The 72,089-nt window shown below is 36.1% G+C and overlaps 1 protein-coding gene and 4 long non-coding RNA genes across 11 annotated transcripts; 2 read left to right on the top strand and 3 right to left on the bottom strand.

Annotated features, from left to right (window-relative positions):
- Positions 1-18,820: 18,820 nt before the first annotated feature.
- LOC311083192 lies at positions 18,821-25,428 on the bottom strand. Of its 3 annotated transcripts, XR_014606227.1 has the most exons (7): positions 25,207-25,427; positions 25,050-25,105; positions 24,508-24,575; positions 24,196-24,243; positions 23,895-23,964; positions 19,259-19,369; positions 18,822-19,104 (listed from the first exon to the last, which is right to left on the bottom strand). It is a non-coding gene; the product is annotated as an uncharacterized lncRNA (long non-coding RNA). The 3 variants fall into 3 exon arrangements; XR_014606226.1 differs by lacking the exon at positions 23,895-23,964 and having other exon boundaries at positions 18,821-19,104; positions 25,207-25,428; XR_014606228.1 differs by lacking the exon at positions 24,196-24,243 and having other exon boundaries at positions 18,825-19,104; positions 25,207-25,423.
- Positions 25,429-31,210: 5,782 nt separating this feature from the next.
- LOC311083477 lies at positions 31,211-35,013 on the bottom strand. Of its 4 annotated transcripts, none has more exons than XR_014606301.1 (5): positions 34,175-35,013; positions 33,342-33,443; positions 32,534-32,657; positions 32,264-32,379; positions 31,211-31,629 (listed from the first exon to the last, which is right to left on the bottom strand). It is a non-coding gene; the product is annotated as an uncharacterized lncRNA (long non-coding RNA). The 4 variants fall into 4 exon arrangements; XR_014606302.1 differs by having other exon boundaries at positions 31,218-31,629; positions 32,471-32,657; XR_014606303.1 differs by having other exon boundaries at positions 31,218-31,629; positions 32,264-32,376; positions 32,471-32,657.
- A 14,290-nt stretch (positions 35,014-49,303) lies between these two features.
- On the top strand, positions 49,304-57,951 carry LOC311083984. The gene is made up of 3 exons (XR_014606402.1): positions 49,304-50,073; positions 57,390-57,493; positions 57,679-57,951. It is a non-coding gene; the product is annotated as an uncharacterized lncRNA (long non-coding RNA).
- Positions 57,952-58,975: 1,024 nt separating this feature from the next.
- Positions 58,976-66,533, bottom strand: LOC311082684 (thioredoxin-like). Of its 2 annotated transcripts, XM_084113689.1 has the most exons (6): positions 66,349-66,533; positions 60,946-61,050; positions 60,800-60,865; positions 59,503-59,568; positions 59,307-59,333; positions 58,976-59,270 (listed from the first exon to the last, which is right to left on the bottom strand). In XM_084113689.1, exons 1-6 carry the CDS (start codon positions 66,370-66,372, stop codon positions 59,232-59,234), a joined length of 327 nt encoding a protein of 108 aa, XP_083969815.1. In that variant the 5' UTR covers positions 66,373-66,533; the 3' UTR covers positions 58,976-59,231. The 2 variants fall into 2 exon arrangements, with proteins under 2 accessions (XP_083969815.1, XP_083969814.1); XM_084113688.1 differs by having other exon boundaries at positions 58,976-59,333.
- A 2,363-nt stretch (positions 66,534-68,896) lies between these two features.
- On the top strand, positions 68,897-69,898 carry LOC311083634. The gene is made up of 4 exons (XR_014606335.1): positions 68,897-69,033; positions 69,449-69,534; positions 69,622-69,688; positions 69,855-69,898. It is a non-coding gene; the product is annotated as an uncharacterized lncRNA (long non-coding RNA).
- Positions 69,899-72,089: the final 2,191 nt, after the last annotated feature.

Raw genomic sequence — 72,089 nt, 5'->3', positions numbered from 1 at the left:
ACATAGCGAATATTTCAATTTCAAGCGAAATCTTGCACCAGAACTCAGCTAAGTGATGGAGTGTTGTGTTGTGTTTGTATGTGTGGTTGTCTCTCTCTCTCTCTCTGCCTATTTTATCCAGCGCTCGCCGATGTCCTCACCTGGAACATCACCGACCGAAAGGGGGAATATGTAGGATTATCCTTGAACAGTTCATTTCATATGAACCCAACACCGCATTCCACAGTTTGGAACGATTCCCCAGTTAACCATTAGTAAGTCATAAAACACAGTCATGGTGCCGAGATGGCTAAAGGAGACGTCACCCCCCTTTCCCTTTTGGTGCGTGTCTAATCTCATACCAGCGATGCCAGGACAGCTGGAAAAGAGTGCTCTTTGTTCCCCAAACTTAAGACCAAATGGCCCAGGAACCCTGTGGTGACCCCAAGGCATAAATCCACAGCCTTATCAGGAAACGAAGGATGCTAAAGCATTCTTATGGCCCAGAATCGCCACAAAACCCTAAACTAGGGGGACACCTCCTTTCTGCAGTTGTAAATTCCAGAGACCTTTATCTTCAAAAAAAACCAATAGACTGAAATTAACCCACTTATGGTTTAATACAAACAACGGTCTCAAAATTGCTTCCAATAAGCTGAATTGATCACCAGTATTTACCTCACATATATCTTAAGTATTATGTATGTTGTATATAACCTGTGGAGTCCTTTCTGTGTGTTTAACTTCATTACAGCCTATTTGTAGGGTTTTCCACCTCAGTTATAGGAGCTAATCACCAGAAGTTCAACTTATACATGTGTATTCTCTGTATTATGTATGCTTTATATTATTCAAGTAATTTTTGTGTGTTAAACACGTATCACAGCTAAATCCTTATTTACTTCTACCTCAACTATGGGAAGTATATGTATTTTGGTACCTACTTGATGGGTAAATGATTTCTAGAATTTTGATATAGAGTAGATGTTTGTAGGATGCACCATATTTAAACTATTAAGTTTGCTTATTAAAGCGTTTAACTAAACTCTCAGGAGTTTGGGCACGCATGATCACGTGGACATTACGCTAATTACATGCAAGAACCGGAGAACGGGGCTTAGGTCCCGCCCAAGACAATATCTGATTGGCTGTCGCACTAGGAAGGACGGGTCAGATGGACACGCTTATAACCCAATGACAAGCACCTATGCGTTGCTTTTTGCTTTGCCTGCTTTGTGCCCTGCTCTTGCAGTGACTTTTGCTCTTGCCTTTGTTTGTGCTGACCTTTCCATCGTCCAGCGTGTATGCTTACATACTCTTCAAACCACCAAGAGCTCACTCAAAACTCATCAACTCTTCCGTAAGATCCTTCGTTGAACTTCGTCAAAGGAAACCCTCTCAGAGTCGCTCCAGACTCAGAGGAAACTCCGTTGCATAGCAACCCGCAATCCAGGAAATCCCGCGAACGAAGCGCCACCCGGCAAAGCCAACCAACCACTCACCATCGAGTGCGGTCCCACAGAACGCATCATCGACCGACTGCCAGCCAATCAGCGCCAGAGATTCCCTCTCCAGCAACTTCGCAACAGAAGGAAACGCACGCGCACACAGGAGCAACCAAACGCAAGTACACGATATCTCCTAATTCTGGCTGAACTGGTGCAAATCTTATTGAGAAAACAAACTAAGATTAAAGTGCTAGTAGATTGATTCTCTCAGGTTGCGGTCAAGAAATAGTGTCTAACGCTAGACATTTGGGACTCCATTCACCCTCCGTTAATGACATCACTTTTCTCTCACTGTTTGAATGAATGTGTGTGTGTTTTCGTTAGTTTAGTTTGTGTGTATTAGAGTAGTTCAATAAAGTCTTGGTTGATTTTACATATACAAGCGTCTTGTGCTGTGTGCTTACAAGTTACTGCCTTAAACTGTAGATTCTGTTACCTTGCTCATAATCAGTTATTATAATTTTATGATATTATCACCGTAGGCCACGGGATAATATTCTGTCCAGAATTTATAAAATACCCTAATCTCAATTTATCGGTGGACGAATAGTTGATAAAGTGTTAAATATTAATTCTGAATAATTTGCATATTAATTCGGTATTCACTGTAATTCAATTACCTTTGAGTTATATTGATCCTAATTCCCTTATTAATCTTACAGTGTTTATATTTGAAATTTAAACTTTTATCCAAGTACTTCTATGATAATTTGAACTATTGTATCACAGAAATAATGATACTATGAGGTTGAAAAGATTGTTTGTGAAGCTGTTTCATGACGACTCTGGGTCAGCACTAGGGCTGCAACAAACGATTATTTTGATAATCGATTAATCTAACGATTATTAGAACGATTAATCGACTAATCGTCGATTATTTCGCCGACTAATCATTAAGTTTGGAACGATTATTCAGCTTTTTCAATTAGTTAAAACACTGAGTTATACATATTCTAACTATAATATAAAAAAAGAAAATCACTTCAGCTTTTGAAATGGTTGTTTTAATGAACTTTGAGCAACTAAACAGGTCATTCTCTTTAAGTTTTCAGATTTCTGTCCAACTCAAATCACACACAAATGCTCTCTAAGCATTGGTTAAATATTCTGTTCTCTTTCAATAGAAAAACTAAACAAAAATAATAATAAGCTGCATTACAGAAAAACTTAAACTGCAAACAATTATTATAAGAATAAAAAATGACATGACAATTGAGCTGAGCTGACAGAGACACTCATTCACCTTTTAATTTACAGAATAAAAAAGTAACTGACATGATATTCTTCATAACATCTCCTTGTGTAAGTCTTCATGAATATAGAACAAAATACAGGCAAGTGATAAGACTGTAATACCTAATAGTGTTACAATAATAAAAACAGCTCTGACTCCTAAGCTCGATCAAGCTTTATTCTATGCAAAAATAAATCATCACATTACTGTAATTATATTATTATTGTTAATATTATTGCTAGTATTAGTAGTATTGCATTCTCTAAAAAGAGATTTACTGCTAGTTATTTAACTCCAGCTGGAGAACATTCAGCTCTCACCGGCTCGTCTCGTGCCGGGGTGTTTCCTCTTTAAGTGCTTTAACATGCATGTTGCGCTCCCGTGAAAAGCAAGTTTTGCCTTGCATGTATTACACACGACAGTATATTCTTGGTTAGAAGTTTTGTGAAACTTTCACACACCTTGCTAGTTCGGATCAGGTTCAGATTCGTTTGCACTCCGTCATAATTCGCGCTGTGTTTTCTTCTACCGCATTTGTAACGGCTGCATTACACTCTAGCGCTACAGCGCCGTAGCGGTCAAATCACGATATTGCAGGCCCTTACATTAGGTCACGTGGGATCAAACGACTACTCAACAACAAAGATATTTGTCGACAATTTTTTATTGTCGACGTTGTCGACAATGTCGACTAATCGTTTCAGCCCTAGTCAGCACAGCTTTAAATGTTGCGATATGATTTTGTCAAAGGTTTAATAGACAGACGAAATGGTAGCAGATCGTGTGGGCGTTTGAATCGAGATCACATTTTTTTAAAGATGAATCGTGCAGCTCTTTTGTCTTATCTCTCTCCCAGTATACGAGTAGCGCGAGGGCTTTTCAATGCATTCAATCTCAGGTCGCTTTTAGTAGAGGAGTGAGCCAGCTCTCAGATTTCATCAAAAATATCTTCATTTGTGTTCTGAAAATGAACAGGAGTCTTACGGGGCTAGAATAACATGAGGGAGAGTGATTACTGACAATTTTTTTTTGGTGAACTAACTCTTAAACACCGTTTTCATTTCATTTAAATGTTTATATGAAAATATTTGTTGTTGTTTTTTAAGCTATAATGTAGCGTTTAAAATGTATGATAATCATATGAAATTTTCTACTTTTTGATGTGCTGTAAAAGTGTGTGCTTATAATTCACATGGTTGTGTTAATAAAAAAATTAAGTTGGACGAATGGTGCAGAATTTTTTTATACCTTAAAATAACATTTTAACTTGAAAGAAAGTGGACATTTTAATGTTCTTTGAATGTTGTATTGTTAATAACATTTTGGGGGAAAGAACGTTGCAGGAACGTTATGCTTACCTTAAGATGATGTTCTAGCAATGTTATGCTAATGTTCCAGCAATGTTATGCCAATGTTCTTGCAATGTTATGCTAACCTTAAGATAATGTTGCATGAATGTTATGCTAACCTTAAGATAACATTCCATGAACGTTATACTAACCTTAAGAATGTTCCAGCAATGTTGTGCTAATGTTCTGGCAACGTTATGCTAACCTTAAGATAATGTTCCAGCAACGTTATGCTAATGTTCCAGCAACATTATGGCAATGTTATGCTAACCTTAAGATAACATTCCATGAACGTTATGCTAACCTTTATGAATGTTCCAGCAATGTTGTGCTAACGTTCCGGCAACGTTATGCTAACCTTAATATAACGTTCCAGCAACGTTATGCAAACCTTAAGATAATGTTCCATGAACATTATGCTAACCTTAAGATAACGTTCCAGCAACGTTATGCAAACCTTAATATAACGTTCCATAAACATTATGCTAACCTTAAGATAACATTCCATGAACGTTATGCTAACCTTAAAAATGTTCCAGCAATGTTGTTCTAACGTTCCAGCAACGTTATGCTAACCTTAAGATAATGTTCCAGCAACGTTATGTAAACCTTAAGATAACATTCCATAAACATTATGCTAACCTTAAGATAACATTCCATGAACGTTATGCTAACCTTAAGAATGTTCCAGCAATGTTATGCAAACCTTAAGATAATGTTCCAACAATGTTGTGCTAACGTTCCAGCAACGTTATGCAAACCTTAAGATAACGTTCCATTAACATTATGCTAACCTTAAGATAACATTCCATGAACGTAATGCTAACCTTAAGAATGTTCCAGCAATGTTGTGCTAACGTTCTAGCAACGTTACGCTAACCTTAAGATAATGTTCCAGCAACGTTATGCAAACCTTAAGATAATGTTCCAGCAATGTTATGCTAACCTTAAGATAACGTTATGCAAACGTTAAGACAATGTTCCAGCAACGTTATGCTAACGTTCCAGCAACGTTATGCTAACCTTAAGATAACGTTCCAGCAACATTATGCTAACGTTACAGCAACGTTATGCTAACGTTACAGCAACGTTATGCTAACCTTAAGATAACGTTCCAGCAACATTATGCTAACGTTCCAGCAACGTTATGCTAACGTTCCAGCAACATTTTGCTAACGTTCCAGCAATGTTTTTCTAACATTAAAATACCATTCCAGCAACGTTAAGCAAACTGGACATTTCAACATTTTTAGAACATTCCAAATCAACGTTCCCACAACGTTCTTAGAACATATTTTTGTTAGCTGGAAGACACAAAGCAGAGCAAAGATCTTCATCGTGACGCTCGTGATCATGACTGAAAGCCTTACGTTTACTTTTTCATGGTTATAGATGCCCGGAAATATAGCCTATTTGAAATGTGTTTGAGCGAGAAGCGCATTTCGTGAAATCTGGTCTGAGAGAAACATGCACACTGAAGTGACCTGGTTAAATCTTGTGGGGAACAATAAAGACCACAGCCAGTGAGAAAAAAAACAGACTGAGGTTTGCAACTGTGTGAAAGTGCACACAAATATCATGGGACAGATAAAAAGAAAAAAAAAAGAAAACACTTCACACTGCAGTTGTTTACTGCAATAAAGAAAGGTTGTACCAGACAGCTATTGGGGCCTAAAAATAATTTCACTGAATACATTTGAGTTTTCTGATGGCATTAAATAATGTAAAACTGTGTCTACGTGGCTTTTCTACATTTCACGCAACCACAGTTTTGTGCTAATATACACATCTCTTGGTTACATTTAAAAATAAATAAATGTGTTCTTTGTATTTAATCAAACAAACCTTGACAAAACATTAAAAAAATCATCACAATAAAAAGCAGATTTATCAAAGTTTTATCAAACAACAGCACCCAGTTTGTATGTGTGAGCTGAAGTACTTGCATCAAGATTTGCAGCAATGCAGCAAACCAAAGTAATTTCCGTTACAGACAGACAGGATGTGGTACACTGTCCCCCCATATATATGTGTTTTTTTTTAACGACATATGTGGACAACTGACATATATTTACATAAATCAGGTTCATTTTTAGGCAATATATATAGAGCCTTAACATCTGCTTTGTATGTTATGCATAAAGAGGACGACTGGGCTATGGATGGGCCAGCGCATCCCTGTTCTTAGAAAAGAACACTGCGCAGTGAGTGTTGTTTCTCGAGGCAAAGAGGTCGACCTTGGCCTCACCGAATACACTCCATAACAGACGAACTACACTGTTAGACCTTACCGGGTTTTTTTACAGTAAAATACTGGCAACACTGTTGCCAGTTCTTTACTGTAATCTACAGTATGTTACTGTAAAAATGCACTAAAACTCGAGTTAACTAATTTCACTTGCAGAAACCGACTGTCTTAAATTAACCAACTGTCATTTAAATGTATTAACTAAAATGTATAATGCATTAATAAAGTGAGCAAAGTATTACTGTGAACTTATTTCATTTGAAACCACAAAAAAATGTTGGTAAATAAAGAAGAGATTTGCACTGAACCAGCAACTACACAGTCACTGCCTTTTAAATAAAGCAACATGCAGCGTAACATCAATGTCTCTAGATCTTCTCCTGGACTGAAGCACAGGCTCTACTATTCTGCACAACGGTGACCCAAAAAATTAATTTTACAGTAAACTACTGGCAACAGTGTTGCCAGTATAAACCTGTTTTATAACTTACAGTTTATTACTGTTAAAATACATTCAGTGGGTGTGTCTTTTTATCTTACACTGTTAACCCTTTCAACCCCACAGGGAAATCCACACTACAAAGAGTAAAAGTTACATTGACGCAGTGTTGCAGTGAGATAATTAAGTGAATATGTAAGTGACTGTTGAGCATTAGTGATGAACACCTGCTGTTAGAACAGAAAATAGAGAAACACAAGAACTACAACTGACTTCCAGCCATTACACATTATTACACTTATTATTAACCAGTATGACTTTATTTCTGTCATACATCTACAGAAGTTGTTATTGAGATGTTTAATTGAAAATGTTTGATTTGAAGTTACCGTTATAGAGATCAGTCCTTGCTTTAGTTGGGTTGCTGATGCTAAAACATTAGTGTTTCTTTTGCTGCTTAAGCTGTTTTTGTGCAAGCCACACTTGTGCACACGCACAGTTTATGAATGATTGTGGTTATGTTGATTATGGTGATAAAATCATCATATAGCCTTTTCATTCACTAAGGAATTCATTCCTACTCATTCAGAGTTTAATCCTCAATCAAAAGTGTTACATTAGCACCACTGTGAAACCACAGCAATAAATTACAATGACTTATTTTTTTAACACATCATGCATAAACCAAAAAAAACAGAGCTATGCTGTCTTTTAGAAACACAGAGATATCACAATTTAGCACATGAATCACAACAATGGTGGCAATATTTTTTTTTATTATTCATGCAGCAGTGCATGCTGGGAGTATTATATTATCCTGGAACCCAGCATGCATTGCGACATGACACTTTTGATTGTCAACATTGTTGAGATTCATGTGCTGATTGTTGATGTCTGTGTGTGTCTGAGTTAAGCAGGAGTTAAACATGTTTTAATACACTCTATGTTTATGATATTTTTTAGGAGACCTGATTACAGAAATGTTGATTTCATGTTGTAGATTCACAGATAAATATGCTAAACCCATAAATTCAACAAATACATACAGGAAAAATCAGACATGTCCAGGATGAATGTTAAATCATCACAAAAGCCAAAAACAACTAATCATCTTCCTCTTGACTTTTTCTTGCCATAACAAATGTGCTTTATAAACACACAGTTACAGCAGTCAGAGAGAGATGAATGGTAAGAAGTCAAGGGACAAGAGACCAACTAAAAAGCAAATACTGATCTCAATCATGGTGACAACAAACTTTATTATTAACTCAATCTCTGTTAATTCTCAACAAGAACTTTTGTACATGTATGAAAGAAATAATCGTAAACTGGTTTGTAAACTGGTTTCACACTCAGTGTAGCTGGAAGTCAGTTGTAGTTTCTGTGTTTCTCTTTTTTCTGTTCTTGTTTCTCTGTCCTTCAGTGATTCTGCTTATCAGGTGTTCATCAGTTTCTCAATTCACTCACTTCTTTTAATTCAAGTGGACTATATTAGTGAACTACTGTAGGGAATAGTGAATGAGGGTATAGGGTGTGATTGGGAAAACAGCCTCTGAGAGTTGACTTTGAGCACTGTTAATTCACAGTATATTCCTGTAGGCTAGTTTTATTTTCTACGGTATATTACTGTTTTAATGGAAAATGGTATGATATTGTCAGAATTTGGCCTTTTTTACAGCAAGGGTTAACAGTGTATCTGTGGGTAATGTTCTCTTTTGATTACCTCATTTAAATCGCTGAGGTCTATGCAAATTCTTAAAGGTCCCATGACATGCTACTTTTTGTAGGCTTTAATATAGGCCTTAGTGGTCCCTAGTACTGTATCTGAAATCTCTTTCCAAAAATGCAGCCTCGTGCAGAATTGTAGCCACTACAAGCCAGTCCCAGAATGAGCTTCCTTCAGACGGGCCGTTTCGGTGTCTGTAGCTTTAAATGATAATGAGGAGGAGAAAGGTGGCGCAAGGTGTAGGGTGGGTGTGGCCTTGACCATCTTGCACAGGGGTGGGCAAACTACGGCCCGCGGGCCACATACGGGCCGTTAGGCTGTTTAATCCGGCCCGTCGAGTATTTAAAAAATTGTCTTAAGATCGCATTCATTTAGCCTTTTTCTTGCAATACTTTGCGTAATATATATATATATTGCGTTGCATATATTTGACAATCGGAATATCAGATATTGCATGCCATAGCTGTAAAAAAGGAAAATATGACATGAAAGCAGATCATAATTCATTCAGCGCTGTTGTGGCTGCGGTGTGTCACGTAACAAGCAATGACGCGTCACCATGGAAACCAAACAGACAGCGACTTAAGCGCATAGACTTGTTGCACGTTAATGTTTTTTCCTTTTTTGGAAACTCACAGAGAAAAAAAAATGTTTGGTAACCGCTTGCACACCTGTTTAGTTTTTCCTTTGATTTGTCTGCTATTTAGTTTCTTTGCTCCTCTGGATTTGTGGATGTATCCTGACTGAGTGATTCCGTTTACCGACCTTTATCGCCCGGTTTTCGGCTACGCTCCCCTGTCTGCCATGTACAGAACCCGTTTTTTTTCATTAAATGTTCTGATCTGCCTTTGCTTTTTATGTTTTATTTTATTATTCTTAAAATAAATTTGTATATTCGTTTATTCCGTTTTTTCCCACAAATGTAGCCTATGACTTTTTGAAGTGCAAATTGATTGCCATATGCAGTTTTAATAAAGTTGAATTAACTTAGCCTAACCTTCTGTCATTTTTACTCTTCTAAGTGTACACTTTCTAATTTACTGTTAGGACCATTAAATAATAATAAGGATAAACAATATTTAAAAAGTATAGGCTATAATTATCTAACATATGACTAATTAAAAATTAACCTCAAACATTTTTGGCGTATAAATGGCACGAGAAATAAAATTTGTGGTATAGATACACACTTTCATGAGATCGTGTTTCATAATCTGCTACTGGGCCGGCCCTCTGTCAAATTTTAAAACCCAGTGTGGCCCTTGAGCCAAAAAGTTTGCCCACCCCTGATCTTGCACAACGGTACCATGCATGTTTGTTTATGTTGGATATATTGCAATGGCACGAAGACACGCAGTCGTTCAAGCATTTCAGTTTGACCCAGAATCTGATCCAGATCATGGAGAAGCAACGGATGAAGAAGTTGCAACTCAGTGGCTCCAGCAGCATGTTGCTCTGATTTGCTATTGTTTTAAAGCTGTATTAGCATCTATATCAGTAATATTTTTAGCTTAGAGAAGACTGTAATGTGGCTTATTTTTTAAAGACAAAGTTCTCCATGTCCTCATATATTGAAGTCATGTTACACAACCACATAACATAACGAAGAAGTGTACAACACTCGCGTTACAGTGTGTGTATTCAAGTAACTGCATAGCTGCATAGCTAATGTTACAGCCACATTCTACGTGTAACAAGCTAGGTAACCATAAACAGTAAAGCAACACACTTATATATCATTAGTTGACTAACTTCTCTGAGGTGTGTAGCTGAGCCAAAGTAAGTTGGTACTGATCCAGACTTTAGTTTTAGACGTTCAGCAAGCCCAGCTCTGTATTGACCCAAGTTAAGGAAACAGTCCTCGGTGAAATGTTTGCCGCAGACATGCAAAACTTTGGGAATTTGTGTCGGTGCATTTCCAGAGAAAATGAAATTAATCCACTGATTCTTCTGGGGATTGGATGAAGGAACTAAAAAAATATTTCTTTGTTCATTTGTACATCCAATTATTGAGCAACTGCTGTGCTTGGCTCGTTCACAAGCCATGATGTCTCTCAAGGAAAAACTAAAATCGCGCACACGCGTTCGTACTTCCTAGCTCATTTTCTCATGGGCGGGCAAAGCAGAGAAAGGGGAGGTAACATTTCTCCTTATAACGTCATACCCAGTCAACACTACACTGTAAAAAAGAATACATTGATTTTATTAATATCTAATTAATAAAAATGAGGCAACAGATTACAAGCAATATTATTAATTAAATTTAACAAATTAGAATTGAGTAATAATTAATCAAATGAATTCCTTAAAAGTTAACCATTTAAAATGAGTAAAATGTACAAAATATATTTTATTGCCAACATTGAAGACACCTGATGTTAACAAGCAGAATCACTGAAGGAGAAAACCATAATTAAAGTCACCATTGTGGAGATCAGTGTGTGTTTTAGTTGGGCTCTTGAACCTTAAATCATTTACTTTAAGTTTTGTTTGACTGCTGTACATGAGTTATAACAGCCAGATGAACAAATAGAAAAGGTGATCTGATGGTGTTGGTTGTGTTTTAACATAATCATTATTTCACAATCATTAGACCTGAATCACTGAATAGAGTCCAATTTATGAGTTAAGTTAACTTTATTAATTACAGCAGTATAATATTTTTAGCCTTTTCAATGAAATCCAAATGATCAAATCAATAATAAAAAATATATATATATTTTTTTTTTTTTTTTTTTTTTTTAGGCACAAACACACATCAAGATTTTGTGTATGAATCTCAGCAATGGTGACGAACAGATCACCTCTGAACATAAGCTCATTATTTATTCATGCAGCAATGCATGATGGGAGCTATGAATGAGTTTTGATTGGTGGAACCCAGAATGCACTGCAACATGCTTTATAAATGTCACCATTGTTGAGATTCACAGGCTGATTATTGATGTCTGTGTGTCTCCTTTTTATGTAAGAGAAACTTTTTAGAAATTATTTGCCTTACATTGTAAAAGTTAAAAAAATATTATGCCGTACAAGGCCAGTGCTGCTATAATTAATAAAGTAAACCTAATTCATAAATTGGACTCTATGAGTTCAGTGATTCAGGTCAAATGATTGTGAAATAATGATTATGTTAAAACACAACCAACACCATCAGATCACCTTTTCTCTTTGTTCATCTGGCTGTTATAACTCATGTACAGCAGCCAAACAAAACTTAAAGTTAATAATTTAAGGTCAAGAGCCCAACTAAAACACACACTGATCTCCACAATGGTGACTTTAATTATGGTTTTCTCCTTCAGCGATTCTGCTTGTTAACACCAGGTGTCTTCAATGTTGGCAATAAAATATATTTTGTAAATTTTACTCATTTTAAATAGTTAACTTTTAAGGAATTCATTTGATTAAATATTACTCAATTCTAATTTGTTAAATTTAATTAATAATATTGCTTGTAATCTGTTGCCTCATTTTTATTAATTAGATATCAATAAAATCAATGTATTCTTTTTTACAGTGTATGATCTCACAGTGATGTCACCATGTGGTCACAACGTCAGCAATCTGAGTTCACAGTGTTCTAAAAGTGTAACCTCACAGCACTCTCACTGTGTGCTCAAACTATGACCACAATATGAGCTCATCCCAGCTAGAAATGTTATTGTTCTATGAATGTTTTGAGAGCAGTATGTTATGTTCTTGTAATATTTTCTGTAGCTAATTTTATTTTTGTAACCAGAATGTTCTCCTAAAAGGTAGGATAACACTCTCTATAAACATTTCAAACATGTTTAGTGATGACATTGATAGAACATTATCCCCCCTAACATTCTTAGACAGTTATAGCGGGAAGTTTCGATGTTTAGAAACTATGTTTAAGAGGTTTACATGTTGAAGTTTGTTTGAAGAGTTTGGTTTGGTCACCATTGTAGAGGTCAGTGTTTGCTGTAGTTGGGCTCTTTGGTCTTGACTAGGGCTGGGCGATTTAAATCGCGATATTGTTATGCACATCTCGTCAGTAAAGCCGGTTCCTTGATTAGTAGTAAATCGCCATCACCTGCTTTCAGATGGAGCGGCATTTACTACAAAGAGCTGTAGTTAACTGACAAGCTGAACCATATCGCATTAATATTGCGGACGTATCGCCAGCGATATTTAATGCGATATGGCTCAGCTTGTCAGGTAACTACGGCTCTTTGTACACAGCAAAAACTCCAGTGTTAAATTAACACTCCTGGGAGTGTATGAGTCCACACTCAAGAGTTTTTAAGTTAATGAGATAATTAAGTGATTAATTGAGTGATGATTGAACATTATTGAAGACACCTGATGTTAGCAAGCAGAATCACTGAAGGAGAAAATCACAAATTGTAAGTTACCGTTATGGCGATCAATGGTTGCTTTAGTTGGACTCTTGACCCATATATTATTGACTTTAGATTTTGTTTGTCTGTTGTTTCTGAATTATAATCACCAGTTGAACAAACAAGTGACTGATGGTGCTGGTTATATTATGACAATCATCATTTGAACTTGATCACTGAACTCATTAAAATCCTTCTTTCTGACTTTGATTTATGTTGTTGGTTAAGGCATAACTGTGAATCTGCATAAATGCCCAGAATTTTTGATATAATATAAAGGATTTCTTAAAAGTTGTTAAAAAAAAAATCATTCTTTTAGGCACACACAGATGTCAAAATTCAGTCTATGCATCTCAACAATGGTGAGGAGCAGAATATTCAATTAGGAAAAGTAAATTGACAATTCAGATCATAATTTATTCATACCGCAATGCATGATGGGAGCCATTAATGAGTTGTGATTGGTGGCAGCCACTGCAACATGCTTTATTATTGTCACCATTGTTGAGATTCACAGGCTGATTATTGATGTCTGTGTTTTAAATTAATTTATCTGAATGTCTTTTGATCAGAACAATGTTTATTACATATTTTGAAATATAAGTAAAATACTAATAATCATAGACTGAAGAATCAGTAAACTGCTGCTAACAAGTTAAACCAAACTGTCTTTCCTTTTTCAGATCACAGCATGATTATGTCTAAACATAACCAACACTATAAGATAACATTTTACTTTGCTCATTTGACTGTTATAAATCAATAACAGCAGACAAACAACAGTAAATATTAAAGTAAACATATAATGGTCTAGAGCCCAACTAAAGCAAACACCCATCACCTTAATGGTAACTTACAATTTGTGATTTTCTTCTTCAGTGATTCTGCTTGTTAACATCAGGTGTCTTCAATAAAGCTCAATCATCACTAAATTAATCACTTAATTAAACATCTGAGTGATGTTGGAGTCCATGTCCAATTACATTTCTAGCTGGGGTGACTCACATTGTCTCCATAATATGAGCACACAGTGAGTGCACAGTGCGGTTACACTTTTAGCTCACTGTGAACTCACATTGTGGTCATATGGAGAGATCACTGTGAGATCAACGTGTTGACTGGGTACGGAGGAGATTCAAGATCAGCCCGGTTGAGCTTCCATTTTCTCAAAGGCAGAGAAAGAAAGCAAAAGCTCGATTTACACCGATTCAAATTTCTAGAAACTTGGGGGCCATATACAGGCTAGAGGAACTCATATTAACCTCAGAAAGTGAAAATTTCATGTCATGGGACCTTTAACTTGTCTCCCCGAGAGACCACCACCATTGAACTGACCCACTCAGTGGGCTGCTCGAACTTTTTTATATAGCCATTTTCCTCCATTTCATGCAGTTTCTGGACAATCTGTCCCTTGAGTGCAGCTGGCTGTCTGCGCACGGGGTGGACAACACCTTTAGCATTGGGCTCTATTTTGATTGTGTACCTCCCTGGTAGAGTCCCTGTGGTGCGTATTAGCTCAGGAAAGTCACGAAGGCCTTGAGGAACAATGTCTTGTTCGAGAATGCCCTCCACAGGCGAGTCAGTCTCAGCTTCAGCAGCATTTTGTACGGCGCTCAGCCTTGCTATCAAACCTAAAACTTCAGCTGTGGCGCCGCTGAGCACACTTTCCTGTGCAATATCCACAATTTCAAACTCCACATCAGTGGCACACTGTTTGTAGTGCACTGATAAATTGACAGCGGCGACTGGTTTGAGCATATGATTAGAGTAGGAGCGCAAGAGCTTGTTAGAACGCTTCTATTCACCAATGTGCACGAGTTGCTGATAGCTGTCAAGTATCAAAGTGTTACACTTGGCGCCGGTATCTATCTTGAACTGGACTATCTGTGAAAGTATCATCAAATTCACAGACCATTTGTCCACAGTTAATGCAGCTGCCGGAAGCACAACGTCTGTAAGGCTAATGGTCAGTATTTCATCATCAGTCTCCTCCAACGCCTCTACATTCAGTGTGTGGACAGCACGTTTACGGCACACTGCCATCTAGTGGTTGGGTGTGTGGCAGTAAGAGCACGATGAGCCCTTGCCCAGCCCAGCCAACGTAACAGCGCGCTCTAGTGGCAACACAATACATTACAGCACCTATCTTTAAAGGTGATATGCATCTTTGTCAAACGGTGTAGAACCATAAGAGTCTTGTGTGGGACTGGAATATTTCCTTATGGGGGCCTTGGGGGCAAAAAGGTTGAGAACCACGTTATCTTCAGGAAATACACTGTAAAAAAAGTGTACAGAAAATGTTATGTTTTTTTGTTTTGTTTTTTTACAGAAAATAACTGATTTGTTTTTAGGTTGTTTTATTTTATTTTTAATTTTGTTGTCAAAACTATCTAATTTAACTTAAAATAAAATTATTTCTAAATTAACAACTCTCAACAAATTAACAAATATTATGAAATTAATGACAATTACAGTAATTCATTTTTTTACACAGAAAAATTGCTGTATTTTTATACAGTACTTTTCCGTTCTCTTAAATTACATACAAGTGTAATACAATAACAAAACAGTTTGATGATAAACAGCAATGGCTGCCAAACAAAAACCTTCAAGTAAAATCTCATGTAAATAAGCTGAAAACACGTCACATGACATTTTGGGAGGATTTAAAACACATTTACATATTCTCCATCTTAATTCAATACAAATATAAACAAGTACAACATTAATAAAAAAAATTAAAAAAAAGTTCTTCACAGATACAGTAATAAAAAGAGTTGGAAAAAATGGAACACTTATTTAGGTAGGCTAAAACAGTTCTGTTTTGTTCTCTGCGTATGAGCTACCGCACCTCTACTCATCCATAAAACAAACATCACATTTAAATCAAAACTGGATAAGAGTATAAAATTAATCAAAATTACCCAACATGAAATTAACATTTAAAATAATTATACAAAAATCTCACAATAGTGACTTCATAGTGTCATCATTTCTTAGCTTCTTTTCTTTTTACAGAATATCTAAATATTTCCTTGCACCGTTATCTTGGCCATTTTTATTTTATTAATTTTTTTAAGAAAATGAAGCTTGCTTAACCATTTACAAACATTTCCGATACTGAGAGGAAATATAAAGTGAGTGTTGGAATAACAATGAATAACTTATTACTTTGGGTTTCTTCTTTTTAATTGAGGGTTTTAAAAAGGGGGTGTTTTTGTCATTTGTTTTGTCATTAAATAATGCAAAAACATTGTCTCCATTAATGAGAGATTTTCAGCTACACATTTCATGTTTGACGCTACAGTTTCATTTTTGTGCTGATTTGCACAGCTTTTGTGGTTACATAAAATTCCTAAATTGTTCTCTCACCAAACCTCCTTGAACAACAGCACTAGTGACAAATGGTCAAAAAGAGTGCTTTAGTTTGATACCCCTACTCAGTGGCGGTTCTAGGATTTTTCTGTAACAGGGGCCATTAAGGGGCCACATGTTACATTCAGGGGCCAAATACAGGGTACATTCAAGCACACAAAATAATTTATTCAGTACGGTGCAAATACATTTTGGCAGTCATTCCTTTTTCAAACGCTCTAATAAAATTATGAGCCAGTAAAGTTCTTAATGATTAGATTTTTTAAATTTATTTATACTGTGCATAAAGGACACAATGCACTTCTTTCTGAATTCCACCTTTTAAGTTTCATAATCATGTCGTCGCTTATAAACAGTAAATTATTGTTAATTGTTTTGGGGTGGAATTGCATCTGTGATCGTTGTGAAGAATTCTCCGGTTGCTCTTCTCGTCGACGATTGATGGGTGGGAATCTACAGGCACCTCACGATTCGATTCGATTACGATTCAGAGGGTAACGATTATCGATTATTAGCGACTTCCAATACTTCCTATATTCATTTTATTAATAAAACAAATGGAAGTGATTTGGCAAGTCAACTGTAAGGTTACATTTGCCAGCATATGTCCCAACATTGCAAAGAGCCAACAGGAAAATAAATGTGTGCCTGTACTAGCAGCATACTTGTAGTAAATTAATACAGATATTCTACTGACTATAAGTAACTCAACTATATCTCAACTTATTCTAACCCTACCACCCACATAGCAACATTGTGCCGGCCCAGATCTGGCCCACATCTCGTTTCACTTTAGCTTTCTTTGCTGCTGCAAATGTGCTTGACAAACACACCGTCACAGCGGCCAAAAAAGACAAAAGATATAACAAGAGTTAAGAGCCCAACTAATGGAAGCACTAACCACTGTTATGGTGACTTCAAATGAAACACAGAGTTAAACCTCTGTTAATTCTCAATAAAAACTTTTGTAGACGTCTGACAGAAATAAAGTCAGTCTGGTTAGTAATAAGTGAAGCTGGTAATGCTGTTTGTGGAGTTGTTTAATCCTCCTCTGCTGAGATCTTCACAGATTTAATGCAACCCTGTATCACATGAAATACGTTCTGAGGAAACTATTTTGCAAATCGCAATTACGTTACATGCCAACATATAAGCAGTGCTATTACGTTGGTCCTTAACCTAATATAAGCAGTGCTATTACGTTGGTCCTTAACCTAATATAAGCAGTGCTATTACGTTGGTCCTTAACCTAATATAGCCAATCTATTGCAGTGCTATTACGTTTGTCCTGAACATAATACATCCAAAGCAGGTTTCTTTTCACACGTAGCAGCTAATGCTGTTCATTTTGTTTTAATTATTTACTCCCTTTTTTCTCATTGGGCTACAAAATATTATCTATGCCAGGGCGAGTCAAATGGCGGCACCCAGATAATTTTTATCTGGCCCTCCAACTGGTTTTTGATGTTTAAAACCCCTCGCAATCTGATATCAAAGTCCCCGCAAAGGTTTAGCGCGTTCAGCGGTGAGTTTAACAACGCACGTGATCATTCAGCGGTGAGTTTAACAACGCACGTGATCTCACGGCAGTTCGTGATATGGTCACGTAATTTAATCTATTGATTCGTGCCACGGACACGTTTATTTCGTTATTTTCGTAATACCAGCACGTTTTTTAAAGCGTCTTTCGTGATAATAACAGCACGATTCTTTCTGCCTGGCTGTCGGCTGCAGCAGAGAAGCTGTTTAATCAACATTTATTCACGAGATCTTATGTATTTTTATGTATTTTTTTAATGTTATTATTTCGGTCTTATTGCCAGGGAAGCTGGATTGCTTTGCTGTTTATTGATATTTTTAAAATTATATTTTATCAGTAGGAAATCGCGCTGAAGAAGTCTCGTTCCGAACACATCGCGATATTTGGCATCAGTTCACGTGTCCCTGCTGAAAAATCCAGCTAAAACCAGCCTAAGCTGGTCAGGCTGGTTTTGGCTGGTCATAGCTGGTTTATCAGGCTGGTTTTAGAGGGGTTTTGAACACTTTTTTAGCTGGTCAGGCTGGTCTAAGCTGGTCAGGCTGGTCTTAGCTGGTCAGGCTGGTTTTAGCTGGTCAGGCTGGTCTAAGCTGGTCAGGCTGGTTTTAGCTGGTTTTAGCTGGTCAGCCTGGCTGGTCTTAGCTGGTCATTGTTGGGCTTAGCTGGTTTTAGCTGGTCAGGCTGGTCATTGTTGGGCTTAGCTGGTTTTAGCTGGTCATTGTTGGGCTTAGCTGGTTTTAGCTGGCCAGGCTGGTAATTTTTGGGCTTAGCTGGTTTTAGCTGGTCTTAGCTGGTCAGGCTGGTCTTAGCTGGTTTTAGCTGGTCAGGCTGGTCTTAGCTGGTCATTGTTGGGCTTAGCTGGTTTTAGCTGGTCATTGTTGGGCTTAGCTGGTTTTAGCTGGTCATTGTTGGGCTTAGCTGGTCAGGCTGTTTTTAGCTGGTCAGACTGGCTGACTCTATGTCTTCTCTATTTGTCACAACACACAGTGGCAGGAAAAATAATGTAAACAATTCCAAGTATACTTAAAATAATCTTCAGGAGCACAGGAAACAATTCAAACAAATTCCTTTTATTTGATATTGCAGCCCCTTAAAACAGCCCATTGATATGCTAACAGTAATGTACAAAATTATTAATTGAAATGATTAAAATGCTAAAAACTATAATAGTAACTAAAGGAGAACAATAACAGAATTATAGAGATACATTTTACATTACATTTTTCTTTTCTTTTTTTATGACATCTTGTATTTTTTGGGATATGTAATACCCCACTTGCTTCTCCCGCTTCTCTTTCTCCTTTTTCGGGTTCTTTTTGTTTGAGCCAGTCACTGAAGCAGACTTGAAAGATAAATAATTTAGATTATTAATTTGTCACTTTTCAACTAGTAAAACTTAGAAAGGTAATCAACTAATGTAAAACCATTTTACTAAATTGGCTACGGCTACATAAAGTATATGAATGAATGAATGAATAAATTAAATAACAGATTACCTCTCAAAACTTGCAGCTTGGATGGTGTCAGGGGAGGCTTTGCAGAGTGTTTATTCGTGGGACACTCCTTTCCTGACACACTTCTGCTCTTTAAAGTGTTTGTATGTGGATCTTCAAGACAAAACATAAATGAGCTTCAATTGTATGAAAAAAAACACTTCAAAATATCTTCTTTTATGTTCTACAGAAAAAATAAACTTATACAGAATATATTCCAGTTGGTAGCTATAAATGTTGTGACGTTACTCCTACTTTGGCTACCACATCAGAGCTGCATTTTTTTTAAAGATCTCAATATTACAAATAAGAAGCTGTATTTTTTTTCCTACAAAGATATCTAGTCATTTCAGTGAGATCTTAACAATTTGTGTGGAACCTTTCAGCACGTGTCAAGCAACTTTAGTCTGGGTAGATGCCATATTTAATTCCAAGTGAATCAAAAATGAGGCTGTGTGGAATATGCATACAGTCAGTTCAAAAGTTTGTACCATCTAAATGTGCTGGATCTTTTTTACTTCATCACCAGCCATGTTTTCTAAAGTAGATTTTTTTCAATATTTCATCAACATAACAGTACATTTAACCGATTGTAAGTCTGTCTTTTACAGACAGTGTTAGCTGTAGCTTTGATTTCGAATTAAAAGTCTCAATATGTGATGATCATTAGCTTCAATGCAGAACATTAATAACTATGATTGGGACTGCCATATATACATACTTTATAATGAGCAAAATATTGCATTAAAAACGTTGTAAATTCTTTGGGATTAGTTGCTGTGTTTCAGCCATAGACTGTAAAAAAAGATGGACGATGCCCCTTCGCTCTCTTCCATTGATGAGAACTGAAGCCCGATATGGCGCTGACATCTTGGGGCTTGAGTTTGCGCAGTAGCGATCTCGGGACCAGACCTGCGCAGTAGTGAGCAGGAAGTAATCAACGCTCCGCCCTCACTCTCGCCGAATGCACTGAGGGAGAGTGGATTCTGCACACTTTTTAAAAATTGATTGCAGTACGACAAGAGGCTTGTTAAAATAAAGTATACAATCTCCTCAGTCCTCCGAAGATCCAGACAAAATGTCCGTTGGTGCTTCGGTGACTACTTCACTCAGAGAACCTGTCAATCACAGCTGTCAATCATGACGTTACACCACCGCATCACGTAACTAACTAAAAACCAACTTATTTTTGAAACAGACACTTGAACTTACACCAGCGTGATAAAAACAACAGCAAATGAAAGAAACCACCTTTGGAAAAAAGATATTTGAAGTGTAATTTAATTGTTTAGTTGGTCTCATGTCCCGTTGAATAACACGGGGAGGCGGGGCTTATGACCTACACTAGGACCAGTCACCGGGGGGCGATCGAGACGTTTTGGCTTCACTTTTCAGGGCTTGTGCGGCACGCTTGGTTTCAGCGTGTTGTCCTGGGAGGAGTGCATCCACAACAGGAGTTTCACTATGTAATAGTTGATTAGTATTCAAGCCACTAGATATCAACTAAAGTGGATTTTCAGAGGGAAACAAATAAATTAAATTGACTTTAGAATTCACAAAATGACAGTTAATTGCATTAACATGCAATGTAATACCTATGAAAAAAAAACATGTCAATGTGTTACATTAACAATGCATCTCTATTTAGTTTTTCACCGATGTCTAGGGGCTGTTTACACAAGGCCACTTCATGCATTTTCTCAGATCGGATTGCTGTCTGATTTATCAAAACGATTCCATTTACACCTGGTTACATCAAAGTGTGTGTTTTTTTTTTTTTTTTTGATATAAATCCGATCTTAAATTCCCGCTATTTGCAGATTTAATGGAGTGCACGTCACCAAAAGCAACAGATATGAGATACATTATTTTATTGATCATCAGCTAAAATTTCTGAATCAAAGCCCGCAATAAGAGAAAGCGGAAACAGCCCTGGTAAGATCATTTCGTTTCTTTACATTTAATGAAGATGATTGTGTGTTAAGCGTCAGCGACTTTCACTTTGATTTGCGATAGTTTGCACGTTGGTTTGATGAATAGATGCTCATCTGCGGCGATGCGTGTTGCAGTAGCGTCATCATATCTGACTATAACATGACATATAGCCTATAACACGCTCTCACATGTTTATTTTTTATTATTTTTATTTTTTATGTTTATTAAAAAAAAATATCGGTCGGTCTTAACTAGTGTTGGCCGATATGCTCCATTTTCATATCGTCAGCCTGTAAGATCGGTGGTACGCGATATTATCGTGAGGGGGCGGGGCTTACTTATTTGATCATTAACTTGCTTATTTACTCGTTTATTAGTTTGTTTTATATATGAGAATTGTTTTCTATTTTGCTAGCAAAGTAAAAAAAAGATCCTTATCATTCTTGTATCTGACTCAGAGTATTTCAACATGTCAGCGGGAAATTTACGGACACACATCCTCTCAGAGAACACGTTTTAATAATTTCTTGGGTCAAGAAAGAGTCAGAGTTTGTGATATATGTCATCCTACCAGTGCACTCTCTGTCTGTATGCAAGTGCACTTCACACATCGCACTTCAATAAGCCCAAAGAACGCGGGTTAATGCGTTTTAAATGCTGAGAGAAATCAAAGGCAAAAATCTAAAAGTCGATCGGTTATACTTAAACTTATGACTTGACTCCGATAAAGGAAAACGGGTTAATGTGTTTACATGACATGCATTGCCAGTTTATTCAGCATAATCGTTCCCTGAAAGTGAAAGCAGAAACGGACTGAGCTTTCGCTGCATTAACAGCGCGTTCTCTCAGAGACGACGATATAACGGTATAGCAACTATCTTAATTTACTGGCTTAATATTTCTCTTGTGGACTTACATTATTGACAGTGAAACAATTAGAAGAATATTACTTGTTAAACAAGTGTTTGAAGTAGGGGTGACCCCGAATAGTCGAAGATTCGATTGGAGGAGCCGGATTCGACTACCGATCTCACGGTCGAATCTTCGCACAGGTGTTATGAAACGAGGATCATGCCCCTTTGGCTATATGAGAGCGCTCAATGTCTGATTTCACATAGAACTAGTTTTCTGTCAATACATTAATATTCAGCCTATTATGATAATGCTGTATATAAAAATGTGCAAAGAAATAAGCTTTTAATAAATATTTTTAATGTGCGTGAATAAATCCAAACACCCCGTGACAGATTTAAGTTTCACTTTCAATCCGTGACCGACAGAGGAGCGTCTTGGCGGCAAGGATTTACATTTTTAACAATGTCTGGGATAAGAAACTTTAAAGTGTGGATGTGATCAGAAAGGATATTCTCCAAGGCTGGATTTAGCATCAGGAAAACCATGATCGCACTTCTGCCGGCCAACGAACATGTTTCACGTCAGAATGTATTTTATCCGCGCGCACAATTTGAAAAGACTCCAGCGGACACAGACAGAGTGAAAGACTGGATTTGTTCTCTCGATCAGGTAGGCTATACGGGTACAAGTGATTTCAAAACTTTTCAGCCGGTTCTAATTTGATTTTTGGATGCTGTGAGTGTGAACATTTTTAGCTAAAAAGACTGCCACTCCAGTTTAGCATTTATTGTTGTTTCTGCAGTTAAAAAGACAAAGTTGAAAATTCTGGCTACTATCGTTATTTTAAAAGTTTCTTTATTTTAATTTTATTTATTGATCTGTCAGGGTTATCTAATCTTTATTTGTGGCTTGTGTTTTGAATATATGTTCCCCTGCACTTTAGGCATTTTGCACACATTTGCTCCTCATCTTGTGACTTGATTCTGATTTATTTCGTTTTGTATTTTTATTTATTAGAAAGGTATATTCTGTTCTAATTTAATTTAGTAAATTAATTGTTTATTTTTTCGGTGCATCGATGTTGTGCTCGCACAGGTAATTTAGCCGATTTAATTTGATTTGCATGTGAAATGCAAATCCTGTCCGTGGCCTTTCTGGAGTTAATTATGTTATTTCTTAGTTTTATTGATCCAAAATGTTTTTATACATTTTCTTCTATATCTTTGTGTGATTTTCTCTACATGGTGGCTTTGAAATGTTAAATCCCCGCCCCCAGCCCCACCCCTACACACATGATTCGACTATTAGTCGACTATAGGCAAGACATGACGATTCTGATTCGACTATGAAAATCCATAGTCGGGGACACCCCTAGTTTGAAGTTGCTTTTGATTTCACAGACGGCAGAGTTGTGCTGCGTTCTTGAACTAAAGACTTTTATTAGGCCTATATAATTTTAGTGATATTATTATCATTAATATTTTGTAATTGTATTGTTTTTAGTGTTATTAGTGTCATTCAATGTTTTGTTAATGTGCTATGGAAACAAAATACTGACGAACAACGATGCCGTCTTCATCTTGGCTCTAAATGATGCGTCTGTTAAAGCAAGCACTCTTGACAATTTGTGAATGGATCTCATACGCACGTCGGTGATGTCGCAAGTGTGGTTATGTGGTGATGTCGTTATGAATTTAGGCAAGGCAAATTAATTGTAGTTCATAATTAATGTACCCATTAATGTTCATGTTTCAGTACCCATGCCTACATATGGGTGTGTTCATATGGATGAAAGCCTGTTGTGTTCAGTCTCTTGATTTGTGATAGTGGCAGCTATTGTGAAACTCACCTTGTCAAGGTGACCGCATCAAGGTCTTGTCCTGAAGAATCACAGGGCCAAACGCTAGGGATTATTTCATCTGATAACAAGAGCATAGCCATAAGTTTAAGAACTCTAATGATATCTTTAGCCCCTGATATTGCATTGGGGATATCAATTCAAACATTTTAAAGGCTAAGAGTATGAGCCATGAGTAAGCTGGCCAGATATCTGTGAAAAATAACTTGCGTGCCTGAACCATATTTAGCATTTAAAAGTAAAAAGAATTTCAGTATTTATCAGTAAAAAATACATACAAATAAATAAATACCCCTGAGTATGGTGTCTGTCTCACTGGCCAACATAACTCAAAACAGACCTAGAGAAATAAAATAAAATAAAATATACCAATGACCATGATATCCTGTTATCATAATAGTTAAATAAATAATTGTTACTACGACCATTATACCATTATATTTGTCGCCTATTATTTAGCCTACAGGCTTCTCAAGGACAATCACACTGAAAAATCCTGGGGTTAATGATTTTAAAATGTGAGACTTCTTTCAAAAGCATAAATCTTACAGACCCCAAACTTTTGGACAGTAGTGCATTGTATGTTTGAGGTGGTTTTGCTTACTAATCATATGGTTCATAGCCATGGAGATTTTCTTGGATGGGGTTGCAGCAGGCCTTCAGCATGATGATCTACAATAGGAACATAACATGCAATTTCACAGAGCCAACACTGTTACATAGGATTTACAATAGGGTTTATTACAAGAAACCAAGCCAGAGCAGAGGTGAACTGCAGAAAAGAGAAAAAATTATATATTTAGATAATATATTAAGATAATAATTAATTATATATTAATATAAATAGATGCATATGAAATGAATAATTCACCCTTTGTTGTAGAGGTTTTTTTCCTGTTGCTCCTGAAATCACTTTTTTTAAATCACTATTTGTAAGTGACGTCACTGATTAACAGTGCAGTGCATTCTTTTAGGTTAAATAAATTAGCTTACTTCCAATCACCCATTGACAAATTACCAGCAAAACAAAACTATCAAAAACTGTTATCTACACAAAGATGTGGTTAAACCCCCAAACTTTTATAAACAAGAGCTCCAGTCAGACTAACTTATAGTTAGCCTTAACGTAAGTTAGGCCTAACTTACCTCTTCTGAAACTGGTTGAGATGCTAACGGACTTTTTCGAAGACACAAAACCATTTCTATAAAGTAAATATTCAACAGGAGCGTGTCAATTACACGTAATAAAGGTGTCAGGGACGTTTGTATGTATTATTTGTGTGAATTTGTTGACTAAACTCACCTGAAAGCAGTGAAAACAACAGCGAGAGACAAGAGTTTTGCTGTGTGTCAGTTGATGACGTTTCCCGTTTCCATCTGCTCTCGCGCGCACAGCGCGCTCGCTCCAGTGTTTGAATGCGAATGTTCGAATGTTCACGCGCACGCACATTAAAACACTTCAAAGTCACGCAGCATTTAAATAAACATCTAGAATTAAAAAATCATTAATATTAAATCATGAATTTAAAACTCATTGTGTAGTTATATGACCCATTCTTGTGCAATATGCCAGGTTTATGGCAGGCGAGTAAAAAAAAATTGTGACAGTGACAGAAGTATTAAAAGTTTTTTATTTTATTTTTGAAAAATTCAATTTACATTTATATAATGATAAGTTGCGTTAGAATACTAATAATTGCGTTATATTACTAAATGGCAAGCAAACAAACAAACAAAAAATCTGGGTTCCAGATGGTTCCAATAATTAACTAGTGCATATTATAATCAACTTCGTCTATATTAACTTATTGTGTGTGTGTGTGTGTGTGTGTGTGTGTGAATTATTATTATACATAATTATATATATATATATATATATATATATATATATATATATATATATATATATATATATATATTAGTGCTGTCAAACGATTAAAATATTTAATCGCGATTAATCGCATTAATGTCATAGTTAACTCGCGATTAATCGCAATTAATCGCACATTTTTATCTATTCTAAATGTCTCTTGATTTCTTTTTGTCCCATTATTTTTTCTCATTTTAATGCTCTTATCAACATGGAAAAGTGGATTGGCTTGCTTTGAGCAAATGTTTCTTTTTGAAATCAACATTGGCATACTGTAGTGTTCAATTTCACACTAACATTCTCACTTGGAGCAAATAATCTCTCACACAATGTAACACTGTCCATCAATAAAAGGGTGAAAGAAATACTGACGAGGTCCTAATATTGACGAGGGGGTGGAGAATTCGCATCAGCGAATCAGTGTGCTTGGCCATCAAGTAGTAGGCCATTTCAGACTGGACGTGCTGCAATGATAGCTCAGTTCACAATGACAAAACACACAGATCACTTTGGTCTTGTCAACTGAAACATTTTGGCCACTTTTTTAAAATTAAACTTTCCATTCAGAATCTTATTGGCATCCATTTCGGCGTCTCGCGCTCATCATTCATCCACTCAAAACATAATGTTAAAGGGGGTCGCACACTGGACGAGAAGCGAAGAGCAGCGCCTCGTATTTAAAATTCGAACACATTATTCTCTATGAGTGTACACACCTTTTATTGCTGGCCATAAACTGAGAAAGTACGTGTCCGATGTGCGATACAAGTTGTCCATAGACGCGGCTTCTCGTCCACTCTTTGGCCGGCTCGCAAGCCCAAACAAGTGTGTGCGGCGTGCCTGTTTTGTTTCCGGTCTAGCTAGATCCGGTGGTGTTGTACTAACGTTACTAGTTGTTGCAAAAGCATGTCCAAAAAAAAAAAACAAAAAAAAAAACTACAAAGTTTGCTAGGCGTTAATCGCGCGATAAAAAAATTGACGCCGTTAAAATGGGTTTGCGTTAACGCCGTTAATAACGCGTTTAACTGACAGCCCTAATATATATATATATATATATATATAATATTGTGAGATGTTCATCAGCTTGGCTAGGCTGGGAGACCAGCTAAAACCAGCTGACCACCAAATTGTCCAGGCTGGGAAACCAGCTTGACCAGCTAGGAAAGGCTGGGAGACCAGCTAAAATAAGCTATAAGCCAGGCTGGGAGACCAGCTTGACCAGCTAAGCCAGGCTGGGAGACCAGCTTGACCAGCTAGGCCAGGCTGGGAGACCAGCTAAAATCAGCAAAGCCAGGCTGGGAGACCAGCTTGACCAGCTAGGCCAGGCTGGGAGACCAGCTAAAACCAGCTAAGCCAGGCTGGGAGACCAGCTTGACCAGCTAGGCCAGGCTGGGAGACCAGCTTAAACCAGCTAAGCCAGGCTGGGAGACCAGCTTGACCTGCTAAGCCAGGTTGGGAGACCAGCTAAAACCAGCAAAGCCAGGCTGGGAGACCAGCTTGACCAGCTAGGCCAGGCTGGGAGACCAGCTAAAACCAGCTACTTCCAGCTTAAACCAGCCAACCAGCTTAGGCTGGTTTTAGCTGGATTTTTCAGCAGGGGTGTCAGATGTTGGTAAGTAAATACCTAAATACGCTATCCTAATAATGTGTGATATCATGTCTTTTCTGTTTGTCGATATTAATCTGCCATTATATCTGCCATCTCCACGGAGACTTTGCGTTTCATTGCTTTCTAATTCAAAACAGGGTGATTAACACTGCCTGTCACGTGACGTGCTATAGGCCTAGATATTCATATCAGATTAAAAATAGTACAATTAGTTCCAAAGTTGTATTTGTAGTAGAAGCACAGTAAAAACAACACTTACCATGCTTTTACCACAGTAACATTAGTTTTACTGTGATAAGTGTAGTAAAAAGACAGTAATCACAAAACTTACCATGCTTTTACCACACTATTTGTAGTTTTAATGTGGTACTTATTGTAAATGCACAGTAACCACAACACTTACCATGCTTTTACCACAGTAACCATAGTTTTACTGTGATAGATGTGGTAAAAGGACAGTAACCACAAAACTTACCATGCTTTAAACCTCAGTAACCTTAGTTTTACTGTGATTGGTTTAGTAAGGACAGTAATCACAAAACTTGCCATGCTTTTACCTCAGTATTGATAGTTTTAAAGTGATATTTGTTGTAAATGCATATTAACCACAACACTTGCCATGCTTGTAAGGCTTTATAATGTAACATCCAATATTTGTAAGGTAAATCAGTACTTTTCCCTTTAAATAATCCTATATATTATACATAATGATATTTTCTTTTCTCTTTTCTCAGCTGAAAAGACCAAAAGGGCCTTTCGGACTCAGTCATTCCATTATTGTTTGAGGAGAAGTAAACGGAGGAGACGGACAGCTGCAAAGGCAAATATTCACAATGGTGTGTATGTGTTGGTTTTAACCCTAAATCAAACATTTTATCAAGCATTTGTTGTTTCTTAAAACTTTTCTCACAAAACCCATAGCCCAATCAGTACAAACATAGTCTGAAAGTCTTAATAATTCACAAGATTTAACAAGTTGTCAAATTCGTACGATACTCGTACATATTTGTATACTCGTACACAACCCAGCAGCTTTTACTCCTAGTGCTGTCATTGGCTACTGCCTCAATTCCTGTACATATTTATCGCGATATTTGTAAATCAGTTGCGCCACTTCTTGGAAAGTTGTCGGATGTCACACACACTGTCAGAAAGTTTATATTAATTGCAAATTGGTCTCCGTCTGTTTATGTTCCAGTGATACATGATGTCTCTCCACACCTCATAACCTACCTCTGTTTGCAAGACTGAAAAAGCTTATCTGACTTGTCACATGACATCAGATACTCGATTATTTATATATAACTGTCCCGTTTGCATGTAAATCATTTTCATGATTATTGCTTGCTATTAAAGACATACTTTTATTCATAGAAATGCCCACATATCAGTGAACTTATTACATAAAAATGCTTTTAACATTTAATTATGCAATACTCTTTACAGAAAACATATCCTACAGTTATAAACTCACAACGTCATCATCAAGTGCTGTGCTGGGCACATTGGGCAACAACTGTCCTCCAACGTATTCGATCCGTGGCCAGGTTCTTCACATCTTCCCATGGGACACTGACATTCTTCAGATCTTCGTGAAACATCTGTCTCCATGTCTTCCTTGGTCTTCCCTGTCTCCTGCATCCTCCTGGTGGTGTCCTCTTCATCACTGTGTTTGGGTGTTGTTGTTTGGGCATGCGTAGGATGTGTTCAGCGAGGTGCACCCTTTGCTCTGTCACAGTTTCAAGTCTTCATGTGAAGTCTCACTCCTCCTCAGGATCTCTTTGATATATGCAGAACCAATATTGAAAATAGTGATTTATCTTTTTCCATATTGTTAAAGCATTTTGTTTTCTCTTTTCAGCTTCATAAACTGTACTTGATTTCTGCCTAATGCCTTTATCAAAAAAGTGTCAGTGTTCATCAGGTGTTTTGCTAAAGGACATATTCATTGCATAGTTACAATAAAAGTGACCAATAATCACAAGGATATAGAATGAAAGTTGAGAATGTAAAATGTTGTGCTTATGTTTTTGCCTATTTGTTATTTAAAGCGAAGAAACAAATGTATGTTCACATAACAAACTTTAATCTCATCTCTTGGTTTGTAAATATATTCAACTTCATCATAGCAATTTTTTTAACGTTAATGTATGTGTCACTATAATAGATTGCTCCTGTATCTGGATATTTTTAATTAACTGATTTTTATACTGTTGTGCAGTAGGTTTGGCACTACATTTGTCTTTAAACAGTTTGACATTAAATATTGGAATAAGCTTTCAAAATGGTGTCCATTCATTGTGCTTTTGTTACATTTATTTGAATATAATTGTTATATACCTTTAATATACTATACATACACTGTAAATGTTAGAAGCACTTTAGTACATGTAATTATCTTTAATTAAAATACTGCAAAACTACCCCTGCTGTAGGACATTGCTTAGAAAAAAGTTTCTCTTTCAAATTTATGCATCAGTCTAAGCAAATTTGTGTCATTGATCATGTGACCTCGTTTTTGGATGGTAACCACACAAAGGAGTCTTTTGTTTTTAAATATGAGTTTTATAATTTAATTAGAAGGAATACATGTTTAACAGCCTAAATATAAAATATTTAAGGTATCTATCCCTGCAGCCGGAACCAGAAGAGATCTGTCATCGTTTACCATAAATGGGCATGTAAGTGTGACGCATCTGTTCAGCTGGGTTGTTATTGGCTGTGACTTTATCGCAGAACTCGCTGTGATTGGACAATCGTTTAACCCATATAAAACGGCGCTTCATGTTACAAAGTATGTTTTGGTGTTATTATTACGTTAGTTATACATTAAGCTAACCATAAAGTGTCTCTATGTTGTGAGAAATTACTCCTTTACCGAGATCCTAACCCTAACCCTAAGCATGTCTGCACATTTCAATGAACTACAGCACAATGCTTCCTGCTCCACTGATAGAATGACAGAGATATGTGGGTAATGTAGTTTAAAACGTTTAGTAATAAAACAATAAATGTTAAATAAATGATATATTTAATGGACAACTGGATATCTAAATTTGTTCATTGTGCAAACCTTTATGACATATATGAGGGACAGGCTGAAATTTGATATTTTACTGTGAGCACTTTAAAAATAACCTTTATGCCAGCTTTCCATATATGTCTGAAAACTGTGGCCAACATTATTTATTAAACATAGTATAAGCAGTTGTCCAGCCGATTTTCTCTTTGATACACTAACCAGACTTTGAGTTACAGCCATTTGAAATGTGCATTTGTTTGCTCTTCTGGGGGCCGTTGCTGGGCCCTGGGGGTGGAAGGACAGTATAATCTACACAGATCTACACATACTATTACTATTACACAAGGATAATGCACCATTCAGTAAAACAACAAAAAAACAGTGCCAACATTTCCTTTTCACCCCCTCTGATTGCTGCTTATATTCCTGACATCAGTGATATATAGAGTATACTATATAGAGTATACTAGAATGATCAACATGGATCATCTTCAATTAAGCTTTAAGTATTTATAGCAAGATAGCCCACTGCAGCCTCTTGTTATTCACATAGCTTCCTTTTATTTCACTGCAAACTGGCATACATGCATGTGCAACTTTTGTTGCATTGTTGTCCCAAATATCATTAACCAGATCTAAATTTTTATGTCCCAAGTAAAAGAATCATGGTAATTAATTATATTTAGTTATTTATAAGTTATTAATTATATGTAGTTATTTTTAAAGAAATAAGAAATTAAAATTTCTCAAAAGAAAATGTCTATTTACTGTACCAAACACCACTTTCAATACACAATAGTCATCATACTTTATTAAACAACACTTTATTGGAGAACAAAGCATAAAGTTGATAAAGTAGCATAAAGACAAATGAGATTCAAGATAAATAAAAATGTGTCTTCAAAAACACGTTAACATCATATGAATCCATTCACAGCTGCTGAAGCCACAAAACGAGTGCCAGATAATCATATTCAGTCACATATGATACAGAAAACAGATTTGATATTGTGTTGGAAAATAATGATTCATTATCACAGCTAAACTGGTTTCTTGCTCTTCCCTGTACGTCTCGATCGTGTTAGTGTTCTTCTTCCTCGTCTAAACAGTTTGTTCAGTTGAAGAACAGAAGAACAGAAGATGTGATCACTGATGTGGTGGAGCTTTTTCTCAACCAGAGGAAGAAGTCTCAACATCCCATTGTCAGGCGTTCTCCAGTCCTGGTCTGAAAGTAAAACAAAAGACAGAAACCATTCAAATAAAGTTGTTTAATGGACAGTCGGGTCAGCTTATGTTCTGCGTTATTTAAAGCAGTGATGGTTTACTCTGGCCCTCAGAGTCCACTGTCCTGCACATTTAGCTCCGACCTCAAACCCTCCTGCCTATTGTCTAGAAGTAAACCTGAAGACTTGGGTTAAAATTTTCAGATGTGCTCGATTAGGGTTGGAGGTTAACTCTTAACTAACCTCAAAAAGTAGAATGCAAAGGGCCAGAGTTGCCTGTTCCTTACATAAATTTACAAAGCAGCAGTCAGTACGTTATATAATATACACATTGAAGTATTATATATATATATATATATATATATATATATAAAAAAAATATTGCAGCACAAAATAAGCTAAGTACTGAACAAAAACAGTTTTACCCATATCAACAGCAACATATTTTAAAAGATTTTTAAGAAAGGCATGGTCTCTTTTGAGCCTTTGCCAGTGATGCTTGTTTTCTTTCCAGACAACATAATCTTCTGTCAATTGTTTCAAGAGCTTCAACCAAGTGATAACCTGTACAATGTAAAATTGTCAACATCAAATTATGTACTACATATTACAGCATTGTTTCAATACAAGACATACCAATGGACTCGCGCACTTTTCTGTCTTCTTTGGGCATCAGATGTTCCTTCCTCACCCGAAACAAAGGACTTATTCGATTAGCTTGCGTTGATATAAGGACTGGTCTTCCTTCTCTGCTGTAAAACAAGATAGTCTCGACTTACTCTATGTGCAATTACTATTGTTCTTGAAACACAAATTAAGACAGTTATAAATAAGTTAATTTACCATATGATTCAGGAGAGAACATTTGATGAGTAAATACTGATTGCAATATTCTAGAAACTTCACCTGGGAAGGGCTGATCACGGCAAGATTCGCTGCGACTCACTAGTAGCTCTGGTAATGGTTGGCTCTTAAAAGAGCTGTTGAGTTTGATATTGGTAGAGCTTTAAAAAAAAAGGACTAAGTAATCCTGCAAAACAGAAAGGAAGGTCATTTTAATACATTACTTGCAAATAGTCAGTTTATAACTGTAGGATATGTTTTCTGTAAAGAGTATTGCATAATTAAATGTTAAAAGCATTTTTATGTAATAAGTTCACTGATATGTGGGCATTTCTATGAATAAAAGTATGTCTTTAATAGCAAGCAATAATCATGAAAATGATTTACATGCAAACGGGACAGTTATATATAAATAATCGAGTATCTGATGTCATGTGACAAGTCAGATAAGCTTTTCCACTCTTGCAAACAGAGGTAGGTTATGAGGTGTGGAGAGACATCATGTATCACTGGAACATAAACAGACGGAGACCAATTTGCAATTAATATAAACTTTCTGACAGTGTGTGTGACATCCGACAACTTTCCAAGAAGTGGCGCAACTGATTTACAAATATCGCGATAAATATGTACAGGAATTGAGGCAGTAGCCAATGACAGCACTAGGAGTAAAAGCTGCTGGGTTGTGTACGAGTATACAAATATGTACGAGTATCGTACGAATTTGACAACTTGTTAAATCTTGTGAATTATTAAGACTTTCAGACTATGTTTGTACTGATTGGGCTATGGGTTTTGTGAGAAAAGTTTTAAGAAACAACAAATGCTTGATAAAATGTTTGATTTAGGGTTAAAACCAACACATACACACCATTGTGAATATTTGCCTTTGCAGCTGTCCGTCTCCTCCGTTTACTTCTCCTCAAACAATAATGGAATGACTGAGTCCGAAAGGCCCTTTTGGTCTTTTCAGCTGAGAAAAGAGAAAAGAAAATATCATTATGTATAATATATAGGATTATTTAAAGGGAAAAGTACTGATTTACCTTACAAATATTGGATGTTACATTATAAAGCCTTACAAGCATGGCAAGTGTTGTGGTTAATATGCATTTACAACAAATATCACTTTAAAACTATCAATACTGAGGTAAAAGCATGGCAAGTTTTGTGATTACTGTCCTTACTAAACCAATCACAGTAAAACTAAGGTTACTGAGGTTTAAAGCATGGTAAGTTTTGTGGTTACTGTCCTTTTACCACATCTATCACAGTAAAACTATGGTTACTGTGGTAAAAGCATGGTAAGTGTTGTGGTTACTGTGCATTTACAATAAGTACCACATTAAAACTACAAATAGTGTGGTAAAAGCATGGTAAGTTTTGTGATTACTGTCTTTTTACTACACTTATCACAGTAAAACTAATGTTACTGTGGTAAAAGCATGGTAAGTGTTGTTTTTACTGTGCTTCTACTACAAATACAACTTTGGAACTAATTGTACTATTTTTAATCTGATATGAATATCTAGGCCTATAGCACGTCACGTGACAGGCAGTGTTAATCACCCTGTTTTGAATTAGAAAGCAATGAAACGCAAAGTCTCCGTGGAGATGGCAGATATAATGGCAGATTAATATCGACAAACAGAAAAGACATGATATCACACATTATTAGGATAGCGTATTTAGGTATTTACTTACCAACATCTGACACACGTGAACTGATGCCAAATATCGCGATGTGTTCGGAACGAGACTTCTTCAGCGCGATTTCCTACTGATAAAATATAATTTTAAAAATATCAATAAACAGCAAAGCAATCCAGCTTCCCTGGCAATAAGACCGAAATAATAACATTAAAAAAATACATAAAAATACATAAGATCTCGTGAATAAATGTTGATTAAACAGCTTCTCTGCTGCAGCCGACAGCCAGGCAGAAAGAATCGTGCTGTTATTATCACGAAAGACGCTTTAAAAAACGTGCTGGTATTACGAAAATAACGAAATAAACGTGTCCGTGGCACGAATCAATAGATTAAATTACGTGACCATATCACGAACTGCCGTGAGATCACGTGCGTTGTTAAACTCACCGCTGAATGATCACGTGCGTTGTTAAACTCACCGCTGAACGCGCTAAACCTTTGCGGGGACTTTGATATCAGATTGCGAGGGGTTTTAAACATCAAAAACCAGTTGGAGGGCCAGATAAAAATTATCTGGGTGCCGCCATTTGACTCGCCCTGGCATAGATAATATTTTGTAGCCCAATGAGAAAAAAGGGAGTAAATAATTAAAACAAAATGAACAGCATTAGCTGCTACGTGTGAAAAGAAACCAGCTTTGGATGTATTATGTTCAGGACAAACGTAATAGCACTGCAATAGATTGGCTATATTAGGTTAAGGACCAACGTAATAGCACTGCTTATATTAGGTTAAGGACCAACGTAATAGCACTGCTTATATGTTGGCATGTAACGTAATTGCGATTTGCAAAATAGTTTCCTCAGAACGTATTTCATGTGATACAGGGTTGATTTAATGTCTTCTTTTATCTTCAGTGGATTTCATCTAAGGCTGTGTCTGAAGTCAGTTGTAGTTCTTGTGTTTCTGCTCGTCTCTTTTTCTGTTCTCTTCTTTCCTTCAGTGATTCTGCTTGTTAACAGGCTTATTAAGGCTGAAATGACTCCATATTTAATATACACAGACTTTGTGGCTCAGATAAGGTCCAGTTCTGGTTTATTTCTTTGCTCTTGGCTGACATGTGGCATTGCTATGGCCTGCTTGTGGCCCAGATCTGGCAAACAGGAGTGGGCCACCCAAGGGCCGTCATTCTCTGCTGCATGTGGGCCAGATCCGCATTCCAGAAGTGCCAGATGTGGGCCAGATCTGGGCCGGCACAATGTTGCTATGTGGGAAGTCCACTAATACTCTACTAATAACGAGAGTTTACTTTACACACTCTGACTCTCACAAGCGAGTTAGTGGACATGCAGGTGCGACACTACTATAGTCAACAGCACGTTCAAAAGGTCCATCAAAATAGTACTACCAAATTATGACTTAAAAACGTTTTAAGTATTACATTAAAAAGGCGTAATTGACAAAAATTGTAATTCTGAATTAAGTAATAATTATGACAAAAAGTCGAAATTATGACTTAAAAAGTTGAAATTAAAATTATGACTATGCGTCATAATTATGAGATGAAAAGTTTAAATGATGACATACTAAATTGAAATTATGATAGATAGAGTAAATATTCCATAGTGAAATTTTCTGAATTCAATATAGGCTAATTGTATTTGTGAAAATGATTCAGTACTGAAACAGCATTTATGAGCATTTATTATTATCTTCTGCTTGTTTCTGCAGTTCGTGTAGGCCTCTAAGACTATGAATAACTAAAAATTATTATTGATGAACTTGAATAACTTGAATTTTGTTGGCAATGTAAAAAAATTGGCTTCCCATACCGGGAGTCGAACCCGGGCAGCCTGGATGAAAACCAGGAATCCTAACCGCTAGACCATATGGGAGGCATTGATTCTCCCCCGGCACATTTGAAAGGCTGCACTGCACGGTAAATTATTATGCAGGATCATACTTATGCCAAGCCACAGGAGAAGGAATCCTCATCGCCAAAAAGCTAAAATTTAATTTATCGGTATGTAAATAAATATCGGGATAGCTTTTCCCAGGTGGAAAGAGCTAATGAAGGAGAAAGAGGGCAGCTGTAGGTGCCTGCTTTCTTCTCGACGGGTAAGTCAAAGGTGCGGTCTAAATGACAAGCTTTTTTCATTGCTTGGTTTTGTAAAATATTTTTTAGGCCGCATAACGGTAGAACATGTACAATTAAACTCGATGATGTGCTATCGGAAGACATGTTGTCATAGATTCTTCACACATAACGGCTACCGCAGTTGCAACACGCATTTGAAAAAGTGAGGCGCTAGAGAGCACTATTCGTTTAAATGCAAAATAGAATTTCGCCGCTAGATGGGAGAAATTCTTTTGGGAGAACTAACTTGTCTTTAACAAAAAAAAAAAAAAAAAAAAAAAAGCCTCCACAATCGAGTAGGTCAAAGGGCATGCTTCCTGCTATAGCTCTCCCCAAAGTCTGTTCATGCGGCCACCAGACAGATTTTAAACACCGGATTTACACTTCTACATATATTTTGAGTAGATAACTGATAGTATATTCTCAGTAAAGGGTTTCACCCTGTGTGATTCCACACTGATTAAGGATAGTTCGGGGGATACAAGTAAAAATGATCTTATACGATCGTATACTTATACTTTGAATTATGACTGATAAAATTAAATATTCGCTCAAGACCAGCTTTACTTATGCCGCGTCATGGACCACAGAGGCACATCGCGTCTCTGAAAATGTGTGGTGATTTTCCAAATTATACAACTTAGTCTAAATAAGAGCAATGTGGAGTCCTCGGATTTCTTAAAAATAACACAACAACAAAACATTGTGACAAACTTTGACAACATGTTTCATGGACAAAAATACTGTTGAAATATTTTTGTATAAATAAGATCTAAGATGCCTAAGTACAGTTTTTCAACAATCTAAAGTTTTTGAACAGACGCTGTTTAGTAACAATTATACTTTAGGTCACCGTTAAACAAAATCATTACAATAATCTTCTAAGAAGATAAATAGAAGATATGATTTTAATAAAACTTTAAAGATTTGATTTAAACAGTCTTTTAATTTTAAAAATATCTTATTTAAACTTTTATGGTTATGCTTTTAAATGAATTTAGTATAAACTCTGGATGTAGGCCTACTCTGGAACGCAGACTAGATTTACTGTGACATTGTCCCCCCGAGACTCTGAGTTTCCTGAAGCTTCAGTTCACACTGTGGTTTATCTCTGAAGGATCTGGGGCTGTAAGGTGTTTTTATTTATATATTTATTTAGCTAAAACTTTGTTTACATTTTAGTAACATATGTTATTAATAATAATTTAATTTAAAATAGAGATTAGTTCATTTTTTAGAACCGTGTGCACAAAATGATATTAAATGATTTATTTATTTATTTCATTTTGAAAATGTACAAATGTAGTTTTCTGTGTTTAGGTGTACGGTACAAAATTCATTATAGCTATGGAAAGCCCCCACCATAAAAATTGAAACACCGCATGGACAAAAAATGCCGATTGAATCTTTTCATATAAATGAGATTTAAGATGACTAAGTACAGTTTTTCTACAATCTAAAGTTTTTTGAACAGACATTGTTTAGTAAAAATAATACAATGGGTTAAATTTAAGCAAAATCATTTATATCATACATAAGTCTTCTAAAAGATAAATAGAAGATACGAATGTATTCAAACTTTAAAGATTTAATTTAAACAGTCTTTTAATTTTAAAAGATCTAATTTAAACTTTTAAGGTTATGCTTTTAACCCTCTGGGCTTCTTCGTAAAATAGTCACACTTAGCTTCCTCCCGCCCGAAAACGGGCGAAGCCTTAAAATTTTACTTTAGTTTTTCCCAGGATAACCAATCAAATATATTTTTGTTCTATAATGTTTTCTGATTATTATTTAGAATTTTTTTAATTTTTTTATGATACTGAGCTATTTTTTCCATTAGAATTAATATATATATTTTTATTTTATTTATTTTATTTTATTTTTCAATAAATGCAACATTTCACATCAAAATAGAGTGCAGGCCTAAAAAAAAAAAAAATTCAAGTGAGAAGAGCGCCATCTAGTGGCTTCAAAATGTATTAATTTGTGTCATGTCCTATAACCGCCTATAGGCGGCCTATAGCTTTTTTTATTTATTTATTTGATTTATTCCCATTCGGAAAGAATTTTTTTTATTACTAGGCAACCACTGAATGGAACAACACAAATTATATATCATTTTAAAGCTTAGGATCTCAGCTTTTTAATGCATTTATTTATTTATTATACATTTATTAACTCCTAACGAGTGCTGAGTAATCCCTCTAAAACCGAGTGTACCGCCAGCAGGCGCCACCTAGCTGCGAAAATATTCTTTACCATATTTTTAAAAAATCTTGCCTTAACACAAAGTTGATGTCATTTGAAAGCTTAGAGTCTGAACTTTACAGTGAATGTATCCACTTTGAAAAACTCTTAAGTATTGCTGAGTTATTTGCTGATAAATATAATTTCTTTTTTTTTTTCATAATCTATAAAATAATGTACTGCAATGTGTCAAAAACATCATACAGCTCATGAAACATTCTCAGATAATTGAAAATGGCACTTCATTTTTTACAGCATATTATTACAATTAAAATGAGCCCAAAATTAACATAATCTATTGCTTTTATGACAAGATATTCTTCATGGAGAAACAATTGCCCATGAGGGGGTGTCAAAGACTGTACAAAAAGGCTGTCTCTTTTCCAAATGCTGTAACTTTTGATTCCTTTATCCAAAAATTATATATTTTTTTATCCAGATGCAGCTAACATGTAGGGGGACTTCACTAAAAAAGAATTTTCCTCCTACCTTATTTCCTTCCTGAGTTATTCCATGACAAATAAGAAATATATGCAAAATCATAATAAAAATTATATATATATTGTCTTTTATCCGCTGTTTCTTGGCAGGACAATGTCCAAATGTAATGTAATTTATATTTTCAAAAAATTTAAAAAGAGTTATTTCAAACGATACCTACCTTTCAAACGATACCTACTCACGGGGGCCTCTGTTTGAGAGACTTTTTTATTAAGACTTTTAATAATGTATTGAATTTAATTTAAAAAAAAAAAAATAATAATAATAAAAAAACATTTTATAAAGATATCATTTAAACTTTGAAATAAATTTAGCCCTAACACAATGTCTCATTCTGATCGCTGAATAAATCCTAGGAGTCAGAGACCGTCAGGTGGTGCTGTAAGAGAGAACCACTCTGTGATTTTATATTATATTATAAGCAATTAATTTATATACTTTTAAAGAATAGAATGTTTTTCAACTTTAGTTAAATTAGCAAGATATTATTTTATAACCATATCATGTATACTTTAGTTTAATTAGCACGATAATTATTTTAAAGGATAGAATGTTTTTTGTATGACATTGTTTAATCACAGTGTCTGAACACCACATTTCAAATGTCAGAGCTCAAATGCGAAGGCTGGGAGAGGGAATCCTGTGACAAACACAAACAAACAAACACACACACACCACACACACACACACACACACACACACACACTACTCTGGCTGGTGAGGCATTCAGGAAAAAACTTTTTCTTCTCACTTTTCCAAAGGGGTCCACAATGCCCTGGAATGCGGAGGATATGCTGACACATATCCTATATATAACAGCGCCTTCAAAACCATCAGCAACATCACAGTGACCGAACAGCACATTTCAGATGTCAGAGCTCACATGCAAAGGGTGGGAGGGAGCGCCTGTGACAATATATACCCAGACAGAAACCCATATAACTGAACCTGACACCAACTTCAAACTTTCTGTCATACAAACACCTGTCAAAATCACATGATCTAGGGATAAAAAGGTTCAAATAGGGCAAAAGCTTCTGTCAAAACCACATGATCAAAGCAAGGTCAATAGGGCAAACCATAACAACATAGGCCGGAAAGACACCGGAAGGGCAACCTGTCAAAACACATGATCGAAGGGATAGGTAGGGTCAATAGGTCAATCCATAACAATACAGGCCGGAAGGGCGACCGGAAAGTTCAATGACAACCGGAAGCCATCAATCATTTTGACACATGGTATAGCATAATAACTACTATAGGATAAATCCGAAAGTGTGTTTTATTTTATTTTAAAGCAAAACCACAGTGACAAATAAGACAATAATAGGCTAGCCTACCAAATAGTATACAAGCCCAGATCGATATAATAAATCTGTTTTAGTAAATACATATTTATTTATTTATTTATTTATTTATTTTCACTTTCAGCACTACACGGTTTTAATTCTATTGTAGCCAACGCACAAAACCCAATGGCCTGATGTCACAGTAGCCTAACATACACAGCAAAAAGTCCAGTGTTAAATTAACTCTCCTGGGAGTTTATATGGCTCCAGAGTCAGTGTTAAAATATGAGTGTTAAATTAACACTCAAGAGTGTTAAAGTTAATGAGCTCATTAAGTGATTCATTGAGTGATGATTGAGCATTATTGAAGACACCTGATGTTAGCAAGCAGAATCACTGAAGGAGAAAATCAATTTTTTTAAGACACCGTTATGGAGATCAGTGTTTGCTTTAGTTGGGCTCTTGACCCATAAACTGTAAACATTAGATTATCTTTGGCTGTTGTATCTGAGTTATAACTGCCAGATGAACAAAGATAACGTTGATCAGGTTTTGTTGGTTATGTTTTGACATAATCATAATTTCACCTGAATCACTGATCTCATTTAGAGTCTAATCTCTGACTTAAATGTATATTGTTGATTACAGCATCACTGTGATTCTACAGCATAAGATCTTTTTTTCTAACTAGTCTAAAGGATTTCTTAAAAGTTTTTCTGATAAAACAAAATCTTTCTTTTAGGCACACACAGACATCAAGAATCAGTGTATGAATCTCAACTATGGTGACAAACAGAATATTCAATTAGGAAAAGGAAATTAGTAAGACAATTCAGATCATAATTTATTCATACCGCAATGCATGATGGGAGTCATGAATGAGTTTTGATTGGTGGCACCCAGAATGCACTGCAACATGCTTTATTATTGTCACCATTGTTGAGATTCACAGGCTGATTATTGATGTCAGTGTGTCTAAATAAAGTCATTTTCTAAGTATTTTTATCAGAACAATTTTTAAGAAATATTATGGATTATATTGATAATGATAAAAATAATTTGCTGTAGAATCACAGGCTGCTGTAATCAACAAGGTAAATCTGACTCTCTAAATGAGAGTTGATATTCAGGTCAAATTATGATTATCAAATCATAACCAACACCACCTGATCACCATTTCTCTTTGTTCATCTGAGAGTTATAACTCAGATATAACAGCCAAACAAAATGTAAAGTTGATGCTTTATGGGTCAAGAGCCCAACTAAAACAAACACTGATCACCATAACGGTGTCTTAAAAAATGAGTTTTTCTCCTTTGGTGATTCTGCTTGCTAACATCAGGTGTCTTCAATATTGGTCAATTATCACTCAATGAATCACTTAATTATCTCATTAACTTTAACACTCTTGAGTGTTAATTTAACACTCATATTTTAACACTGACTCTGGAGCCATATAAACTCCCAGGAGAGTTAATTTAACACTGGACTTTTTGCTGTGTATAGTCGAAGTAGCCTACGGTTGACACTTATAGAAAACATGAATCTTTAAAACTATAACATAGGGATTTACAGAACCAACAGGCCCTCATTTTATTAACAAAGAAACGTGAGTTTGCCATTAAACATTTTATTTGCACTTTGTAGCCTACCAAATAATGCACGCATTGGACATCTCATTAAAAAAATGACAACAAAAAACGGTCGTGCTTTAAAAATTAAAATCAGCTGCTTTTACATTCTTACAGTGAATTATCATCCTTTGCGTAAAATCCCGAGTTTGTAAAACATCTCCTTCAAGTAGGCCTGCGTTCGTTTTTAAACAATAACTTTATCCATTCTGTTTTTAAGTACAATAAAACATTAGCCAATAGATCTTAACTAAAATTACCATGGTAAACCGACAAGATAGACATATAGCCTACGATTAAAGTTAGCATTTAATATTTCGTTAATACGGCCAAATCATTCATAAAATCGTACTTAAAGGAATGCGCATGCTCAGACCTGAATCGTCTACACCAATAAGATTGCGGTATTATAAACCAATTAAATTGGGTGTGGGCGGAGCGACACGTGTCGCCCCGCCTAAAAGTGTCGCCCCGCCCCATCGTCCAGACTGCACTCTGGGGTACTACGAATATTGAGCATTATTAAAGACACCTGATGTTAACAAGCAGAATCACTAAAGAAGAAAATCACAAATTGTAAGTTACCATTAAGGTGATGGGTGTTTGCTTTAGTTGGGCTCTTGACCCTTATATGGTTACTTTAATTTTTACTGTTGTTTGTCTGCTGTTATTGATTTATAACAGTCAAATGAACAAAGTAAAATCTGATCTGATATTGTTGGTTATGTTTTGACATAATCATGCTGTGATCTGAAAAATGAAACTTATTGAGATAGTTTGGTTTAACTTGTTACCAGCAGCTTTGTGATTCTTCAGCCTATGATAATCAGTACTTTACTTATTTAAAATATTTAATAAACATTGTTCTGATCAAAAGACTTTCGAATGAATTTATTTAGAAACACAGACATCAATAATCAGCCTGTGAATCTCAACAATGGTGACAATAATCACAACTCATTAATGGCTCCCATCATGCATTGCAGTATGAATAAATTATGATCTGAATTGTCTATGTAATTTACTTTTCCTAATTGAATATTCTGCTCGTCATCATTGTTGAGATGCATAGACTGAATCTTGACATCTGTGTGTGCCTAAAAGGAAGGGGTTTTTTTTAAACAACTTTTAAGAAATCCTTTATATTATATAAAAAAATCTGGGCATTTATGCAGATTCACAGTTATGCTGTAACCAACAACATAAATCAAAGTCAGAAAGAAGGATCTTAATGAGTTCAGTGATCAAGTTCAAATGATGAATGTCATAATATAACCAACACCATCAGATCACTTTTTTTCTTTGTTCATCTGGCAGTTATAACTCAGATACCTCAGACAAACAAAACCTAGTAAACATATATGGGTCAAGAGCCCAACTAAAGCAAACAATGATTGCCATAACGGTGGCTTACAATTTGTGATTTTCTCCTTCAGTGATTCTGCTTGTTAACATCAGGTGTCTTCAATAATGTTCAATCATCACTAAATTAATCACTTAATTATAGATCTCATTAACTTCAACACTCTTGAGTGTGGACTCATATACACTCCCAAGAGTGTTAATTTAACACTGGAGTTTTTGCTGTGTACAAAGAGCCGTAGTTAACTGACAAGCTGAGCCATATCGCATTAATTATCGCTGATGATATGTCCGCGATATTAATGAAATATGGCTCAGCTTGTCAGTTAACTACGGCTCTTTGTAGTAAATGCCGCTCCATCTGAAAGCAGGTGATGGTGATTTACTACTAATCAAGGAACCGGCTTTACTGACGAGATGCGCATAACAATATCGTGCGATATATCACCCAGCCCTAAGTAGACACCATACATTTTTGCTAATTTGAGTCATATGTCGATCATTCTGGGTCAAACTGAAATGCTTGAAAGACTGCGTGTCTTCGTGCCATTGCTATATCCAACGTAAACATGCACGCCACGGTACCGTTGCGCAAGATGGTCAAGGCCACACCCACCCTCCACTTTGCGCCGCCTTTCTCCTCCTCATTATCATTTAAGGCTACAGACACTGCCCGTCTGAAGGAAGCTCATTCTGGGACTGGCTTGTAGTGGCTATAATTCTGCACCGAGGCTGAATTTTTGGAAAGAGATTTCAGATACAGTACTAGGGACCACTAAGGCCTATATTAAAGCCTACAAAAAGTAGCATGTCATGGGACCTTTAAAGAACCCCTAACTTTAAACACCTCAAAGGGCATACATTATAAATATTGGCTTCTGAATATCACAATTGTTTTTAAATTGAATGAACTCAAATTTACATTAATTTATAACAAAAACATAAATACACATCTCAAAAAAACATGTCCTTTGACAATTACACTTGTTGTCAAGGAAACATGATTTAACTGTGCTGGAGTTTCCACGTCTTCAAGGGAGATTGTACCTGGCAAAAGGACAACTATGCCATGCATGTTAAAAACATGGGCATTTTGAAAAAAAATGCCGTTCAAAGCCACAGGGTGGCGCTAAAACCAACAGCTTCACTTGGTTCAAGCTGAGCCTGCTGTTACATCTGTGCCTACAAGAGCCTTATCTCTACAAAATTTCAGATGTTAATTTTTTCACACAGAAATTAAAATCTGAGGCATAAAAATCAGAGCAATCATCGATACAGGAGAACGTGTCAACATTCTAGATGAAAAAAAAAAAATAATAATAATTCAAGACACACAGATAAAAAGATGATACATATATATATATACACTTCTCATCTTTGGTACCCACTTATTTCCACTGTGTGACCCAGTTTGAAAACTGCTGGCATAAGCAACTGCATCATGACCTTTCATGTCATTATAGCAGGAACTAGACAACCACCCATGTCGTTTGTGCTTCATCCTGCATGCACTCATGAAATCTTCTTGGGCAAATGCAAAATGTACCACATCCTGTCTCTATAATGTTTTTGCTGCACAGTTGATGCATTTACCTAACCATCTGGTGCTGTTGTAGCCTGACGTCGTCATACTCTATTCTAGTCAGTATGTTTACATTTCATATGCATTTGCGTATTACCACCTCAGTGAGTTTTCATTTTCAGTAATTAATTGCAACCTTGACAAATGATTAATTGAATCCTGTTTTTTCTTTCTATGCCATGTCAGGAATTTTGTGAATCACGTGTCATAAATCTTACCAAATATTTTCTTGTCACCACTAATGGCCAATCATCACTTAATTATCTCATTAACTTTAACACTGCTTCAGTGTTCAGTGCTTCAGTGCTTCAATTTTAACACCCTGTAGTTAAACACATATGTACACTGAGGAATGTTAATTTAGCACTGGGAATTTTGTTGTGTACATTTCAAATTATTTTCCCTGTGGTGTTTGACACACAAGAGCTGAAGAAGTAGGTTGTTATGCAAAAATGTATTTATTTATTTATTTATTTATTTATTCATTTATTTATTTTTTAAACAAGAAAAATACAAACAGCTTAAGTTGACATAAAAAAAAACCTCCCAGTACCTCCCACACAGCAAAATCCCCAGTGTTAAATTAACACTGCTCATTGTTTACAATTGGTGTAATAGTGGTGACAATTATAAAGCATGTTGCAGTGCATTCTGGGTACTACCAATAAAAAGGGGGTGTAGGTGCGTGCACTAGATTTCGCTTGTCTTAAAGCCTCCTGTCCACTATCTAGCCAGGATCATTTAGATGCTGCCTTGGCACTTCACCAGGCGAGGTCGCTGTTACTGAAGCTTCGAGTAATGAACCCATTTTCAAAACAATTCTTCTAATTGTTTCAGTGCTTCACCAAAGCTTCATTTGCCCATTTTCTCATTTTCCTTTGCAAGAATAGCCTTTGATTTGCTTTCATTCAAATAAGATCCACATTATCAGAGAAATTCAATTTACAGTCAAGCATACATATGAAATGCAAGCATAAAATGTTAAAGTATGAGTGTTAAACGAACACTGAATCAGTGTTAAAGTTAAGTAGATAATTATGTGATTAATTGAGTGATTGACCGTTATTAAAAACTCCTGATGTTAACAAGCAGAATCACCAAATTATAATTTTAAGTTGCCATTATGGTGATCGGTGTTTGCTTAAGTTGGGCTCTTGACCCTTAAATTATTAACATTAGATTTTGTTTGGCTGTTGTAACTGAGTTATAACTGCCAGATGAATAGAGAATAAATGTGACCTGATGGTGGTGGTTGTGTATTGACAATCATCATTTGATCTGAAACACTGAGCTCATTTGGAGCCTAATTTCTGAGTTAGGTTGACTTTGATGCACTGTGTCCTTGTACAGAATAATATTATTAGCATTTCCAATGTAATCCAAAGGATTTTTGTATCATAGCTCTCAGTTCACTCATTTTCATCTTAATACCCTCATAATTATTTTCACGAAAGGCCAAATTATTTTCATTAAAAGTTTCTTTAAATCTTTAGAGAGCCACGGCTGATTATTTGAAAAAAAGACTCTTACCACTTTAGTGTCAATAACTGTTTCTTAGACTTACCTCAATGTTACCATAACACAAATCCAGTGTGCATGAGAAATGGGTTGGACAATTACTATATTGCTGCAAGTGTGGAAGAGTTAATGAAAGTCTATTAAAATCTTTGTTAGGATCCTAGTAAAGCACTCTGTAATATGCTCTGCTGTCTCGTCATTATTAGGTCCTGGTACATACACCAGGAATATGGTTATTCAACCAAATACCTGCGGCAGATAGAAGGGTCTGAAAGATACACCCAAAGTCTCATAGTCCGGGGTACAAGTCTGTTCAATTATAGTAAACTGCGATGATCAGTTCTTATCAACATAAGTCCCCCGCCAACAGATTTCTGTGATTTTTTTTCCTTGTCTCTGTGGTAAAATCCCCCAATGTCCGGACTGTGATTTTCATTTAGCCATGTTTCAGTAAAACAGATGGATTACTGCTCCTACATTCCTCCTAAGATCTTGAGAGATGTGTAAGTGTTTAATGTTCTGTTGGGATGTAAAGTGTTTCTGTATGGTGTGTTTTGTGGGTCACCATTGTGTTGAAGAGTAGAGCCTGAGCTTCAGTCCAGGATGAGCAGAGAAACATTAATGTTAGTCTGTGTGTTTCTTTATTTAACAGACAGTAACTGTGTAGTTGCTGATGTGGTGACGTTAGTAGTGAGGTTAGTAATTGGTGGAAACTCAGGACAGTTATGGTCCATGTGGCCTTTGTCTTTAATCCAGATCTAGGCCACTTCAGGGCCGTCATTCTTTGTGGATATGCGGGTCATGTGAAATGGGGTTGTGTGGACCGGAGCTGGGCCAGAAAACCACTGCTATGTGGAATGGTGATAGCATTCTTGATAGCAGAGGTGCAAGCTGCAGGTATAGAACAAAAACATAACTGTGCTTCTAATTCCCAAGATGTAATGGCCATGTCCAGTACAAGTAACCTTGTTACAGCTGCACTGGTTTGACGAAATAAAGGCCACGCTTCATACAGATGTCTTTTGTTGTTTATTTTGTATCTCTCTCTCTCTTTTCAGTACACAGCAAAAAGTCCAGTGTTAAATTAACTCTCCTGGGAGTTTATATGGCTCCAGAGTCAGTGTTAAAATATGAGTGTTAAATTAACACTCAAGAGTGTTAAAGTTAATGAGCTCATTAAGTGATTAATTGAGTGATGATTGAGCATTATTGAAGACACCTGATGTTAGCAAGCAGAATCACCAAAGGAGAAAATCTCATTTTTTAAGATACCGTTATGGTGATCAGTGTTTGTTTTAGTTGGGCTCTTGACCCATAAAACATTAACTTTAGATTTTGTTTGGCTGTTGTATCCGAGTTATAACTCTCAGATGAACAAAGAGAAAAGGTGATCAGGTGGTGTTGGTTATGATTTGATAATCATAATTTGACCTGAATATCAACTCTCATTTAGAGAGTCAGATTTACCTTGTTGATTACAGCAGCCTGTGATTCTACAGCAAATGATTTTTATCATTATCAATATAATCCAAAATATTTCTTAAAAATTGTTCTGATAAAAATACTTAGAAAATGACTTTATTTAGACACACTGACATCAATAATCAGCCTGTGCATCTCAACAATGGTGACAGTAATAAAGCATGGTGCAGTGCATTCTGGGTGCCACCAATCAAAACTCATTCATGGCTCCCATCATGCATTGCGGTATTAATAAATTATGATCTGAATTGTCTTACTAATTTCCTTTTCCTAATTGAATATTCTGTTTGTCACCATTGTTGAGATTCATACACTGATTCTTGATGTCTGTGTGTGCCTAAAAGAAAGATTTTGTTTTATCAGAACAACTTTTAAGAAATCCTTTAGACTAGTTAAAAAAGATCTTATGCTGTAGAATCACAGTGATGATGTAATCAACAATATACATTTAAGTCAGAGATTAGACTCTAAATGAGGTCAGTGATTCAAGTGAAATTATGATTATGTCAAAACATAACCAACAAAACCTGATCAACTTTCTCTTTGTTCATCTGGCAGTTATAACTCAGATACAACAGCCAAAGATAATCTAATGTTTACAGTTTATGGGTCAAGAGCCCAACTAAAACAAACACTGATCTCCATAACGGTGTCTTAAAAAAATAGATTTTCTCCTTTGGTGATTCTGCTTGCTAACATCAGGTGTCTTCAATAATGCTCAATCATCACTCAATGAATCACTTAATGAGCTCATTAACTTTAACACTCTTGAGTGTTAATTTAACACTCATATTTTAACACTGACTCTGGAGCCATATAAACTCCCAGGAGAGTTAATTTAACACTGGACTTTTTGCTGTGTAGACACCGTGAAAACTACAGGAAATAAAAACATATATTCAAAATATGCATTTCTCAGTCCTTTACAAGTCTCTCGTGCCAATGTCCGATGATATGCAAGTGAATGTCGTAACAGAAATATGACAAATCCAATCAACATCATGAATAGCACATCACATCATGCACATAAAGTAATATAAAACAACATTATAAACATTATGAAACATATAAGGTAAATTACTGTGTGCGCCTCTCAAACCATGCAGATTAGGTAATGCTTTTTCAGACTACATGTTGTTTCTCTGCATCCATGTTCGTTCTGAACCAAATGACGCAGACCCGCTCCAAACTAATCCGGGTCATGTGACATCACATTTTCTACGTAAATCTTACTTAAAGAACCCCTAACTTTAAACACCTCAAAGGGCATACATTATAAATATCGGCTTCTGAATATCACAATTGTTTTTAAATTTAATGAACTCAAATTTACATTAATTTATAACAAAAACATAAATACACATCTCAAAAAAACATGTCCTTTGACAATTACACTTGTTGTCAAGGAAACATGATTTAACTGTGCTGGAGTTTTTCCACGTCTTCAAGGGAGATTGTGCCTGGCAAAAGGACAACTATGCCATGCATGTGGAAAACATGGGCATTTTGAAAAAAATTGCCGTTCAAAGCCACAGGGTGGCGCTAAAACCAACAGCTTCACTTGATTCAAGCTGAGCCTGCTGTTACATCTGTGCCTACAAGAGCCTTATCTCTACAAAATTTTAATGTTAATTTTTTTTTTTTTTTTTTTAAATAACCCTCCTCACACAGAAATTAAAATCTGAGGCAGAAAAATCAGAGCAATCATCGATACAGGAGAAAGTGTCAACATTCTAGATGAAAAAAATATATAATAATAATTCAAGACACACAGATAAAAAGATGATACATATATATATATACACTTCTCATCTTTGGTACCCACTTATTTCCACTGTGTGACCCAGTTTGAAAACTGCTGGCATAAGCAACTGCATCATGACCTTTCATGTCATTATAGCAGGAACTAGACAACCACCCATGTCGTTTGTGCTTCATCCTGCATGCACTCATGAAATCTTCTTGGGCAAATGCAAAATGTACCACATCCTGTCTCTATAATGTTTTTGCTGCACAGTTGATGCATTTACCTAACCATCTGGTGCTGTTGTAGCCTGACGTCGTCATACTCTATTCTAGTCAGAATGTGAGTCTGATACTGCTCCATTGGGCTGTGATTATGGGGCGTGTTTCAACCGAACCAGGAAGGAAAATGCCTCTGCACTCAATTGGATAGACCTACAACCAATCAAAGCAATGGAGTAAGTGACGTATGTTCTTCATTCATGTTTCAGAAAGCTTTATTGGTATGACAAAAAAAGTACATTTTGTATTGCCAAAGCATCACAACAACATAGAAAATGATTTAGAACATTTAGTACACAAAATTATAATAATAGTTAAATTAAATAAAAAAGATAGTATTATATATATATATATATATATATATATATATATATATATATATATATATATTATCTTGGCTAGTTATTGCAAAAATAATAATACCAGGGTTCCCACGGGTCCTTGAAATCCTTGAAAGTTTGTGAATCTGAAAAAATGTTTTCAAGGCCCTGGAAAGTTTTTGAAAATAAACATACATAGAGACAGGTGCTTGAAAGTGCTTGAATTTATTTTGTGCAAGAAGTTTTCTGGAAATAATTCCATATTCACTCCATTCCCCTAATGTGTTATTTCGCCAACACTTCATGGCCTTTGCATACTAGCTTGCTTGATTTACACTAGTTAAGCGCATTTACGCGTTACGTTACCAGGGTTTTTCCTGCATAGAGAATTATGAGGCGGCCGCCTCCGTCAAATTTTGTGCCGCCTCCGTCTCTCGACAATAAAAAATAACTAGAGAATCACCGAAAACGTGAGGATGATTCTGTTTTATTTCATTTAAAGTAAGTGGTGATTGATAGCCTATAGTTGATAATAATATAGTCCTACCTAATGCACTGACGGTAACATGTTTCGCTGTTGAGGCTTGCGCAGTTATTTATAACATATTATAGTTAAGAAACAATATATAGCCTAGGCTACGCGACCAGAGAGCTGTTTGCCTGAATGCCATCAAGATTGAAAGCGAGACTGATTTCATAACAGTTCAATAAACAAATAGTTAAAATTAAGTCACTTACATTTTAGACGCAATGACTGTTTTTGTTCTGTTTCAGCAGCGAAAATAGTTCCAAACAAAGATCACCGCAGAACCACCGCGCATCTCACAGCAACACTCAGCCATGTTTCATTACTGAATGATTCAGCGTTTTGAACGAATCGGTTGAGTCAAAGATTCAATTACCCATTCATAAACTGCCTCATTCTGAATAAATCAGCCGATTGAACGAATCGTTTGAATGAATGACTCGCTCATTAAGACGGTCGCCTGCCGCCTCCTACTGGCGGTTTAGTTTCATAAAGTATCATCTTTTCAACATTCCTTATTTGTATATTCAAAAATATTTAAAATTATCTAATTTAATACAGTTATAATTTTTCAATGTAAATTATTTAATTTGATTAGTAACAGCCTAGTGTCTTATTTTAATTGAATATATTGATCAAATTTAAGAATTTGAAATGAAAGATGGAGCATACATTTAATAAAATTAGGGGACAAAATGCCCTTTATAAAAGGTACAAAAAATTAGTGTATTCAAACAGTAATGTAATGAAAGATTGAAACAACAATGAAATTAAACAATTTAAGTTTGAAGGGAGTAAAGCCTCTGTTTAGGCTATTAAGGAATTATGTAATTTTGCCAAAAGAAGAACTTTTATTTTAAATAAATGTTCATTTTAAATCAGCCTACTTCAGTGTGATATGTTACCATACTATCATGCTTAACACTAAGAATTTGAATAATTGTAATGTGATGATCAGATGCAGATATCTAAATCAAAGAATATAGGCGGTTTGCGGGTGGATTATCATCCACGGAATTAGTTTCCATTGTTATGTTGATGACACTCAAATATATATTTCATCACGGCCGGATGAAAACGCTAAATTATCCAAATTGACAGAGTGTGTTAAAGATATAAAAGATTGGATGACGCGTAATTTTCTTTTATTAAATCCAGACAAGACAGAGGTAATACTTATCGGTTCAAAAAACCGCCCACAAAACCTCTCACAATACAACTTTGACATCGTAGGATGTCCTGTTACTTTATCCTCTACAGTAAAAGACCTGGGTGTTATACTCGATTGTAACCTGTCTTTTGAAAATCATATTTCGTATGTTACAAAAACAGCCTTTTTCCACCTTAGAAACATTGCTAAGCTACGTAATATGCTATCAGTTTCTGATGCAGAAAAGTTGGTTCATGCATTCATGACCTCGAGACTAGATTACTGTAATGCTTTATTAGCCGCTTGTCCTGCATCCTCAATAAACAAGCTACAGTTAGTCCAAAATGCAGCTGCTAGAGTTCTTACTAGATCAAGAAAATATGATCATATAACACCGATTTTATCATCACTGCATTGGTTACCTATAAAGTTCCGTATTAATTATAAGGTATTGCTACTGACTTATAAAGCCCTAAATGGCTTAGCTCCAGTCTATTTAACGGATCTTCTATCACCCTATAATCCATCGCGCACTTTAAGATCAATAAATTCAAGGCTTTTGGTCATACCTAGGATATCCAGATCAACCAAAGGAGGGAGAGCATTTTCACATTTGGCTCCAAAACTCTGGAATAGCCTTCCTGATACTGTTCGTTGCTCGGACTCGCTCTCCCAGTTTAAAACTAGATTAAAGACGCATCTTTTCGGCCAGGCATTCATATAATATTGTTAATCTCACAGTTTCAAACTACAATCCGGCCTCTAGTTCATAAATGCCAGAGGAGAACTGGCCCCCGACTGAGCCTGGGTTCTCCCAAGGTTTTTTTTTTTTCTCCATTGGGTCACCTGATGGAGTTTTAGGACACCATTAGGTCACCTGATGGAGTTTTAGGACACCATTAGGTCACTTGATGGAGTTTTTTCGGTTCCTTGCCACTGTTGCCTTTGGCTTGCTCAGTTGGGGATATTTTGGGGATATTTAATTTTATTCTATCAATCAATAAATTCCACTAGAAACAAACTTTGTTGTATTATTTTATTTTAATACTGTGAAGCTGCTTTGATACAATCTGTATTGTGAAAAGCGCTATACAAATATACTTGATTTGATTTGATTTGATTATCTATTTTTAACAGTGGATTTGGGTGACTCAAAGTGCACCAGATTAATGAATTTATCTTTAAAATGTAAAAAAAATTCTTACGGGGGGGCATGCCCCCGTACCCCCCTAGAGGTACCAAGCTATACCCACAAAAACAATGTGGGAAACACAATAGGCTATATGATGATCTCCAAAAAATACAATTTTTATCATCTTATTATTAAAATACATTAATAGGATTTTACCACATCCGCCTCATTTTGAGCCAGGAAAAACCCTGAGTTATGTTAAGTGTTTCCCGCATGAGGTACTTTGTGTTGTAAGTTGCCATGAAGTTCACGTGCGCATGAAACTACGATGGTACCTCATCGTTTGTTGTTGGACACAACAAATGTGTCCCCTCATTAAGTCCTTGAATTTGAGGGTATTGGACCTGGAAAGTCCTTGAAAGGTCCTTGAATTTGAAGTCAACCAAGGTGTGGGAACCCTGTAATACTGATAACATAAAACAATAATAATAGAGTAAACAAAGATTAATAAATAAAATAAAAAGGATTATTGTGTGTGTGTGTGTGTGTGTGTGTGTGTGTGTGTGTGTGTGTGTGTGTGTGTGTGATGAGGTGTGTTAGGCTGTGAGTGTGTGTTTATTGGGCGTTTGCTGCTCTGCTCGTCCCTCGGGATGTGGAGAGATGCTGCAAATCTTGCTGCTATATTGGAGCATTTGGCTTCTTCGCCAAGGATGAATCTGAGTTTATGGGTTGGGTTACAGGTGTTAAATTGGGGAAATATTTTATTAATTTTGGGGTAATATTGGTCTCTGATGTGTTCATATTTTGGGCATTCTGTGAGGAAGTGCAGCTCGGTCTCCGGCACTCCCAGGATGCAGTGCGAGCAGAGTCTGTCCTCACGGGAGAGCCAGGTCTGTCTGCGCCGGCCCGTCTCGATGGCCAGGCTGTGCTCGCTGAGTCTGTACATCGTCAGGGTTTTCCTGAGCTTCACATCACTCACTGTGCTCAGGTAGTTCGCAACAGTGTACTCTCGATTTAGTGCCGAATAACATTCCAGTTTGTGTTGGTTTTGAATGGTGTTCGTCCAATGGGTGATGTACTTGTCTTGTTCTGTGTTGATAATTTGTGCAGGCCGAATGTGTGTGAGTGTGTGTGTGTGTGCGCGCTGAGGCGTGCTGATCTCTGCCGGAGAGAGCTCAGTCAGTCTCAGCACCAGCTGGCACAGGGGCTCCTCGCTTCGCTCAGCTCTTGGTGTTTGAGGGCTCTGTAATGGTATGTGTTGGTATGTGTTGGGGTCGCTTGTTTTTAGGTGTTTCCAGAATTTGATAGCTCTTTTTTGGATGCTTAGAAGGAGAGGGTATTGGCTATTTTTGGCAAACTTTTCCGTTACTGAAAATATATTTTAAAAATAAAAAGTGTCAGAATAACAACCAATAAGTTGCTTGGTTAATGTTGTTACTTCTGTAACAGAAAAGTACTTCTGTTACTTCTTACAGAAAGTTAGTTCTATAACAACAGCACTAGCCTGGGTGCCAGCCCGAACCCCGCCCACAACATTTTTTGGTCGGGAAGTTCGGTCTGGACTCGATCCGTTGAGGAGTAATTATGCTCGGCTCCCAGAAGGCCGAGCCAATCAAATTGCCAGGGCGGGCTTTAATCGATGATGGACAGATGATCTTGCGGTTACGTAATCACCCACGTCATAAAGAGCGCTTGGGTTGAATTCGTTTTCAAAAAAGATGACTGCCGCTGGAGAATTGAGATTTTACGAGTTCACACTTACAAATAAGTCATTTAGAATAAATGCATATTTGGCGTACTGTCCGAGGAGAGGGCTCGGGCTCGGTATTCGGCCCAAACCCAAAGTACACTTTCATTCTGGCTCCTCAGTGGACGTCTTTTCAACATCCGACTTTTGTGACAAAGACGTTGAAAAGACGTGTTTTGGACATCATTTTGCTTAGTGGTAAGTGTATTATATTTGAGTAAAACATTTATGCTCAGTAATAGCTTTGGCTTATTTCAAATATTACAAATTGCACACTTTGTCTTTAATAACAAATGCACATTAATAAACAAATAATAGTCAGCTAGTTTTTGTACAAAATACTATTATTAAATGTATTTTGAAAGTATACTTTCAATTCATTGTTACAACTAGTGCAGTGCCCGTACAAAATCAGTTTTTGTGTGTGTTTTTAGTAATTGTTGGTTTGGTGTGTTTGAGTGCTCATTGTTACAATTACCCAGCAAAAGTTCAGTGACATTTTTATTTGTGCATGGTAGAAAGCACTGATACTCACATAATGACATACAATAAATATGGAAAATTTAACTACACAATTCAGGGAGCAGGCTACACAGTGAACTCCGAGAAAACGCTACGCTTGAGCAAACAGTTTGTGAATAGGCTACTACAAATGATGGCCGTGAAAGAGACTGTGAATGCATTGAATAGGATATGTTTAGTTGGTGAATAGCATAGGCTACTATTACACAGTGGCGATAACGTTAAGCGCACCAGAGTTAAATATAATATTCAGAAGTAAACAGTGTAGCTGACTTACAGATTCAGTTAACATCCACAAATGAATAAGCGCGACGATTCAGGGAGCAGGCTACACAGTGAACTCAGAGAAAAAGCTACGCTTGAGCAAACAGTTTATGAATAGGCTACTACAAATGATGGTCGTGAAAGAGACTGTGAATGCATTGAATAGGATATGTTTAGTTGGTGAATATTATAGGCTACTATTACACAATAGCGATTGTGGTAGATTTTTTCTCTAAACCTAACTATCTGGGGTGTCTCCAAATGGACACCCAACTCTGTACCTGGGTCTCGTCTCCTGGCGACGTCCCCACTTGGGTACCTGATACTTGAGTCTTGTCTCCTGGCGACGTCCTCACTTGGGTATCTCACGTAGTCTAACTACCTGGGTCTCGTCTCCAAATCGACGTCCCCACTTGGGTAGATTTTTCCCTAAACTCAGTATTAACTTGTTCCCCTAAACTAACTTACTTCCTAAATTAGCTTCCTAAACTAGCTTCCTAAACTAGCTTCCTAAACTAGCTTCCTAAACTAGCTTCCTGCGCAGGAATAAATTGACAAACAGACCTGCAAATGTCCTTTAAATGCTTTAATCACGGCCAGGAGATCTTCCCGAGCAGTTCTCAGGGAATCTCTCCCAAGAAGCAAGGCCGGAGGATCTCAGACAAATTCCATTGAGAATCCCACCGAAAAATACATATACAACAGTTTTTATAGTATAGAGGTATGGCTTAAATGTCAGGCTGCATTACATAATTTCCCCACTATTTGATTGGTTCTTCATATGCAAACCCCTCTGTTACTAGGTAAAGCAAACTCTGTTTTAATTATGACTTCATTTGTTAATCACAAGATTCTAACAGACTGTCTAGTTTCACTTCCCCTTTCTGTATTTATACACACAGACACATACACTCAAAGTCACAAGTTTTTCCCCAAAGAGTTTGGAAACATTAAAAGCATATGAATGTTGTTCCTGCAAGAAAAACAAATGTTAGTTGATTAATTAAAATTCATTCACACCATAAAGTTAAGCACACCAGAATAAAATATAATATTCAGAAGTAAACAGTGTACCTGACTTACAGATTCATTTAACATCCACAAATGAATAAGCGCGAAAATTCAGGGAGCAGGCTACACAGTGAACTCCGAGAAAATGCTACTTAAGCTCTGCTGCTTTCTTCGACCCTCTCTGTCTCTGGTCCTGCGCTGTGCTCACTCAGTGTCAGTGTGAGAGGGGGAGTGGCCAGCAGCTAGAGTGACAAAAGCCAATGTGTGCTTCTTTTACTGATATGTTTAATGATATCTTTTGCATTTCTAATCCAAACAACATCAAACTTGGCACTGCACTGCCAAGTCACTGCCCGTAGCAAGACACCTGTCTAGTTTGAAATCCATCGGTCACACACACACACAGACAGACGTTCCTGTAATTAGACAGATGATCATTTCCAGCACACAGTAAAAATATACCTAAAATATATTTTTAATAAAGTGCAAATAAATACATTTTAAAAAATAAACTGAATTTTCACTTCAAGTAAGCTATATTTTTCTAAAATACATTTTTAGAAAATATACTAAAGTACAAATATTTTGAAGTGTGTTAAAAGTTGTATTGTGAAAATAGATTAAAGCATGATGCTAATATACTTTTAATATATTTAAAGATAGTAAAAAAATATATAGTTTATTATTATTTATAAAAAGTATATTTGCAATGTACTATATGTAATATATAAATACATATTATAAAACATATAATATATATAATATAAATGTAATATATTTCAAATACAATAAAGTATTTATTTATTTATTTTTTCACTAGGGTTATAACGTTACAGGATTTTGTTCCAGGACCAACAAAGCATGCTGCCCCAGGAACATTCCTCCAAAACCAGGACAGGCCGGACAGTCCTTATAAGTCAAAAGGTTGTCCTGCATCCTCAATAAACAAGCTACAATTGGTCCAAAATGCAGCTTTTAGGCCTTACCAGCTTTCTTACCATGTCAAGAAAATATGATCCCAATTTTATCATCTCTACGCTAGTTACCTATAAAGTTCTAATTATTTTCCATTTGCTTATCTCTTTCTACATTGGGATACCCATTACTAGACATTACGCCAGCTCCAGTTTAGATCCAGACTCTTATGAAGATTTCAGATGCCCCAACACGTGTAAAGGGATGGCTCCGACACTTGCAAGGGCTTCAGATGACTCCAACTCTGAATCCACATACACCACTGTCAAATTTTCTATATGTTCTTCATGATCACGTAATAATTGCTTTCACAAGCTCACTGTTTTCTGTCTAATTGAATACATGATGTTAGCTAACTGCATTACTTTGACACAGCCACCTCTGCTAACACATCACTCTAAATTGCAATAAAGAAACATGCATTTTCTGTAAAGCTGCTTTGTGAAAAGCAATATACAAATAAATGTGAAATTAATTATTGATTTACTTTAATCTTTCAGAACTTAGATATTATGATCTAGCTTTTAAAGCATTTGAGCAAATGTTTTTAATTGAATAATCACTGCAAACAGTTTTCTTCCTCCTGCATTCATGGAGGATATTTAGGCTACTCGTTCATGTGTCATCATTACAAAATGAATCAACCCATACTATCACAATTAAGTAAACTGACAAATGCAACTGGAGGCAGCAAGGGTTCAGTTAAGCCCTCCAGCAACAAGGAGATGCTAAATTAGAGAGAGAACAAATGAAAAGTAATAGTACATGCTCTAAGCTTGCCCAATGATGCCTGCCTCTTGTGCGAATGTTTTAATAACCCTAAAACCAGATGGAGAATACAAAGTGGTCTGGTATGAAATAAAGCAAAAGCGTGACTGCTAAATAACAGGGCAAACTGTTGACTTGATGCTACACCATAATCTATATATGGAAAAGCTATTGATAAACAATATTTTGCAACAGACTCATAAAGCAAAAAAAAAAAATAATGGTGGAACTACTCATACAATGTTTGAGAAGAGATCAAGGTTGATGCAAGTTAGAGATTAGGGTTAAGATTGGTCCAAGTTACGCACACAGCCACTCTCTGTATTACCTGTTTATCAGGATGTAAGGGTGCTAATGCTTGGCTTATAAGATCTCCTTGGCAAAGACAAAGATGAACTGCTATGGATTGCATTATTGTAATCACCATGCAGACACAAAACTTAGAGCTGATGTTGTAAGCAGGCCACTAGCAATTTATGCAGCTACAAAAATTACTTTGGACAAAGATTTTAGAGAAACCTTTAACAATACAAGGCATGAATAGAACAAGCAAACAACAGGCATCAATCACATCATGGCCTGGGACAATAAACTAGCTAGTGGTGCAGAAATGCACTTCCCCGGCAAGATTCGTTTGAAAACTTCTTTAGAACAAAAACAACATTGTCCATAAGATTTTTATTTATTTAATAATTGCGTTTATTGATTTTGAAAAAAAAAAAAGATATTTAATTAGTTACATGAATTAATCATTCATTATGGAAATGGTTGACAGATTTTGTAAGGCAGATTCCGCTAAAATCGTAAAACGATTAGAAAATTAAACTCCCTTGATGAATAACAAAACAAGTGGGCAGTTATTGTAAGTGAAATTTGAGCTTGGGCTGCACAGGAAACATTTATGAATGTCAAATCAGGCTTAGTTTTTGTATTGGTTCACCATCTCTTCCAGTTTAGCCTGGTTGTATTGGTTCACCATCTCTTCCAGTTTAGCCTGGTTGGGCTCCGAGAAACCATCCAGCTACAACAGAAAACAAGTGATTAAATCATCCAAACAATAACTGGAAATAAATTAAACACTACATGCATATTCATAGAGACATATTTGTAACTTTTTACGGTTAATATGTGACTAATATTAGTTCAATTAAAAGTTTTATGTAGCACTCAGGAAAGACAACAGAACCAACCTTCTTCCCGTTCTTGTAGAAGTGGAATGTTGGCATAATTTTGATCTCAAAAGACTTGGCTACATCCTGAAAAACACAGAATGTAACTTTTATATTGCTTAGGACTTTTTATTGCTCTCATTCTAATGCTTTGAGCTAATGAGACTTGCGGGGCACATTCAGAGCAAGTAATGAAAGCAAAAACAAAAGTGTGACTGAAATGTAACCACACCATTTCATACTTTATTCTAATTCTGCTACCCTCTAGTGGTGCATTTCATGCGTTAAAACAGCAAAAAATATGTAGATGCAATTTTTTTCTGCCTATGTGACTGTTACAGGTACTTCCCTATACAGAAATTTCACATTGTATTGCACATACAATACCTATGACCACACAGCAAATATTTGCCCAACTATTTTACAAAAGAAAACTTAAAAATAAAAAAAAGGTTAGGTGACGAGAGCATTTCTTTTATCCAAAGGGATTTGGGCCTAAACACTATGAGCAACTATGGTTGCAGTAGAATAAACAATAAGATTCATGAAAGAAAAAGCTTTACAAGGAATTCTGACTAGTTTTAACCAACAGATACACGTTACTCAACTGCGTTCCCAGAGAGCAGGCATCCACCTCTGAACAAAAGATAACATGACTGCATTTATTGCGTTCGCAGTCTGATGCGCAAGTAATTTATAATATATGGAAAAAGACATTTACATTACACTTACATTTAGTGATATTTGTATCAGGAAGTGACGATTTTCTCCTCTTTGTCTCACTGGATGGAAGCTGTGCTTTATTAGCAAATGCGATATTCCAATTTTGGTCAAATTTGCAACTTTGGATAGAAATATGGCTATTTTAGGCCTACTCTACCTCATGTCACTCCAAACCCATAAGACTTTCGTTCGGAACACAAACGAAGATAATTATTTTATTTTTTAATCTGAGAGATTTCTGTCTCTCTATTGACTTTTCACTCGAAACTGACACTTCAAAACGTTCATAAAGAGATCTGAAAATAAATCCACATGAATCAAGCGCTTTAATCCAAGTTTTCTGAAGAGGCACGATTGCTTTATATATTGAACAGATTTAATTTAGGCTTATATTCACAAATAAACATTGATCCACAAACATACATAGGGAACTCAAATAAGGTCAAGGGAAGCTCAAACATTATTGACTTCTATGTTTGCAGATGCATAATACAGTTTTGTATTGGTGCAGCAAATTATGTGACATGAGTTGGCATTAATTATTTTATAGCCTAACACTACAGCTCTAACAAAAAAACTCCAATAGAAAACTCACCTTTGCATCTTCCACGTCCACTTCGAGGAAGACCACATTAGCATAGGAAGGATTTTCAGACAGACCCTACAAGCGAGTCAATTAAGTTAATTCCAACAACCCAATGAATATAATGATTCAGATGCAAAAAAACAAAGGTTACTTACTTTGTAAAAAGGTGCAATGTTCTCACAAGACCGACACCACAGGGCTGTAAAGTCAACCACTACAAGCTTATCACCAGCCTCAGCCAGAGCTTTGTCAAAGCCGTCCTGTGAACACAAGTCAATGCTGGATTTCATCACCAATTCCATAAAGAGCTATTTTTAAAAACAAGACAATGCCACTGTGGACCCTTATTTTTATAAAGGCAACAATATGTTTGTAATAAATTACAAAGTCATGATTACATGAATCTGCCTTTAGGCTACATCATTCCAAACTGTGGAGTAAAACCAGCCACTCCACTCACATGCTGTTCCAGACCAGGTTTTATTAGTCTGTGTGCATTGCTTGATGATGCACAAAGCTTGATGCTTTGTCTGCTTTTAGAATTTTCATTAGTGGGGAAGAAATAAACTAAATAGCTACATTTTTGTCAATAATTAATTATTTGCTTGTTTATAGAACTGTTATTTAAAAGGAATATAGTTAATAATGCTTAAATGCGTATTTTGTGCATCTCATTTGCTATTTATAGGCTAGAATTAAACTGGTATACTGACCACATGCCCTGTAATTACAACACAGAAACCACAATGGTAGACCACCTGTCAATATTTTGTAACCTTAAAAATAGGCTATTTATCAGTAACAGGCGTAATTAAACCACATGGTGCCCTAGCTTGCATAAATTCAAACAAATAGTAAGAGGAAGTCAACATGATGACAGTTAATGATGTCCTTGTATAGACCTTATGTAGCCCCGTCCCTTTTCAGCGCTGCGCTCGTTGTCTTTTGACTTCCGGTTTTATTTTCACAGCGATCTTGCGTATTTATGAATGAACGGCTCGTTTTAAAATCTTCCCGGTCTACTGACATTTGTTAAGACACCTGCTTTAAACATTACAATCCTCATGATAACTTTCGTTAACTTTATATAAGTAAATCCACTTCAAAAGCTAATTACTCCTGGACAGCAATGCCGGAATATACAGAGCAACCGCAAAAACGGAAGTTCAAAGACAATATTCTAAAGATGGCGGCGCCCTCGTTTCTCTGGCGCATAAGGTCTATACCGTCTTGCCTCTTTCACTGCGGCAAATTATCGAAAACAAAAAAACTCGGAAGAGTCCAACCCACGTGATATAATGGCGCGCTTCCTCTCATCAGGCCGCGATCACAGAAATAAACAAAATGATACAGGAGTCAGAGTGTGATATATTAGTTATTCAAGTAAAAATCGTTTATGAGAAAACGTTTTTTTTTACGGTAGGATGAGACGACATTGCGTTGTCATAAGCAGGAAGTTGTGTAACATAGTGGCTTGCCAGCTGCCGTAAAACTATGTAACATTATTTCACGTGCATTGGTTCATAATTTTACAACAAAACTGTTGGGAAAGCGAATATGACAGTGATATGAGAGTGGCATTTGGGGGGGCTTTTATCATTTTTAGCTTTCGGCTGTTGTTGTGGCTAGGTAACGTTCGACATTACGTATGGTGTGAAGAACCGGTTAGCAGATAGGCTAAGTAACTATATTTTTAACAACCTGAACTAGCATATTTAATTTTATCCTTTGGTAATACTTTGTGAATTCTTACAAAGGGCTGTTACATTTTCGACAAACTTAATTGAAATCGGTTTGGTGGGCAGCTAAAGGCTCTCGTGCTAGTCAGCAAAACGTGTCATCTCTAGTCATGACGCCACGGGTTATTATTTAAAAGAAAGAGCGTAGCCTGTTTGTATGTAGGCCTATATATGGGCAATTTATATACACAATACTTGGCCTACTAAAATATAATTGATATCATTTTATTGCATTTACATTAGTTGTTTGAAGAGTAAAACATTTTTTTTTTTTTTGGACAAATTTACAACCGGCAAGTCAGTAGGACTAAAAGGGGGAAAAATAATTAATTGGGTCGGTCCTAAATTGACAGCGTCGGTCGGGTTGCGGCAAACAAGAATATTTTTAAGGATGGCCTGATTAAAACACACATTTGCGTATGTGTAATGGTAATTTAGACATACAAATATTGCACATATTGTTTATCCGCTGCCCACCCGCAAGGAGTTCATTATCCGCTCGCATCCCCGCCCGTGAATATTAGGAATGTCACAATCCACCCGTTTTAGCCACTTTTTATGCGGGTACCTATGGAAGTTTTTTCCTAACATAATTAAAATTAAAATGCTTAAAAAGATCAAATAATAAATCAAAGTCTCAAAACAACTGTTCAAATGATAAATCAAATGGTCAAAATATTAAATAATAAATCAAACTCTCAAAATGGCTGCACAAATTATAAATCAAATGCAATTTCATTTCCTCATTCGGATTTGATTTTTAATTTTCATTATCAACCCAGTATAAACCTGTCATAATTAAATCTATAAGTCAATACTCAAATTATAAATCAAATGCTCAAATTATAAATCAAATGCTCAATGATAAATCAAATGCTCAATGATAAATCAAATGCTCAAACGCACATCAAAAATGGCAAATCAAATACTAAAACGCACATCGCAAATGATTAATCAAATGCTCAAATGGAAGCCGGAAATGATAAATCAAATGCAAATGAGGAATGTCAATCAAGTAGTGTGGGCGGAGCTTTGAGAGAGAACGGGCCGGGGTACCTCAGCCACTATCTGTGTACATCATAGACAGTAAAAGAAATGGACACAGCGACCCCATTGGATTCAACGGAGACAAAGTGAAGCCAATTAGAAACTCTTACTTCCTGGGGGTCGAGCGTACTGCGCAGACTCAAACTGAGCTTGACGACGTAGATGTGACGTGAGCAAACCGTCTGTCTTCTAGTAGCTGTGCCAAGAGAAATCTGAATAATTCCCTTCCGAAACTTGCAGAGACGGAGAGTGTGATTAGGAGCTGTCCATGAGCTAGTAGCAGGAGAAACTTTTAGTAGGTGTTCTGATTAATTACTTTGTCATTTCACGTCCCCCCAATTGCCCGCAAGCTTCTCCCCCTGTCCATACGGTAATCTCTCTACTGTGCGACAGAGAGTCGCGTGGTTATGACGCAATCGTTAGCCTATTTTTACAAAAATTGCTTCTAAGGGGCCATAACGTAAGCTACAAGGTAATGAAGCCTTTTATACATTTTCGTGTTTCTTTAGAAATAAATAATGGACAAATGGAGTCTTTAAACGCCTCAGATGTGAAGTTATTCGTTGTCAAAGTGACGCCAAAATGAATGGGAGTCAATGGGATGCTAACAGCAGGTGGGGGTCCGCTAGCCAATGGCGGCGCCCGGGGGTACCTTCAAAATAATAGAAATCCATGCCCCCCTGGTTTACATTTCTGTGTTTACCTCATCGATGACATCCATTTTTTTTTGTATATAAAATGGACAAAAGTTTAATAACTAAACTTTTAAGGGATGCAGCAGAGGCCCTGGAGCAGAGCTCATTGACAACAGGTGAAGCAGTCGATTCTGTTCCCTTTAGGCAATCATACTAGCCTACAAGTCATGCGTAGTTGCCGAGTTACCATACGTAACATCAGAACTGAATACGAGCAAGAAGCACAACTGAATGTACGGGAAGCCGAAAGGTTTAAAAAGTATTTTATTTTTTCCGAAACTTGAAAGTTTATATAAGTAAATGTATATATGTAACATATGTTTTTAATTTTTTAATTACATTTTTTTATTTGAAGTGAGTTTTTCCCCATCTGTCAATTCAAACCAGCTTATTTCTTTTCAAATTGATTTCAGTGCAATGTTTATTAGGTTTAAAGAGGTTCTGAAGGCCCAATGAAAGAAATAGGCTCATTTAAACTGAAATTGCAGGATAGGTTATTTTTGATGTTCTAATAGTTGCTGGCAAGTAAATTATAAGAAAGCTATAGTCCATGGACAAGTATGGGCTTTTTGTTTGTATCAAGTCTTGTTATATCACTATACCTTACTCCTGTATGTGGAATTATTATCTCCACTGTCTAGAATAATTATAATTTAGAATAGATTTTTTTTTATGCCAAATGGGTATATGTGCCTTGAGTTTTATAGCTCATGTTTTCTTCATACATTTTTGGATCCATTATTGGAATGTGACAGCAAAAATAGAAATTCAGGTGGCAATGTTGTGTGGTCATCTCCCCAATTTATAACACCATTTATTAACTTGATTGATTTAATTAGTGCCCTCTGAAATTGTATGTTAATTAATAATGATTAGAATGTTATGTTGCACCCATGCATCTTGCATGTGAAAAATAAGGTAATAATAGCAATATATGGTTTTAGTCATATTTATTCATTTTTATTTCATACAGGAAACATAAAAGGTGTCACCTGAAAATGTGTTTACCTTGTCAATTATTGAATCGACTGCTTCACCTGTTGTCAATGAGCTCTGCTACAGGGCCTCTGCTGCATCCCTTAAAAGTTTAGTTATTAAACTTTTGTCCATTTTATATACAAAAACAAAAAAAAAACAAAAAAATCTATGTCATCGATGAGTGTACACAGATAGCGGCTGAGGTCGGACCTAATTAATGTGATCATTCTTCTGTGTAAATATATTCACTGCAGTAAATGGAAAAATTCTAAGCTGTCATTTAATTGTTTCATCAATGATTTCAAACTTTTTTTTTCATCTCTCCATAAAATTAAAATGTACAAGTCAGCCAAAAAAATACTTTGTGACATAACAGAATTTTTAGTGTTGTACTGCTTCTTTGTTTCTATAGGTTGTTGTACAGGTTAATTTATAGCTCCCCTTGTTATTTTATTTTATTATTATTATTTTTTTTGTTTGTTTTATGTATATGTGGCTGGGTTCGGTTCTTTTTTCTGAATATGCCCCTTATTGTAATCGTTTGTATTGTTTTTTGTTCCTCTGCTAGAGTATGTATCTTGTTGTTGTGTGGTTCAAAAAAAAAAAAAACCGGCTGAGGTACCCCAGCCGTTCTGTCTCAAAGCTCCGCCCACACTACTTGATTGACGGCTCATTTCCGGCTTCCGTTTGAGCATTTGATTTGCCATTTTCGATGTGCGTTGGAGCATTTGATTTATCATTTGCGATGTGCGTTTGAGCATTTGATTTATCATTTGCGATGTACGTTTGAGCATTTGATTTGCCATTTTCGATGTGCGCTTGTTTGAGCATTTGATTTATAATTTGAGCATTTGATTTATGATTTGAGCATTGACTTATAGATTTAATTATGACAGATTTATACCGGGTTGATAATGAAAATATCAAATCCAAATGAGGAAATGAAATTTCATTTGATTTATAATTTGTGCAGCCATTTTGAGAGTTTGATTTATTCTTTTTAAGCATTTTAATTTTCATTTTAATTATGTTAGGAAAAAAACTTACATAACGTGGTGATGGAAACATAGCTAGTGTTGAATCAAGCTATCGCTCTTACCTGATCTTCAATGATGATGATCATTTTATCGTTTTACTTCTGCCTCGAGCTCAGAGAACAAACCTTCCTCAACACGCTCGCCCTGAAAGTACTAGTAGTGATGTTACATATGACACTGAAGCTTCGATGCGCGTATCACACAAGCAAAACAATTTCTAGTGAAGCCCCGTATCGGGGTGTGTATTGGTTTACTAGAGTCACGTGATCGATGACATACGAAGCCTCACTTTCTCTCCAGTCACGTGCGCGTTTCGCTCGTAATTTGGTGTTGGTATTTGGGTGGGATTAGGGGAGAGGGGTGTTGGTGTTTGGTGAATGGTTTGTATTTAGAGCAATGGCAACAGCCAAAAATAATTAAAAACTTTATCAACTTTCTGTCATTCCTACAGTTGATTAAGCACTATCAGTAACAAGTGTCATATGCACAGATGATCCTATCAGACAATGTCCTTATTAGAGAGAGAGAGAGAGAGAGAGAGAGAGAGATTTGAAAACACATTTTATTACCATAAAAAATTATTTCATTACATCATTCTACATTAAGACAAAAAACAAAAACAAAAACAAAAATATACATACACAATAAAACCACCCTTTAACCCTTGTGTGGTGTTCATATTTTTGTTACTCAGCCAGTGTTCGTGGGTCTGGTGGACCCGCTGCATTTTTGGGTTTTTAATTCAACACAATCAAACAATTTATGTTAAAATACTCAACAGATGTTTACTTAATCCCAATTACAAGCAATATAAACAGCATATATGGTCAATATTTTCTCTTTACCTTTGATCACATTTAAGAATTGCAACCTCGTGTGGGAATGCCAGGAGTAGAAGCACAAAACTAACTCTTGCACTCTTTCACACTTACACACAATCTCTCTCTCACACGCACGCACACACACACTCATGCAGACACATACACACACCCACAACACACACACCCACAACACACACACAGACACACACAAAACACACACATGCATATACACACACACACACACTCACTTGGATATGTGGTGTATGGTCACTCTCCATAGGCATAATGGTTTTTCTAATGTACAAACTGTATAATCTGACCCCCTACACTAACCCTACCACTAAACCTACCAATCACAGAAAACTTTTGGCATTTTTTGAATTTCAAAAAACACCATTTAGTATGTTTTAGTATGAGAACACAGATGTCGTCATAAACCATGTTTACGTTGTAATACCCATGTCATTATACACATTTGTGTCATCATAAACCATATACAAGAACATACACACACTAACAGCAGGCCCTGACAGGAGGAGGACAGAGTAAAGGTACACAGGACCTACAATTTCCACACTTTTATTAGCCCCGGGTCCAGTGGACCCGAACATCCTGTGTGTAATATAAATGTGTAGGGGGGGTGTACAGTGTGTTTTCATTAAAAATGTGTTCTGATATATATTCCTCACAGAAAATGAGCCAAGGCCAATGAGTCTCAGTTTGAAAAAATAATTAATTGTATCATTTTTCTTTTGATAAAAAATGGAAACGGGTCCAACAGACCCGAACACCATACAAGGGTTAAACTGCTATTCATAAATAACACCATAAAATACTCCTTTACTGCAAACAAATAGCAAAAATTAATGTCCCTTCATGAACAGAACATAATACCTCTCCACTACACCATCTCATTTCAAACAATGACAAATCATTCATAGCCTTGAAATAATTAAAATCTGTAATTATTCTTGACTTGATTACATTGGAAAAAACCATCAATACATCATGTCCAGAAATGTTTTCAATCTTATTCTTCCTACTCACATATATTGCCATTTTTGATTGGCCCAAAACAAAATTTAACAACTGACACACAGGAGCCTTTCTCTTGACATATTTAAAACCACAAATAAACATTTGCATAGAGAAAGTTTCATCAAAAGCCTTAAAAAAAGACTCTACAACAATAAATAATGGTCTCAATCTATCACAAAACATAAAAGCATGAAAAACGGTTTCCCTCTGAGAGCAGAAAGGACAATCAGAGCCAATCTCTGGGTTTATCACAGAAATAAAAGCATTCACGGCTATAACCCCATTCCTACAGTTGATTAAGCACTATCAGTAACAAGTGTCATATGCACATTTAATAACAGATAATCCTATCAGACAATGTCCTTATTCATGAGAGAGCGAGAGCGAGAGAGAGAGCGAGAGAGAGAGCGAGAGAGAGAGAGAGAGAGAGAGAGAGAGAGAGAGAGAGAGGAGAGAGAGAGACTACATTAGATCTTATTGAATCATACAAGCTCATTTTATATTTTAATTGTCACACTTTAATGGGTAAAATAATTTATTTAAAGGTATAGCGGAGGATCTTTCCGAATTTTAGATAAGACCCGCCCTCTCCACTTTTTGAAAAGTTAGATTGATTCACCAGAATGATTGACAATTAGGAGGACCAATAGTATAGGTGATCCACCCGGAAGTAAAAAAATCCTCCGCTATACCTTTAATGAACAAATCAAACACAAACATGCCAGAGCTTCTAACACTAGACAGGGGGAGTAGTATGAAGCTGCAGACTCGGAGCCTGCATCTACAGTCCCGCACCCAGAGTCCCGCATTCTCAGACCCCTCGTTTTTCGAGACAGCGCCTCCTATCAAATTGGATCGGATAAACATTTGAAGAACTTAAGCCGAAACGTGAGTATCGTCAATTTTATTTAGCGAATCATACTCATTCGATTTCTTTTTTAATCAAACTACTTTATAGCTCATCGATACACCAACATATGAATAGTCCATTTAATATTTAGTTTGTAACAAAATTTGAGCCGTTAATGTAGGCTATGTTTTTTCGCCGAAAATATTTTGATAGCTAACGTTAGCCTTTAACCTTGGACTTTTTGTAGACAAGCCATTGTAAAAATTTACTAATAATCTAAAAAAATAATAAATTATAAAAATAATCAAATTTACTATGCCTTCACTATGTAATAACCAGTCTATATTAACATGTGAGCTAGAATGTGTCATTTGGCCTTTTGTTTGGGTTCCTTCTTTTAATTTGTATTGACTGAAATGTTTTATATATTAATTAATTTATTTATATGGACAGGCCATCATTCATGGCCTATATGAGATGCAGGCATTATCCTGGCAGGAGGCTGAGGAGGTGTTCCTCTGTGGCCCTATTCACTCTAGGTATGCTTGTAATTTGCATTTGCAAAAAAAATATATTATTTATTATTACACAATATTTTTGACAATGGCATTCATCTTTTATTTTAGTGAAGTCGAGGAATTTGACAGTGATTGCAAAAAAAGGAAAAAAGAAGGAGCATTCGCCCACCAGAAAGTAATTATTATGCATTTACATTACATTTTACATTTATTCATTTAGCAGACGCTTTTATCCAAAGCGACTTATAAATGAGGAGGTTTTTTTATGCAATTAAAGACGAAAAGTAAAGTCACTAACACAAGTCTTTCTTCCTTTTTTCTTTGCTTTGTCCTGTTTACAGCAAGATGATGTTTAGGTGATCGTTAAATAAAGTACAGAATTGTTTATTATTGGTGTTTTGTCTGTTCTTATTTGAGTTTTGCTTTGCATTCAAAATATCAAAAATGTCAGCAATGTTAGGTTTTGTAATGTTAGCAAGGTATAATGTTAATTAGACCATTATAGGTTGAACTGAAAGAAAAATTCGAATTTGAATTAAAAAAAACATTGTAGCAATATAATATCACATAATATTTTTCAGAAGAAGTAAAGCATGCTAGTTGACTATTGCTCTCTAAATTAGTAGTTTTAGGGGACGTTATCAGATAAAAGAAAGGTCACTGGATAAAGTTAGTAGCGCATAACAAACCACGAACACTTGACATGCAGTTTATTAGACATTTATAAATCCCATTGTGCTAAATCAATGCTGTGTGTGTGTGTGTGTGTATGGGTGTGTAATTGACAAATAAACCTTCAAAAATTTTGTTTTTTAAAAATCTCAAAATCTTTTAAAAACTGATGTAACGTATATTTGAGTCATGAACTTTGACTTTTTGAAATTTAAACAAGTTTTAGTTGTAGGCTTAAATATTTCTAAGTGTTTAAATTCAACTGACATGGAAAGTGTACCAACCTTGTCACGGTGGGATAATTGCAAAAAGGTGTGAGGACTCAAGTGCAGGAGAAATTAAGTTTATTTATAAAGGAAACACTAAACACAAAACAAAACCCACAAGGGGGAAAACATAACTAATAAATACCAAACAAGAACTTTCTGGAGGATCACGGGGAACAGGAAACATTAGACAACGTACCAACACAGACTGCAAACAAAGAAGGGACTTATAAAGGGAAACTAATCAGAAGGGAACAGTGGAAGAACTCAAACAATAATCAGATAACAAGGGGGAGGGATCAGACAATGACCTGAGCACATGGCCCAAAATAACAAAACACCCATGTGCAGCACAAGACAGGACAGGCATGTGACAAACCTACCCATACTTTAAAGCAGTTTTTACCAGTATTAGAGAGATCTACAATCCTTTTCACTCATCATTAAAGGAACACTCCACCGTTTTTTGAAATAGGGCTTATTCACCTTCTTTCCTACATTTAGATAGGTGGGCAAATGCATTTTTGTCTCAGTGCATGCATTGTTTTAGTTTGACAGGGTCGGCGCTAGCTTAGCTTAGCATAATGAATGGAATCCTTTGTTGCCAGCTAGCATGTCCTGAGTAAAAGTGATATAAAAAAAATAAAAAAAACACCTAATTACTTCTTGTGGCCTGCGTATTCACAACAAGTACAAATAGCGATGCAGATTAACACTAGGCGATTTCCTAGGCAGATATTGACTTATATATTAAGGACTATATTAGGGGGAAGCACAGGCGAAGCACTGCTACTTGGGCGTGATATCTCTGCACCCAAGTAGCAGTGCTTCGCCTGTGCTTCCCCCTAATATAGTCCCAAGTCAATATCTGCCTAGGAAATCGCCTAGTGTTAATCTGCATCACTGTTTGTACTTGTTGTGAATACGTAGGCCACAAGAAGTAATTAGGTGTTTTTTTTTTTGTTTTTTTTATATCACTTTTACTCAGGACATGCTAGCTGGCAACAAAGGATTCCATTCATTATGCTAAGCTAAGCTAGCGCCGACCCTGTCAAACTAAAACAATGCATGCACTGAGACAAAAATGCATTTGCCCACCTATCTAAATGTAGGAAAGAAGGTGAATAAGCCCTATTTCAAAAAACGGTGGAGTGTTCCTTTAAGGCTCCTCTGGACAATGCATTATCCTGTATACTGTAATTACCATAATAAAATAACCATGTTTGCAGTTGTGCCACCCTGACATGCAAATTCCTGGACAAAAGTCTTTCAATTATCTCAACAGCTTTAAAACTACTGAAATTTATTAACTTTGTTCATATGAAAGGTTCAAATGATGCCATAGAATTAAATTTTTTATTCTTAAGACACCATTTGAGTTTTTAGACTGTTCATTTGTGCGGACAGTTGCTACTATAGTATGAATCAGTGAAGGAATGAGTTTTGACTTAGAACACAAGCCTTTGATGACAAATTCAATTGACGTTTCAAAAACTTAATTGTAAAAATGACAACTGAATAAATGTTTTTTGGATAAAATGGTGTTTGTTTTACTTAATTGATTATTGTCGCTTAAACGAAGGTTATTAAACCGTTTTTACTTCATTTTATAATTATATGGTGAGTGTTTGATCAAAC

This window comes from Abramis brama (genome assembly GCF_963993115.1).
Source record: "Abramis brama genome assembly, chromosome: 1".
Taxonomy (NCBI): Eukaryota; Metazoa; Chordata; class Actinopteri; order Cypriniformes; family Leuciscidae; genus Abramis; species Abramis brama.
Note: the sequence above shows the minus strand (reverse complement) of the source record. Positions and strands in the feature narration are given on the sequence as shown.

What these genes read in the sequence shown, in the direction of transcription:
- LOC311082684 (XM_084113688.1), bottom strand. Translation starts at nt 66,372, where the DNA reads ATGATCATCATCATTGAAGATCAG. An exon ending in TCATCATCATTGAAGATCAG is followed by an intron (nt 61,051 to 66,348) that starts GTAAGAGCGATA and finishes TTGTGTTCACAG; the next exon opens with GACGGCTTTGACAAAGCTCT. An exon ending in ACATTGCACCTTTTTACAAA is followed by an intron (nt 60,866 to 60,945) that starts GTAAGTAACCTT and finishes ACTCGCTTGTAG; the next exon opens with GGTCTGTCTGAAAATCCTTC.